General features: G+C 36.4%; 3 protein-coding genes across 11 annotated transcripts in view; 1 reads left to right on the top strand and 2 right to left on the bottom strand.

Moving 5' to 3' along the window:
- Positions 1-7,879, top strand: part of LOC138700916 (uncharacterized) — a 644,305-nt gene extending 636,426 nt beyond the window's left edge. For 8 of the 9 annotated variants that reach the window (XM_069827336.1, XM_069827338.1, XM_069827340.1 and 5 more), the window contains 2 exons: positions 479-630; positions 3,248-7,879. In XM_069827336.1, the coding sequence (XP_069683437.1) occupies positions 479-630; positions 3,248-3,350 (255 nt within the window). In that variant the 3' untranslated portion in view covers positions 3,351-7,879. The remainder of the gene's footprint in view (positions 1-478; positions 631-3,247) is intronic. The other variant, XR_011332411.1, reaches the window with a different exon arrangement.
- Positions 7,880-38,056: 30,177 nt separating this feature from the next.
- Positions 38,057-47,704, bottom strand: LOC138700915 (isoniazid-induced protein IniB-like). Its single transcript, XM_069827335.1, has 2 exons — positions 47,570-47,704; positions 38,057-40,894 (listed from the first exon to the last, which is right to left on the bottom strand). Exons 1-2 carry the CDS (start codon positions 47,570-47,572, stop codon positions 40,079-40,081), a joined length of 819 nt encoding a protein of 272 aa, XP_069683436.1. The 5' UTR covers positions 47,573-47,704; the 3' UTR covers positions 38,057-40,078.
- Positions 47,705-66,214: 18,510 nt separating this feature from the next.
- LOC138700913 (fibroin heavy chain-like) overlaps positions 66,215-72,089 on the bottom strand; it is a 19,784-nt gene continuing 13,909 nt past the window's right edge. The window contains exon 2 of the mRNA XM_069827334.1: positions 66,215-70,684. Coding sequence (XP_069683435.1) covers positions 67,385-70,684 — 3,300 coding nt within the window. The 3' untranslated portion in view covers positions 66,215-67,384. The remainder of the gene's footprint in view (positions 70,685-72,089) is intronic.

Below are 72,089 nucleotides of genomic sequence, written 5' to 3'. Positions count from 1 at the left end.
AAGTAAGTCCACTAGTTAATCAATTAATTATATTCAAGTGTTAAAAGTAGTGTACGCAAGATTGAAAATGTAATTTTATTCTTCATATTATAGTTGTAATCCCCTGGTAGAGGGGCAGAGAAGGCCTGACGGCCTTATCTGTACCAGGTTAAATAAATAAATACTACTACTACTACTACTAATAAATCGGTTACATTGTTGTGTTGCAATATGTCAGAATCACTAAAGAAAGAGTAGAAAATCCTGAAACAACAAACTTTTTAAAAAAACGTTTTTGAGAATAAATAATTATTAATGATAATCCACCATATTCACTAAACTTAGCTACAATTTAATCTACGCCTTCTGGCTATTGTACAAGTTTCTTAAAAAAAGCTACATCCTATTTATAAAAGTGTTGTCTATGAATTCTGCCCTTAGTGTAAACTGTACTGAATTTTATGTAAAGCAGGAATGACTCTGTCTGACTTCGTTCCAGAACCCTTTCGGCCAGAGACGTGGCATCAGCCAGGGGGGAGAGTCAAGGGAACATAGAAGTGAAGACGGAACGAGCCGCTGCGAGAAGTTCCAGAGGTCAGGACGGTCGCACTCTGCACCTGGGTCCTACGACCTCCTCATGGACAGGTTCAGGTTGGTGCCTACTTTTAGACATTGTCCAGTTGTCAAAGATGTTGAAAGCAATAAAGAGGCACAAAGGGATCCTCTATTTACCCCGAAAGCAGTATATGGTGTGAGCATAATGATTACAGATGAATTAAATTGAAATAAACTAAAATCAATTGAAACAAATGAAATTAAAATAGATTAAAACAAATTAAAATAAATTACAGTGAAGTAAAATAAATTACATTAAATGAAAGAAAATTAAATGAAGATAAATTCAAGTAAATTGTATAAAAAGTATTAAATTTAAATAAAGAACAAATAAATTACATTAAATGAAAGAAAATTAAATGAAGATAAATTCAAGTAAATTGTATAAAAAGTATTAAATTTAAATAAAGAACAAATAAATTACATTAAATGAAAGAAAATTAAATGAAGATAAATTCAAGTAAATTGTATAAAAAGTATTAAATTTAAATAAAGAACAAATAAATTACATTAAATGAAAGAAAATTAAATGAAGATAAATTCAAGTAAATTGTATAAAAAGTATTAAATTTAAATAAAGAACAAATAAATTACATTAAATGAAAGAAAATTAAATGAAGATAAATTCAAGTAAATTGTATAAAAAGTATTAAATTTAAATAAAGAACAAATAAATTATATTAAATGAAAGAAAATTAAATGAACATAAATTCAAGTAAATTGTATAAAAAGTATTAAATTTAAATAAAGTACAAATAAATTACATTAAATGAAAGAAAATTAAATGAAGATAAATTCAAGTAAATTGTATAAAAAGTATTAAATTTAAATAAAGAACAAATAAATTACATTAAATGAAAGAAAATTAAATGAACATAAATTCAAGTAAATTGTATAAAAAGTATTAAATTTAAATAAAGAACAAATAAATTACATTAAATGAAAATAAATTCAAGTAAATTGTATAAAAAGTATTAAATTTAAATAAAGAACAAATAAATTACATTAAATGAAAGAAAATTAAATGAAGATAAATTCAAGTAAATTGTATAAAAAGTATTAAATTTAAATAAAGAACAAATAAATTACATTAAATTAAAGTAAATGAAATTGAAATTCAATTGAGTTGAAATAAATTTTAAACTAGAATTAAATTAATAAAATTACAATAAGTTAAATACATTAAAATAAATTGGATTAAATTAAATTGGTTTTCATAGTGTAATCTGTGACATGTTAAAAAACAGTTTGCTTTAATTTAATAATGATGATGATGATGATAATAATAATAATACTTACTACTTACTTATTTACTTACTGGCTTTTAAAGAACCTGGAGGTTCATTGCCGCCCTCACATAAGCCCGCCATCGGTCCCTATCCTGAGCAAGATTAATCCAGTCTCTACATCATATCCCACCTCCCTCAAATCCATTTTAATATTATCTTCCCATCTGCATCTCAGCCTCCCCAAAGGTCTTTTTCCCTCCGGCCTCCCAACTAACACTCTATATGCATTTCTGGATTCGCCCATATATGCTACATGCCCTGCCCATCTCAAACGTCTGGATTTAATGTTCCTAATTATGTCAGGTGAAGAATACAATGCGTGCAGTTCTGCGTTGTGTAACTTTCTCCATGCTCCTGTAACTTCATCCCTCTTAGCTGCAAATATTTTACTAAGCTCCTTATTCTCAAACACCCTTAACCTGTGTTCCTCTCTCAAAGTGAGAGTCCAAGTTTCACAACCCTAAAGAACAACTGATAATATAATTGTTTTATAAATTCTAACTTTCAGATTTTTTGACAGCAGACTGGATGATAAAAGCTTCACAACCGAATAATAACAGGCATTTCCATATTTATTATGTTTTTAATTTCCTCCCGAGTATCATTTATATTTGTTACTGTTGCTCCCAGGTATTTGAATTTTTCCACCTCTTCAAAGGATAAATTTCCAATTTTTATATTTCCATGTCGTACAAAATTCTCGTCACGAGACATAATCTTATACTTTGTCTTTTCGGGATTTACTTCCAATTCTATCTCTTTACTTGTTTCAAGTAAAATTTCTGTGTTTTGCGTAATCGTTTGTGTATTTTCTCCTAACATATTGACGTCATCCGCATAGACAAGCAACTGATGTAACCCGTTCAATTCCAAACCCTCTCTGTTATCCTGGACTTTCCTAATGGCATACTCTAGAGCAAAGTTAAAAAGTAAAGGTGATAGTGCATCTCCTTGCTTTAGCCCGCAGTGAATTGGAAAAGCATCAGATAGAAACTGGTCTATACGGACTGCTGTACGTTTCACAGAGACACATTTTAATTAATCCAGCTAGTTTCTTGGGAATACCAAATTTAATAAGAATATCATATAAAACTTTTCTGTGGTCGTACCAGAGAATCAGTCCCATTCCGAGGCTTATTTGAAGGTTTCGTAACAATCTGTTTTTTACGGTGATGGGTCGTTAGCTCTTCGCCCAACCCCCAAGGTGGAGGACCACTCCTCATCGGCTGTCTGCGACTGCTTATTCAATATATTCACAGCTACCCTACATATCTGGAGGCCATCTCCTCGATCCGCAACCTGAGGCAGTATAATTAAAGCTAGCTAATTTTTTTTTTACCCAAACTTTGTGTCTCTGTTCACAGGAAGCTTTCCGTGGAGGGAACATTGCCTGCACTGAGAGAGATGACGTCACCAGAGGGTGCTGTTGGCAACAAGACCAGTGACGGCATGCCTGAGGAGCGGTGAGGCTCCTTCCTGATTCCTGCACTTGAGTTCCGTGATACAGTTCCTACAGTCCCCTCCACTCTCATTTCCCGTGTCTTTTTAATCTCAATGTGTAAGCATTTTAATATGGGCTTCTCCAGGGGTTGCTGTATCCATATGTTATTCACTCTTGTGGGTTATCTATATATGTCAAGGCCTTCTGATAATCCGAAGAATTAAGAGCAGAGATTACAAGCAATAGATGTCTAAGATAACATCTTAATACTTCGACATTTTACAGGCATTACTATCTTTTATGCTACATTTAAATGACGAATATATGTTGAAATTTTAATTCATGTATTTGCGTATATCTGTCGAATGTCTGGAAAAAAATCAGTTTTTTTTTAATCATTTTTTCTGTTTTAGTTTTAAATATCACTGACGTTGGCTCACATCGGAATTTGATTTACCATAATAGCAATACCAATGTTCAGTGTGACACACAAATTTCTATTTCCTACATTAATAATTAGGTACAGTATGTTTCATATATTTCACAACATATGAAGGTCCAATTCTTTCTTTAACCAAGGGGAATTAATAAACTAATGAATTGGGTATAGAAATAGAGACTTGAACTTAATGTTCAGTTAGTAGCTTGCAGAATTGAAAATTATGTTTGGTATGATTTTTCTGATCATCAGGTAAAACATAATCGAGTTTTGTCCAAAAGTTTTAATATAAGACTTGATGTTCAGTTAGTAGCATGCAGAAATTGAAAATCATGTTTGGTATGATTTTTCTGATCATCAGGTAAAATATAATCGAATTTTGTCCAAAAGTTTTAATACAGGACTTGATATTCAATTAGTAGCCTGCAGAAATTGAAAATTATGTTTGATATGATTTTTCTGATCATCAGGTAAAATATAATCGAATTTTGTCCAAAAGTTTTAAAACCATACTTGATGTTCAGTTAGTAGCTGCCAGAAATTGAAAATTATGTTTGGTATGAGTTTTATGATCTTCGGGTAAAATATAATCGAATTTTGTCCAAAAGTTTTAATACGGAACTTGATATTCAGTTAGTAGCCTGTAGGAATTGGAAATTATGTTTGGTATGTTTTTTCTGATCATCAGGTAAAATATAATCGAATTTTGTCCAAAAGTTTTAATATCAGACTTGATGTTCAGTAGCTGCCAGAAATTGAAAATCATGTTTGGTATGATTTTTCTAATCATCAGGTAAAATATAGTCGAAATTTGTCCAAAAGTTTTAACATAGGACTTGATGTTCATTTAGTAGGCACCAGAAATTGAAAATTATGTTTGGTATGTCTTTTCTGATCATCAGGTAAAATATAATCGAATTTTGTCCAAAAGTTTTAAAGTCAGACTTGATGTTCATTTAGTAGCCGCCAGAAATTGAAAATTATGTTCGGTGTGATTTTTCTGATCATCAGCTAAAATATAATCGAATTTTGTCCAAAAGTTTTAATGTCACACTTGATGTTCATTTAGTAGCTGCCAGAAATTGAAAATTATGTTTGGTATGATTTTTCTAATCATCAGATAAAATATGATCTAATTTTGTCCAAAAGTTTTAACATGAGATTTGAAATTCATTTAGTAGCCGCCAGAAATTGAAAATTATGTTTGGTGTGATTTTTATGATGTTCAGTTAGTAGCGTGTAGAAATTTAAAATCATGTGTGGTATGATTTTTCTGATCATCAGGTAAAATATAATCGAATTTTGTCCAAAAGTTTTAAAACCATACTTGATGTTCAGTTAGTTGCCGCCAGAAATTGGAAATAATGTTTGGTATGATTTTTCTGATCTTCAGGTAAAATATAATCGAATTTTGTCCAAAAGTTTTAATATAGGACTTGATGTTCAGTTAGTAGCCCCTGCGGGACAAAATTCCGGCACACTGGCGACGCTGATATAACGTTTGCAGTTGCGAGTGTCGTTAAATAAAACATAACATAACAACATTTAGTAGCCGCCAGGAATTGAAAATTATGTTTGGTATGATTTTTCTGATCATCAGGTAAAATATAATCGAATTTTGTCCAAAAGTTTTAATACGGGACAATGTGTAAGCAAATCAGGAATGTTATGACGTAGCAGTACTGTATGCAATAAGGAACAGTAGTTACTAGTATATAATTACAAAGTAATTTATTTCTTAGGGATTTAGCATAATTAAATTGATGTGAAAAAATTGTGATATGTTGGTGGGATATTATGTCCACCCCATTGTGATAAATATGACATTTTGAAACCCATGTTTTTTACATTAGTTTTTCATTCTCGATATGAGTACTTTCCATATCTTAAGGAAAGAAAGCATTGACAGTTAAAATAACTACCACTGAAAAATATCAATGTGAAATGATCTTCACTGAAACAATATATATATTTTTTGATATCTCAATAAAAAAGTTAAATGTTTTAAAATTGCCAACAACAACTGTTATGAAGGAGTTCAACGATCTTTTGTCCTTTATTATCAACAATGTGTTTTTCATGATATTATCACACTCTAGTATATACAGTCACGAAGCTTGAGTTGTTGAGGTTACTAGAACAATAGACTGTACCATTGGATAAAAAGTAATGGCAACAGTTCGATATTTCTGACATGGCTTTATTCACAGGGGTACAACATTTATGTATCTTCTGTATAGTCGCCCTCCTTATTTATTACCTTTTGCCAAATGTTTGGAAGGCGTCGTACACCATCAGCGCGTCCATCTTTGTTGATGTTCCGTATTGACCTCCCTAAAGCACGGATAAGTTCATCTCTGGTATTGTACTGGGTCCCTCGCAGTGGTTCTTTCACTTTGGTGAAAAGATCGTAATCGCATGGGTCATATCGGGTGAGTACGGAGGATGTTCCAGAATCTCCCATTACCAGCGACGCAAGAGATCCTTGACAGCAGCAGCGGTGTGACTCCTTGCATTATCATGAAGAATGATGGGGTTCTGTACCCCCAAGTGTCGTCGTTTTCTCCTGAGGGCCGGACGAAGGTGATGCTGCAGGAACCTGCAGTAGTAGTCCGCATTTACTGTCTGCCTTGGAGGTACAGCATGGTGCAGTATTACCCCATCAATGTCATACGCCACAATGAACATCACTTTCACAGCACTTCCAACAAGGCCTTCCCGAAATGCTTTAACCCATCGCACCACTGTGCGATAAACCATCGTGCCACTGTGCGATATGGCAACGCTGCATCGGCATATGCTTCACGCAGTCCCTGAAAACATTCTTGTGCACTATGACCTCGTGCCACTTCAATTTTGATCCAGGAACGTTGCTCTAGTTTTGTAAACATGGTCTTAGGGCGCTCGCACTATCCCTATGAAAGTCAACATTCTACACACTGCAGTAGATTGACAGAGTACTGTCGCCGCTAGCTGCACTAACTCATCTAACAGTCCTTGTTCATGTCCACACAGCTGGCAGCTCTCGAACGCACCATCGTCACGTGACAGCAGTGTTGCCATTACTTTTTATCCAACCTATGTATTTTGCATTGTCTGTGATGAAGCGATAGTAGCGATCCTAGTGGTTAGCAACTATCTATGGATGCATATTCCCTACGTATTGAGCTTCGTGACTGTATATACTAGACTGTGGTGTTATAATGATGGGTCTCACCAGTAGCACAAGATTTTGTATTAAAAATATGTATTTACCGCAGACGTGTGTGTCTGAACTATAATCTCTGGTCCATAATGTCATTATGTAACAGATTACATCAGAAGGCCTTGATTCAGTTAATTATATGGCCAATCATACTTTCTATATAATGTTTAAACATTTTTAATGAAGTTCAGCTACGATTTACAATTTCCATCTCATTATTATTGCTTGCTGCAAAATATTGTGTCTTCTCTTGTCCAGGACGTTCAGATGGTTCAAGGGGGCCATTTTGAATTGTAAAGAAGCTCTCTGGACAATAGGGGGCATTGAAAAATAGTAATACGTATATAATCAAAAATATTCATGGTGAGATTTTTAAAAGAATACTTTGTAAAATAAAGTTGCATATAGAGTTTTTTCTCATATTTTGCCTGGGACCAGTTAAAGATTAATAATATTTGTTGTTGTTACGGCATGTGGATTGCAACTAGTTCTTTCTTCTACAAATGTAAGGCTTTATGAAAATTTTCCCATGATACTTACGACAATGGAAGTTTACAATTGTTATTGTTGTTGTTACATAAGCCAAAGCGATCCATTTGATAAGAGATGCACACCATGTACATACATATCCGTTGTTCTTGGTTTTGGATTACATTGTTAAAGCACAACTTTATTTCGACATATGATTAGCTGAAGTATTTGTATGTGTTTTTAATGATATACATATATTTTAGAACACGATTGAAATGATTTCATCCTCATATCTCTTCTCTCTTTGCACAAAGACAGTTTTTACTCTTACTTAGAAGACAATCACTCTTGGTGTTTTACATTGTTAGTAAAAGTTTTATCTCACACCTTTTACATATTTATAAAAGTTCTAAAATAAAATAAAGTTTGAAATGGTAAAAGTTTTGTACTATCCATTATATTGGTTTCTAATCCCTCTATCCGTCTTTCTTTCCTTTCCTTTACATTTTACAAGAGGCTGCAAAAGAGTATCTGTCGGATACAGGGGGGAGAGCCATTAATCCTTCCAAATGAAGGCTTTAAGGAACCAACCTGGACAAATGCCTAATGTCCCATCCCTACCTTCCCGTGGTGCAGCTGTTAGTAAGCATAATTTTACGAGCTGAACTAAAGGGAGGAGCTACTCATCAATTAGCACTGGTCAGCTTGATGAGTTAATGACTGAATTTGGTATAATTTTCCTCTATGCAATACCTAATTCCCTCTTTACCCTTTCCTATCCAGTCCTCTGACTCAACTCTTACTTTCTTCAACCCTGACGGCATTAGAGCATTCGAGGCCTAGGGGTTCATTTCCCTTTCCTTCCTCCTCTTTCTACTTTTCTGTTCCTAGTGCTGACCTCCTATGGCATTAAAATCGTCCTCCAGTGGCTTAAGGAGGGAAAGCTGGTGATCAACAAGATCTCCCAGCTAGGTCCAATGGACCCGTCGACCAACAGCAGGTGTGGTCCTCCAGACATTCTGGGGGTTGTGTGTGAATGAAGTAGCCACCAAAGCGTTAAAATATGGTGTTCACTTAAATCAGCTACAACTTGCCATTTTCAAATACTGGAGTGGAAGAGGTCAAATGACTTTATTGTCAAATGCCTGGCATTAGAAAACAACAACAACATTTTACAAGAATACAGCTCCCGTTTTCTGCTCCAGAGACTTGAGTTCAAAGTGGAATTTGTGGCTGCAACATCATTTCACTATTTCTCTCTACAGCAGGACTTAATTTATTGCTTTCGACTGTCGTTCGCTGTTTAATACCATTAAATATAATAATGGTCGAAAGTCTACTAGACGGCAATTCGGAAGGCGGACGGCTACTAGATGCGCCGTAGCCTGTATGGCATGTGACGTCACAAGCTTGAAAAGGAGAACCAATCAGAATCAGTCAGTAACAAGTGCTTCTCGAGTTACTTTGTTCACGTGTGAGTGTTTTAAAACATCAAATAAGTAAAACTAACATACAGACGTGGACAAATTATTAGACTAAATTAATTATATGTGCAACGAAGCTGTATTTATTGGTAGAAATAATGAACAAAAATGTATTTTGCACAGATATAATGAACAGAAAATTGAGTCTGGAGGTTACTAATATTTTGTGAACATTCCCATATACTTTATTAACACGTGGATTTTGTCAGGGATGCTGGAAACCAAAGTTTGATACTTTCTTTGAATATCAGCAACATTTATCCAGATATAAGACAGTGCTTAAATGAGTCCATGTTTTGTTGCAAGCCTCTTTTTGTTCACTTTCTTCTTCAGTATAGATCACATATTTTCAATTTCGTTCATGTCCGGTCTCCTTGAAGGCCATGGGAGAATATCTTCTGCAGTATATAATTAAAACATCAGTAGTACCAACATAGCCAGAAAAAATATACTTAACCATTGGAAAAATATACCACAATATATAAACAATCATATTTACAACAATAGAGACTCTGTGAATTATATTGAGAGTTGGTATGATGAATTATATTATGTTTGCAAGAAAACATTTTAATCTAATAATTTGTCCATATCTGTACTGTGTATGTGTAAGATAAATAAATGGAAGGAGATACTATAAAAAGACAAGTACTGCACAGGCAGGCGCGGGAAATAGTGTTTAAGGTGTGTAATTATTTTAAAAACATTAACAAGCAGAACTCTGCCGGACATCATGGTGCTGGCCGCAACGTTGCCAACGCGCAGAAAACGACTGCAGAAGGATGTGGTGTGGGTTTGCGAACCGTACAAAGAATTGAAGACCTCCCTCAAAGAACGTTGTATATCATATGCAAAAGCCGTTGATATACGACGTTCTTTGAGGGAGGTCTTCAATTGTTAGTGAAGGAAACAAATCTTTTAATGTGAGCGGAACTGCCATGTTTCGTTCTTCTAGAAAACATCCTCGTCGTGAAAAAACAGTCTCTGAATTAGATGATTTTAATAAAATTGTGCTGCGATGTACAGTATTAGATATGCACCTTCGAGAATCCGAATCTGAAGAATCTGACGGGACTGATGAGGGAATCAGCGACTTCGATTAAAACCAGGTACTGAATATTTATTAAATCCTAATTTATATTAAATGTGACTGAAATGTGACAATATAACATGGTACTCGTAGTTATTGTTTTAAGGGACCGTCGACCAAGTATACTTTATACATTTCTAGAAAAATGGTGTATAACAGTTTTAATAATGGCACACAATTCAGTGTACCACATATATGTGCTGTTGTCACATAGAATCAGTTCCACGGAGTTGCTACACATTGTCTGTTATGTGCTGCCTTCTAAACATTTTTCTAGAAATGTGTAAAGTTACCCCCCTTGTGTAAAGTATACCCGGTTGACGGTATTTAACTAGCTAAAATAATTTGCGCCTAGAAACAGACCTAAATACAATTTCTACTTAAATAGTGTATCATTTTTTTCTAGTAATACACTGTATACATTTCGTATTAAAACTGTGTGATAACATAATAATAATAATAATAATAATAATAATAATAATAATAATAATAATATAATAATAATAATACCGCATATAAAAATCTTAAACTTCGTATAAGCATTATTAATAGAACTTAAGATTTGATAATGTCCTGATAAAAGGTTTGTCATGCTTGTAGTAATCAACGGCTAAGGTCATTATTGTCTTTTTAAAATTGAAATTCTCTCCTCAGCTACTTGTATTGCGCGCATGCGAAGTACGATGTGGCAATGCTGTACATTGCCTTTCTCTCACTATCTGTCTCTCTCGACGCAAACGCTAGCAGCCGACCGCCTTCCAAACTGGCATCTACTCTAATAGTCTTCATCGCTGGATTGTGTGCTGGTACCATACATTTCTATTTTTGTAAGTATTCCTGTTTCTATACAGTCATTGCTGTAATGTGTTCTGAGTTCTGTATGCAATGTTGTATTTTAGTTTCTTGAATGATAATGCAATTTTGTATGTGTTCTTGTTTTCAGCGTTTTCTTGTTTGCGTTTAGTCTTTCTTATGATGTCTATTATGTTGGGGTTGTATCCATTTTTCTGTGCTGTGTATGATAGTGTGTGTATTTCTTTGTTATACACTACAAAAACATCTTAACTCACAGATAAGACACACAAATAAATACAACTTAACAGGAGTATACAAACTATCATGCAATAGTTGCAACGACTTTTACATTGGATAGACTGGAAGATCGTTTCAAACACATTACTTACTTACATACTTACTTGCTTTTAAGGAATCCGGAGGTTCATTGCCACCCTCACATAAGCCCATGGTCCCTATCCTGAGCAAGATTAATCCATTCTCTATCATCATATCCCACCTCCTTCAAATCCATTTTTATATTATCTTCCCATCTACGTCTCGACCTCCCAACTAACACTTTCTATGCATTTCTGGATTCGCCCATACGTGCTACATGCCCTGCCCATCTCAAACGTCTGGATTTAATGTTCCTAATTATGTCAGGTGAAGAATACAATGCGTGCAGTTCTGTGTTGTGTAACTTTCTCCATTCTCCTGTAACTTCATCCCTCTTAGCCCCAAATATTTTCCTGAGAACCTTAATCTCAAACACCCTTAACCTATGTTCCTCTCTCAACGTGAGAGTCCAAGTTTCACAACCATAAAGAACAACCGGTAATATAACTGTTTTATGAATTCTAACTTCCAGATTTTTTGACAGCAGACTGGATGATAAAAGCTTCTCAACCGAATAATAACAGGCATTTCCCATATTTATTCTGCGTTTAATTTCCTCCCGAGTATCATTTATATTTGTTACTGTTGCTCCAAGATATTTGAACTTCTCCACCTCTTCGAAAGATAAATTTCCAATTTTTATATTTCCAGTTCGCACAATATTTCCGTCACGAGACATAATCACATACTTTGTCTTTTCGGGATTTACTTCCAAACCTATCTCTTTACTTGCTTCCAGTAAAATCCCGTGTTTTCCCTAATCATTTGTGGATTTTCTCCTAACATATTGACGTCATCCACATAGACAAGCAGCTGATGTAACCCGTTCAATTCCAAACCCTCTCTGTTATCCTGAACTTTCCTAATGGCATACTCTAGAGCAAAGTTAAAAAGTAAAGGTGATAGTGCATCTCCTTGCTTTAGCCCGCAGTGAATTGGAAACGCATCTGACAGAAACTGACCTATACGAACTCTGCTGTACGTTTCACTGAGACACATTTTAATTAATCAAACACATTACTTACTTACTTACTTACTTACTTACTTACTTACTTACTTACTTACTTACTGGCTTTTAAGGAATGCAGAGGTTCATTGCCGCCCTCACATAAGCCCGCCATTGGTCACTATCCTGAGCAAGATTAATCCATTCTCTATCATTATATCCCACCTCCATCAAATCCATTTTAATATTATCCTCCCATCTACGTCTCGGCCTCCCCAAAGGTTTCAGACACATTAGTAGGAACATATCACAGCATAACCAAACCACACAACAATTCAACTTACGCAGAACACATCACAAACTCCAACCACAACTACAGCAACATAGACACTGACATGGAAATACTACACATCCAGCCAAAAAACCAGAAACTTGACACCCTAGAACAATATGGAATTTATAAACGCACAAAAACACACCCACATCCCATCCTGAACACTCAACTCAATTTCAAAACACCCACATCCCATCCTGAACACTCAACTCAATTTCAAAACACACCCACATCACATCCTGAACACTCAACTCATTCAAAACACACCCACATCCCATCCTGAACACTCAACTCAATTTCAAAACACCCACATCCCATCCTGAACACTCAACTCAATTTCAAAACACCCACATCACATCCTGAACACTCAACTCAATTTCAAAACACCCACATCCCATCCTGAACACTCAACTCAATTTCAAAACACACCCACATCACATCCTGAACACTCAACTCATTCAAAACACACCCACATCCCATCCTGAACACTCAATTCAATTTCAAAACACCCACATCCCATCCTGAACACTCAACTCAATTTCAAAACACACCCACATCCCATCCTGAACACTCAACTCAATTTCAAAACACCCACATCCCATCCTGAACACTCAACTCAATTTCAAAACACACCCACATCCCATCCTGAACACTCAACTCCATTTCAAAACACACACTCTTTTCGACACAATCATGAACACACCCCACCCAGGGCTGGGCAGTATTTGAAATACATTTGTATTTTGTAAGGGTTTTCGAAAATATTTTGTATTGAAATACATAAAATTGATGTATTTTGTATTTCAAATATTCAAAATACTTTTTTTTCTTTTTCTTGTCCAAGTTTTGGATTTGGATTTGAAGAATGAACTTTTGTCTTATTTGCCTGCCCATTTCAGGTGTGCTAGCCATACACTTAGTTTTCTTGCCACAACTGATTTCCTTAATGCCATAAAGAAATCTCCATCAGAATCAAGGATCCATCACCCAACACTCGCTAAATTCGGAATATGTATGGTAAGACTTTCCTGTGTCAAATTTCAACGTATCTCATTTACATGTTTCGACCTGTTTATGGGTCATCTTGTTGGTCTTGGCGCCACATCACCACACTAACATGCAAAAACAAAAACACACACAAAATTGCAACCTCATTCAAGAAATTAAATTACAACATCGCATACAGAACAAATAACACTCTACAAAAACATCTCAACACACAAACAACACAAACAAACAAATACAACCACACAGGCTTATACAAACTCAAATGTAACACCTGCAACAACTTCTACATAGGACAGACAGGCAGATCGTTTCAAACACGTTCCAAAGAACAAATCACAGCCATAACAAAATTACAAAACACCTCCACATATGCAGAACACATCACAAATGCTAACCACACCTACAGAGACATCAACACAGACATGGGAATGGTGCACATCCAACCAAAAAGCCAGAAACTAAACATACTAGAACAATATGAAATATACAGACCACGAAAACACACCCCAACGGAATTCTCAACACACAACTCAACTTCAAAACACACACACTCTTTGACTCTACACTATACCATAGGAACACACCCTCACAGGAAACAGAACAAGTGGCGCCAAGACCAACAACGACCAGTTCTGAAGACGACCCATAAATAGGTCGAAACATGTTAACATGGTACGTTGAAATTTAACACAGGAAAGTCTTACCATGATATTCCGAAGTGATACAGTGTTAAAAGTTGTGTAATCAAGATGTATACTTGCTAAATGTTCAGCATTATGGAATGCGTCTAGGAGACCCAAATCCTCAGAAATTATATCAGACGTCTTGAAATATTCATTAAAGTTTCCTTGCCCAACTCGATGGAATTCTCTTTATGGCTCAATTTCTCAAATATTGTAATTCAAACATGATATAAACAGTATATGTGAAAAACTGGGATTGCCAACCTTCAAAGTTGTTGAGTTTCGGTACCTTGAAGAATATTGTGCAGTTCTGAAACCCATTGCCGTAGCCCTTGATTTTATGCAAAATGAGAAGACGTGCTATCACGGCCAACTTTTGTCCACATTAATTTCCCTCAGAAACAGATTACATATTCTGTTATCTAGTAATCTACGACATCTATTCCAAGTAACTCCAATCCTAATAAGTTCGCTTTCATCAAGATTTAAAGCGATGTTTGATCTGACCCCAGAAGCAAATTGAACTATTTTGGCAGCTTGCTTCCACCCATAATTTAAGATGAGATGGCTACCTGACACTGCCTCACCAAATGATGAGAAGAGGACACAGAATATGATTAATCACTAAATTGGTAAGTAAAGAATTATAAAATATCATATTTCAATTGTCGAATAATTAATTCTCTTCCAGTGAAACACGTGGACTTCCGCTGATTTAGACTGGATTTTCCTTTCCGAAATAGTGAGGTTCCACTGTACACCACTGATCAAACTTCAGTCCAACATCTCAAGGCACACAGCGTATTTTCCATGATGCTATTGTGATCGTGTATATAGGGTGTACCTAAAAGGATGGCGCAAACTTACACGGTTGAAAGTGCACGATAATACAGGGACATCATTTTATTTTTACTTCAGTTTTTATTGTACCTGAGTTTTTGAATGTACTTCACTCCCATCCCTTCTACTGATGAAGTTCCAACTGTCCACACAGAATCAAGGCCGCATATACTGTAATAAACAGCACTGAGTTAGTGAGTATAGTACGTTCCAGAAATATGTTCGCGTTTTCCAGTGACGAAAGAGCTTTCAATATTGAATCATATTTTCGCAAAGGTCCTGTCCGTTTGCCTACGTCGTATCCCTATTTCCCCCACCTGCTTCTATTCGCCCCTCTGTAAAAGCTAGTGGCTGGGCTGTCTTAGCTCTTTTCTGAAAACATTAATTTCTGTTAGGAATTGGACGTCTATGTAATATTATACAACTGTTTAAAATAACTTAAATAAAAGGGCCTCATAAGTAATTAAATGTCACGTGATTTATTCCCTTTCTACGATCCTGTGGCATAACCACTTGGACGGAGAGTAGATAGCATGTCTGAGTAATTTTATCTTTTCGGATCGGGCAGAAGTGAAGATTGAATTTACAGTACGTAAGGTACTCTTTTATAGAGTAGGTAGGTACAGAATTATTTCAACACGAGTTACTAGTATGAAGGACGAAACTGGCAATTGGAATTAGATGCAATAATCTATAGTGCGATAATATGCACAAAAGAACTGAAGCTTGTATCGAAATGAACGGCCACCATTTTCAAAAATGTGTTTAAATATCCATATTATGATTATTTTTCAATTTAACTTCATTCTCTACATTGTACGCTAATGTGCTGTAGACAGTATAATATACACTGCATAATGAATACGTCCGCATGGATAACTCAGTTCGTGAGTAAAAACACTTATTCTTAATACAGTACTGTATTTTGATTAAACAAAAACCTAATGAAAGTTATCGCACTCAAAATCACGATATTTCCTAGTTTACGTAAATGGATGAACTACTTTTCTTCCCTCCTATACCTAGTAGAGTGATTTGTTTGTGTTTTACGCCAGTATCATCGAACTACAGTCGTGGAAGAGGGCAGGAAACTGTGTTTCCGGTTCTCTAAAGATATAGCCAGGTTAGTATTAAAAATGTTAGTAAAAATAAAATGATGTCCCTGTAGAAGCAAAAAAAGTCCCAGTAAACATGGGTTCGCAAACGACACGTTTGCGATAAAAATTACGAATGTATGGTTACAAGCCGCCACTGACTTTATTGTAAATATCGTCCTAGTTAGTAACAAATTGCGCACTAGAAGCGGTCTTATGCTCTTTGTTCACAAAACTGAACATTGCCGAGAGGTGGAATTGTAATCAAACCATACACGCAAAACACACAGGATGGAGACAGTACACGGTCTCTAAAGGTATCATTCACGTCACTTGTCTGCAGAGTGCTAGTTATGCTGTACTGTAGTTAACAATGGAACCTTACAGTAACGAAGAGTATGCTGACATGCATTTCATGTATGGTAGGGCTACAGGCAATGCAGGGGAGGCTGTATAGACCTACTTGTACCAAGAAACATAGACATCCCGAAAGTCATACATTTACAAGGGTCCATCAGCGCTTCAGAGAAAATGAATCACATAAAAAAAATTAATGGTATATTCTAAATTTCAAATTAATTTTTACAAATTTGTTTAGAATGAAGTCAGTGGCGGCTTGTAACCATACAATCGTAATTTTCTCGCAAACGTGTCGTTTTTGGACCCATGTTTACTGGAACTTTTTGGTTCTATTATCATGCACTTTCAACCGTGTAAGTTTGCGCCATCTTTTTTTTATACATCCTGTATTTAATTTATCATCTAAGTGCTAAGTCCACACCTGTGGAGTGTAACGGTTAGCGCGTCTGGCTGCGAAACGAGATGGCCCGGGTTCGAATCCCGGTTGGGGCAAGTTACCTGGTGGAGGTTTTTTCCGGGGTTTTCCTTCAACCCAATACGAGCAAATGCTGGGTAACTTTCGGTGCTGGACCCCGGACTCATTTCACCGGCATTATCACTTTCATATCATTCAGACGCTAAATAACCTAGATGTTAATACAGCGTCGTAAAATAACCAAATAAAATTAAAAAAATCTAAGTGTGTAGCATTTTTCATTAACTGATATTTTACTGATAATAAATCTAATGGATAACTTGTTACATAGGAACCATGTTCCAGACCAGCAAATATTAACAATTTAACTTCTTTGTGTAATTTGGGTAAGGAAATTTAATTTTTCGGACTCATTTTGTATCGCTTCAATGAGAAAGGAATTCATAGTCGGGTGCGAGAAGGGTAGCCTACTCGTTGGAGTCATTACAAATCTATTCTACTTGACTGGACAACGATAGATTGTGCTAGAGAACGGAATTTTTATATAAAGTACCGAAGATCAGCATGAGATATTTATGAAGACAATGAAATGTGCAAAAAAAAAAAAATAAAACAATTAGATGGTAATGACAATGAGTCTATTGGACGAATTAACAATTATTGTTATTAGCAGAGAATAATATCGCAAATCTGTTGAAAATCGTGTAAAAAAAAATAGAGGTTGTCGGACCTATATAGCAAGGTCACAGTAACATCTACCTTCGGATCTAGTTCTATAGTCGACCTGGGTGGCAAGTTGGTATAGCGCTGGCCTTCTATGCCCAAGGTTGCGGGTTCGATCCCGGGCCAGGTCGATGCCATTTAAGTGTGCTTAAATGCGACAGGCTCATGTCAGTAGATTTACTGGCATGTAAAAGAACTCCTGCGGGACAAAATTCCGGCACATCCGGCGACGCTGATATAACCTCTGCAGTTGCGAGCGTCGTTAAATAAAACGTAACATTTTTAACATCTAGTTCTATACACCATGGAGCTTGCAGCTGTGTTTCCATCTCTAGTCGCGACGCTGTTATTCCCGGCGTGACTCCTCCTCTTTGCTTACGTCTTAGGAAGTGAAGGCTCTATAAAGTCTAGGTACGTAGTATCGTTCGCCATTTTTGTTCTTTCGTTGCCGAGCTACCATACGAGGAATCTATTTGCTACACCGTTAAACATTATCATGTCGTAGCTCCTATGATAATAAATCGAACGCAATGTAATTGAGCGGCAAATAACGTCCTCGTGTGCTTTCTGCGAAAGCCAACGAAAGAGCCAAAATGGCGGGCAATTATATTAAGTATTTATCCAGTCTTAGGAAATGCGTAACATCTTCATCAGCGAATCACAAGACGCACACGTTTAAATGTAGCCTACCTACAATGCGATTAGCTGCCGGAAATTAGAGCGACGGGACTATAGTTGTCGTTTACTTACTTACTTACTTACTTACTTACAAATGGCTTTTAAGGAACCCGAAGGTTCATTGCCGCCCTCACATAAGCCCGCCATCAGTCCCTATCCTGTGCAAGATTAATCCAGTCTCTATCATCATATCCCACCTCCCTCAAATCCATTTTAATATTATCCTCCCATCTACGTCTCGGCCTCCCCAAAGGTCTCTTTCCCTCCGGCCTCCCGACTAACACTCTACATGCATTTCTGGATTCGCCCATACGTGCTACATGCCCTGCCCATCTCAAACGTCTGGATTTAATTATGTTCCTAATTATGTCAGGTGAAGAATACAATGCGTGCAGTTCTGCGTTGTGTAACTTTCTCCATTCTCCTGTAACTTCATCCCTTTAAGCCCCAAATATTTTCCTAAGGACCTTATTCTCAAACACCCTTAATCTCTGTTCCTCCCTCAAAGTGAGAGTCCAAGTTTCACAACCATACATAACAACCGGTAATATAACTGTTTTATAAATTCGAACTTTCAGATTTTTTGACAGCAGACTGGATGATAAAAGCTTCTGAACCGAATAATAACAGGCATTTCCCATATTTATTCTGTGTTTAATTTCCTCCCGAGTGTCATTTATATTTGTTACTGTTGCTCCCAGGTATTTGAATTTTTCCACCTCTTCAAAAGATAAATTTCCAATTTTTATATTTCCATTTCGTACAATATTTTCGTCACGAGACATAATCATATACCTTTTCTTTTCGGGATTTACTTCCAAACCTATCTCTTTACTTGCTTCAAGTAAAATTCCCGCGTTTTCCCTAATCGTTTGTGGATTTTCTCCTAACATATTCACGTCATCCGCATAGACAAGCAGCTGATGTAACCCGTTCAATTCCAAACCCTCTCTGTTATCCTGGACTTTCCTAATGGCATACTCTAGAGCAAAGTTAAAAAGTAAAGGTGATAGTGCATCTCCTTGCTTTAGCCCGCAGTGAATTGGAAACGCATCAGATAGAAACTGACCTATACGAACTCTGCGGTACGTTTCACTGAGACACATTTTAATTAATCGAACTATTTTCTTGGGAATACCAAATTCAATTCTCAGCATAAAGTGATTAATAAGGAACAGTCAGGAGATTACCCTAATGATTTCAATACTGTATCGAAAAATTTGATGAAAAATAAAAAACCTGAGTGATGATCCTAATGTATTTTCAAGACAAATTTAATAAATTTCACTATGCTACCATCTAGCTGATGTAAAATAGTTACGTTATAATCCTGATGGAGTTGCATGGAGTAAGCTTCAGTGAGCAGTGTTGCCAACTGGACGGAAATTCCGTAAAAATTGACGGAATTTCAACGTAGCGGAGGGGAAAAGAATGACTTTGACGGGTGACGGATTTTCTGACGGAAAATTACGAATTACATCGCTTTTGACTTTTGTAGCGGCTGTCATTTTTAACTGTCTAATGTTTTGGGGAATTTACTTTTTCTTTGAGGAGTCCTGCCCATGTCGTACCGTGTTAAGGAATAATCTGTTTCAGATTTCCTCGTAGTCAAGTCAGAAGTTGACGAATTATTATTTTAATCAAGATTGGTAAGGTGTGTTAAAATTTGCTTTTTATTTGTATATAGATATTTGATGGTATTATTTTTGACAGATTGACAGATTTTTTGACGTTAAACTGACGGGGATAAAATGTATGTGTTGGCAACACTGTCAGTGAACTAGTATAGAGCGCACTGGTAAGCTTGCAACTGTACTCCCATCTAACGGTTATTATCAAAAAATACATTTTCGATACTCGAGATCCTGGTGGTTGTTCTCCATTATGTATGTTACGTATATGTTATGTTGCCATTTCATAACATGATCAATCTAATAAATATGTGATCATGGATGTCGTCATTTATATGTTGCTGTATTGAAAACATTAAAATGAATGTTTTGAATGAATACTTAATAATTATGGATGCGTTTTGATCCCGTGGAAGTAGTGGCCACAATCTGTTATATGTGATCACGGCATCCGTACAGGTAACTTGATAATTAATGACTTCCATAATGTACTGGTATGGGATTATTAGGTACATGAGGAAGGCAGAAAATGAGAAAGATTGGAGAATGTTGGGTTTGCAGTGAAAGCCCTGCCCTTGATTAGAACTAAATGAAATGAAATTAGGTACATGCTCTTAGACATAACCCGGGCGTTACCTCATTAAGTTGCAAAATAGGCTATGTACCCCTCTTTACATCCTTGGCGTCTAGTCTAGTCATACAAATCGTAAAAGAAAAAAAAAACAACGTCGAAGCCAATTTCACGCCGAAAATAAGGATCGAAAATCGTAGAGGTGCGGGAATCAGACAGGTTAGGTTAGTTTAGGCTTTTCGTATGCCTTGCATATAAGAATTTGTGACAGATTAGGTTAGGTTAGTTGGGTATTAGGCTTTTTGTAGGTATGTCTTGCATATACGATTGTTAGGTTAGGGTTTTGGTATACTTTGTTTATAGGTAGGAATTGTCTAGGAATGTGCCCTTTCTTCTAACCTAACCTGTCACAGATTCCCGCACAGGAGAACTTACACAAATTCAACTTGGAAGTTTTAGTGTCGTGTCCTATAGAAAAGCACACTCTGGTTTATGTACAAAAGAATTCTGAATATCTACTATACTGGTTTGTACTGATTTAAAAGCTTCAGTGAACAGAGTATTGAAGGTTGGTCATTATGCACTATCCTCTGATTGAGGTTCTGGCTGATATCTACAGTGAAACCTCTCCTTACGGACACTCCTCATATACGGACAGATTTTTATGCCCCAACTGAAATAATGTAGAAATAATGATAAATTTAACTCTCGTTTACGTACACTCTCAGACACCGACACGAACAGCTGTTTCACAGTTCTAAAGCTTGCTTTACCTCCTGACTACGGACAGAACTTGGATTTCAACACCTAATGTGTTACAAAAATGGAAAATTTAGTTTTGAGAACTGTACAGAAGTTCCTTAACATGAAATAAGACAATTAGGGTCTCGTAGTCTACCACTAGTCCAGCCAGCTATCCCTTGTTAGCTGGAAACGGGTGGATAAACAAAGTCATAAAATTTAACTTGTCTGATGGGTGCAAGGTTTCCTCGATCGTGAAATTGTATTCGACACATGATAGGGTTAGTAGGATTATTCTCTTCACTTCAATCAGTTGTACTGTTTCGAGAGACATGGCACCTGAACGTAAAGGTTAAGTTGAAAACTGTAAATTAAAATACTGTACATCTATTATTATCAGTCAGTACGTTTCACTTGACGATATGTGTCAGAGGAAGAACAATTGTTTGTATACATCTGAAGTCTGCTCAGTGGAATATGTAGCTAGTCGGCGATGTATGTAATGAAGGGGGAAAGGAACTGGCCACCCTACTCCATTATCTCCTGGCTTAGTTGCCTCATAAGTGGTGTCTTCTTGGTATCACTAGTGAGGTTCAGACCTGTCTTCGGACTGTTGACTGAACAACATTACCCACTACGAGTTATAGAAGATTTATTGCATTCATTTGTAGACAGTAAAATGTTCTGTGAACTTGATTTGTCTGTATGTATTTATTCACACTGCAAATGGGTATATACCCGGTGGCAGTGGTAACTAATTACACTCAATAATGACAATTAAAATAAACATAACTAATAAAAACAATAATAATAATAATAATAATAACAAAGAGCATCCTAAATTAAATGAAGCACGGTCACTTAAAATAACATTTAAAGTAAATCTAATTTGTATCTTAACCCTAAGCTCAACTAAGACCCACGAGTCTGACAGGTTCATATCTGCACAAGTACCTATCAGCACTACACTTATTTCGCTGTCAACTCACTCACTGCACTGATTCTACCTGATTTCACTAACACTTCTAAACATTTCACTGTTCAAATACGTTGCACAGCCACTTCACTGACACCAACACACTTCACTTACACAATAGACTTCACTGACACAACATACTTCCTCACTGATAGAACACTTCAAATAACAAGATATCAATTACACACTTTAAGTAGTGTGTATAATATACTACCGTATATTAGTAAAGTCCTTAAGCCTATTTTTAAATACATTCTTGGTTATTCCAATTTGCAAATAAGTGTGGATAATTTAGTAGTGTAGTAGCTTTATTTCTCCTGACAGAGTTCAAGTCATAAGGCCTTTTCATTGAACCAGTTTTGAAACGTGAATTTGGCTACATAAAACATATAAAAACAGAATATAATGCAACAACAGAAGTAGACACCAACGAGAATGCATGAAATAAATTACAATTAATGAAGCCGAAACATTGGATGTAGGTTACTATGCAGGACACGGTATAGATACCCAAAAACCTCCCACTTTGATCAAATCATTCAGCTTTATTATATTATAACCAGGAAAAGTAGTTCATGAAGCTGTTATTATAGTCAGTATTGATTCACTTGAGAGAACGAATCAAGATGAACAGTCCATGAGGACAAGAGAAAATGTAATATGTAAGAGAAACATTAAAGAAGTAGCAATAAGTAAAGAGGAATAATGGACCGATTATGCTCTCGTGCGAAGTAACTGGATCTTTTTGCAGATAAATCAATATATTAAATATTATCACCATGATTCCAAGATTGCTCTGTTGTTCATTTCAATACTATAAAGAGCAACGTTTTTTATTTATGATTTATGCTTTTTTCCAGCTGTCAGGGTCGTGAGTGATCTGAGATCATCACTGATGATGACCAGCCGGATGATCTCACATAAAAGAAGAAGCAATATTTGTTTGTTCAGCGTTCATCAGGCGTTCAGCAACATGGGTGATGATCCAAGAGGGTTAGAAGAAGTCTTTTTGTATGCTGGATAACAACATAGCTCAGGTAGGAAGGCATTTTTATCACTACTTGAAATTACTGATGTGAGGAGATAAATTAATATTAAATATTATCACCATGATTCCAAGATTGCTCTGTTGTTCATTTCAATACTATAAAGAGCAACGTTTTTTATTTACGATTTATGCTTTTTTCCAGCTGTCAGGGTCGTGAGTGATCTGAGATCATCACTGATGATGACCAGCCGGATGATCTCACATAAAAGAATAAGCAAGATTTGTTTGTTCAGCGTTCATCAGGCATTCAGCAACATGGGTGATGATCAAAGAGGGTTAGAAGAAGTCTTTTTGTATGCTGGATAACAACATAGCTCAGGTAGGAAGGCATTTTTATCACTACTTGAAATTACTGATGTGAGGAGATAAATTAATATTAACTATTATCACCATGATTCCAAGATTGCTCTGTTGCTCATTTCAATAAAGAGCAACGTTTTTTATTTAAGATTTATGCTTTTTTCCAGCTGTCAGAGTGGTGAGTTATCTGAGAGCATCACTGATACCAGATGATTTCACATAAAAGAATAAGCAAGATTGTTTGTTCAGCGTTCATCAGGCGTCCAGCGACATGGATGATGATCCAAGAGGGTTGGAAGAAGTCTTTTTGTATGCTGGATAGCAGGTAAGAAGGCATTTTTTATCACTACTTGAAATTACTGATTTGAGGGGATAAATTCTTCTTATTCTTCCCTTCAAGTATTAGGCCAAATGGTCTGTTATGATCTCACAATTGAATTTTCAATCCAGCGCTTCTTTGGATGACCAAGAGATCTCTTCCCGTTTGGACGATAGTGGAGCATGACTTTTGGAATTCTATCTCTTTGCATGCGATGCAGATGATTTATCCAGCTGTTCTGATAATGTTTTACGTGATTAATTACAGGTTCTAGTTGTAATTCTTCCATTACATCTTCATTGCGTGTGTGATCCCATTTCATATATCCCGCTGTATATCTCATAAATTTCATTTCATTAGCCGTTATTCTGCTTTCGTCTTTCTTCCTCAATGTCCATGCCTCACTTCCGTAACGAAGTACAGGTCTCGCCAAGGTCTTGTATAGGCGAATTCTAGTATGCCTTTGTACTAGGGAAGGTTTCATAATGGTGTTAATTATTATTCCCATTGTTTTGGTGTATTTAGAAATTTTCTGTGAAATGTTTACTTCATCGAAAAGAGATCATGTGTATCCGAGATATGTAAAATAATTTATCCTTTGTAATATTTTTTTATCTAAACATATTTTGCTAGGCACAGGGTATTTTCCGCAGAAGGTCATAATTTTAGTTTTTTCTTTATTGATTTTCATATCATATTTAATTCCAATTTTGTTAAAATTAAAAATTGAACGTTGTAATTCATCTTCTGAGGATGCCACCAGAGCTAAATCGTCTGCAAAAAGTAATGAATCTAGTTGTAAATGTCTATTGAGTTGTATATATCCATGAGGCAATTGTTTCCATTCTCTAATTATTTGATTCATATATATAATAAAAAGCAACGGTGAAAGGCCGCAGCCTTGTCTTACTCCTGTATGAATTTCTGTCCAATGCGATAATTTATTGTCACACCTTACTGCAATTAGATTTGTTTTATAGATATATATGTTTGCTATAAGTTGTTGTGGAACATGGTCTGTGGCTAATACATTTAATAATTTATTTCTGTTCACCCTATCAAATGCTTTTTCCAAATCTATGAAAGCAATATGTGTTTCTAAGTTGAATTCCCGGTGTTTTTCCATCAATAATTTTAATGTAAAATATCCACGCAACATGATCTTCCCTTTATGACGCCATTTTGTTGGGGATAAATTAAATATTATCACCATGATTCCAAGACTGCTCTGTTGTTCATTTCGATAAAGAGCAGCTTTTTTATTTATGATTTATGCTTTTTTGCAGCTGTCAGGGTCGTGAGTTATCTGAGAGCATCACTGATGATGACCAACTGGATATTCTTCTTATTTGTCTGCAAGACATAAGGAGAAGAAGCAAGATTGTTTGTTCAGCATTCATCAGGCGTCCAGCGACATGCAAGGGTGATTGTGCAAGAGGATTAGAAGAAGTCTTCTAGTATGCTGGATAACAACAGTTCAGGTAGGAAGGCATTTTTTATCACTACTTGAAATTACTGATGTGAGGGGACTAGGATGCAAGTACCATACCACCAGTGGTGGCTGACTAACTAAGGCAAGTGATGTCAGTCCTCAGTCACTTGGCTTAACTGAAATCAAATTTTATGTTTTTATAAAATATACTAGCCGTACCCGTGCGCTCTGCTGCACCTATTAGAAATAAATATAAAGTAATCACTAATAAAACATGGTGGCAGAGCTTTATGGAAACATATCTATAATTTGATTCTTGATATTTGGCAGCTTGAACAAATGCCTAATGATTGGAATGTAGCCATTATATGTCCTATACACAAAAAAGGCAGTAAATTGGAATGTAATAACTATAGAGGAATCTCACTTTTAAATGTCACCTATAAAATTTTTACCAATATTTTATCTAAATATATTGAACCATACGCTGAATCAGCTCTTGGCGATTACCAATGTGGCTTTCGTAAAGGAAGATCCACGACTGATCAGGTTTTTTCCTTACGTATGATTTTAGAGAAATTTTATGAATTTAATTTACCGTTACACCAGTTGTATATTGATTTTAAACAAGCATTTGATACAATAAATAGGAATTATATATTTGATGCAATGGCAGAATTTGGAATCCCTAGAAAGTTAATTGCCTTAACCAAGATGACCTTAATGAATACACAAAATAAAGTTAAAATACAGAATAAATTATCAGAAAAGTTCATAACTCATAATGGAATTAGACAGGGTGACTCCTTATCAACACTCTTATTTAATATTGGTCTAGAGCGAGTTATTAGAAAGATTGCCATTAATCCAGGGGGAACCATATTTAATAGAATGTTTCAATACTTTGCTTTTGCTGATGATGTAGCTGTATTTGCACGGAATGTGTCATCCTTAGATGATGTCCTCAAACAGCTACATAACGAGACAAATGCTTCAAATTTAAATATTAACAGAACAAAGACAAAGTATATGAATAACATAACCACGAGAGACAATACTGTAAAAACTGTTGTCTTAAATGAGGTTACTTTTGAGAAAGTGTCAAGGTTCCGATATCTCGGCTCGATAGTCACCGAGGATAACAACATATTAACTGAGATCAAGGATAAAATAGCCATTGGCAATCGAAGCCTCAGAGCATTAGATAAAATTATAAGAACCAGATATATCTCCAAAAAAATGAAGGTGAGGATTTATAAAACAATTATTAAACCTACGGTGACTTTTGGAAGCGAAACCTGGACTCTACCTGAACGAGCAATAACCATCTTAAATACGTGGGAAAGGAAATTTTAAGAAAAATTTATGGCCCTATTTATGATAAGGGAGAGTGGAGAATTAGGACCAATTCTGAACTACAAAAGCTATATAAAGATTCAAGTATTGTCACTGATATAAAAATTAGACGGCTGGAGTGGCTGGGCCACATTATCAGAATGGACAATAATAATATTCCTAAAAGATTACTAGATGCCACGCTAAGTGGTAAAAGAAGAGCAGGAAGACCAAAACTACGATGGTTGGATGATGTTCAGGATGATCTAGTTAAAGCAGGAATTAAGAGATGGAGACGGAGAGCCCTAGAGAGGGAAGATTGGGCGGCAATTCTTAAGGAGGTCAAGGCTAAACTAAAAGGGCTGTATGACCACAGATGATGATGATGATAAAGTAATCATATAATTAAAATAGGACATTTGATCCAGGGAACATTCGTGTTTGATAGAAGGATAAATCTTTAATATGTTACTTAATTTAAATTGCATTTAAAAAATTAAAATGCGATCATTTTGATCCGGAGACCACTCATTGGTGCAATGACAATTCCTTTAACATGTTTCTTTTATTGTTATTATTACATGCAACCATAGTTTAATGAAAACTGACATATCTTTTAGTTTTAATGTTTATACTTTATATTACTTGCTATATGGTTCCATTGAATTATGGTAATAACTTAATTTTAACCCATGTTTTCTACGTCTTCAGTAAATGGCGCTTGGCCCACTATGGTTCTGAACCCTTCAAATACCTTAAACAGTGATATGTAATTATATTTCTTTCTTTGAAAATGTAAGAATTCACGATCTCCTATGTACCATTGCCATGGAATGAATAATTGCGTTTTTTCTTTCTACTCAAAAATTTTATATTTTGCACATAGGAATTACTGCAGGAACAACAATGCTACAATCTGAGGCGGCGGTGAAAATGTATTCTATTGTTATTTTTAAAGTCTTGTATATCTTTAAATATCAGTCCTATCAAAATTTTGCATAGAATAAAACTTATCGGAAATAATTTTTAAAGAAACTTTTGTTATGTATCATTTTTTACAAAAATCAATAATAAGCGAGATATTTCGATTTATTTAATTCAGGCCCCCTAATAACCCCCCTTTTAAATAAAGTATTTTGAATGCCATATAGCCTAAAATCTAAGTTACAACGAACTTAATTTATATTCCAATTTTCATCGAAATCGGTTCAGCCATTATCACGTGAAAAGGTAACAACACATCCAGATAGACAGACAGACAAAAATTTCAAAAAAGCGATTTTCGGTTTCAGGGTGGTTAATTATATATGTTAGGACCAATTATTTTTGGAAAATCGAAAATTACCAGAAAAATTTGGGCTACAGATTTATTATTAGTATAGATTTATGATTTTTTCGAGCTGTCAGGGTCGTGAGTTATCTGAGAACATCACTGATTATGACCAGCCAGACGATCTCACATAAAAGATTGTTTGTCAGCGTTCATCAGACGTCCAGCATCGTGCAAGGGTGATTATGCAAGAGGATTAGAAGTCGTCTAGTATGCTGGATAACATCAGAGTTCAGGTAGGAAGGCATTTTCATCACTACTTGAAATTACTGATGTGAGGGTATTAAGAAAGATGGCTGTGCTGTACCCGGTGAAATAGGGAAAATAACTCTACTGCAATACCATACCACCAGTGGCGGCTGATTAACTGAGGCAAGTGAGGCCAGTCCTCAGTCACTTGTCTTAACTGAAATCAAATTTTGTGTTTTCATATAATACTAGCTGAAAGCACCCGGCGTTGCCCGGGTTGTTCTTTTTGCTTCTTTTTTTTAACTAAACCGGTTGTTAGATTTTTCGAAAATCTCAGAAACTCAACTATAGACAACCAAATCGAATTGTCTTTACTAAGCTTCTCTCGTCCATAAACATGAATCTTTACATAGCGTTACTTACATGAATTAATGAACTTCTTAGCCAAATGCCACCAGAGTTAACTCAATTTAAACCAGCTGTAGATCAGGCACCCGAAAGTAAACATATCATATGCCTTACGTTCAACTGTTTTTTTTTAACTCTATATATAGTTATTTGTCTTCATTTATTTATTCTGGTGTAGTTAAGGCCATTATTCCTTCTTTTCCACATCACCACAAATACGAATGTATTAATAGTACGTCAAACTGTAAATAATAAAGTAAAACCAAACGAAAATATATGCAGACTACAAACTTTAAATGAATTAGCATTGTCTTGAAGCTCAGCATAACAAAACCACACCACATTAATTCTTATTTAATAAACAGAATATGTTGTTGTTTTCTAATGCCAGGTGTTTGACAATAAAATCATTTGACCTCTTGCACTCCAATATTTTTCAAAGATATTATCATGGCCAGCTACTGAAGCACAGATTTTGAGGTGTTCCGAATCCATTTCTTGGTTTGAGTAGCACAATGGGCAGTTAGGGGACTGATATATTCCAATTCTATGCAGGTGTTTGGCCAAACAATCATGGCCTGTTGCCAATCTAAATGCAGCTACAGACGATTTTCGTGGTAAATCGGGAATTAACTGTGGATTTTGATGCAGAGAGTTCCATTTTTTCCTTGGGATTGAGTTATCAAATTTTGTTTGTTGAAGTCTAAGTATGTAGATTTAATAAATCTCTTCACAGAGTAATACGTAGATTTAGTAACAGGTCTGTAAGTAGCAGTGCTGCCCTTCTTTGCTAAAGCATCCGCATTCTCGTTTCCCAGGATTCCACAATGGGATGGTATCCATTGGAATACAATTCTTTTATTGAGTGATAATAATTGAGAGAGCATTTTAGTTTAGAATAGCTGCTTTGGAGTCTGACAATATAACTGCATTCCTAAATTTATTTTTGTGGCATAGAAGATTCCTGAGACTTTCACTTATTGCAATGATTTCTCCATCAAAACTTGTTGTTCCATATCCAAGAGATCTATAAAGTGAGAAGAGACAGCACGTAACACCTGCACCGGCACCTTGTTCTCTGGAGATCAAGGATCCGTCGGTGTATAAATGAAGCCAGTTTTGTGGAGGGTACCTAATATTAATCGTCTCTAAAGACAATTGTTTCAGTATTTCAGTGTTTACTTCTGATTTCAGTTTTTCTTCTGTTAAATTTAGATTATATTCCATATTTAATAGAGTTAAAGGGTTTGGTTTAATTTGTAAGTTTTCTTTTAAATTCGGGATATTGATTTTCTGTTTTAATTCTTGAACAATGGATATGAAACTTTTTTGAGTTTTCTATCTACAGAGAGGACTGTATGAATGTCAATTGTTTCCTGCTAATCTGATAAGTTTTTCATATTGAATCAGTGCTTTTTCTTCTATTGTCATTTTGATGTTGTTAATATTAGTGAGGAATCTCATAGAATCTATTGGAGTTGTTTTGATTCCACCAGTAATGAGTCTACAATATGCCATTTAACTCCAATATGAAATGAGTACCATTAAGGTAAAATTATCCGGAGGTAAAATAGTCCCCCAATCGGATCTCTGGGCAGGGACTACTTTAATGGTACAGAATTAACTCCAATAAAGAGAATATAGATACAATATAAACTCGCAATAAGTCATTTTTAACATAAAGACTAATATTCTGAGAGACGTTTACTGGTATTTTAGAAATTAAGAGATGTTATTTCCACAACTCATAACATTCTACAATGGCAACTGATTATACAAATAGAATTTCGCAGTAACACATTTTCGGACTTGAACAACAATATTTTGAGAGACATATATTTTACAATTGTACAGTGTTATTTTCAGTCAGCTTACGTACATTCACATACTACATTAGCAACATGACAAAAGTATCGTTGAAGTACTTTTTGATATATGTAAAATCTTTTTTCCTCCACTCATTTCTATAAAATATAGTTGAGAATGTCAAAAAAACGCAGTTTTTAAGTTAATGTCTGCAACTTTGAGCATCTGTCCTTGAGTTTCATTTTAATAAATGGCCATATACATGAATGTTTGATTGTATTTATTTATATTTTTCATTTTTAATTAATTTAACGTCCGTTTGCACAATTTTAATGTAGTCTATGTTCTTCTCTGGGTTATGAAGGTTAAATGTGCAAAGTTTGGCAAATATCGGTCAAAATGTGTAGATTTGTATTGAGTATATACATACATACATACATAGCCACATTGACTTTTATAATATAAGATACTAGCTTAAATTACCCGGTGTTGCCCGGGTTTTAAATTTTGGTCTATTTCTAAATAAACTGTATGTTAGACTTATCGGAGACCTCGGCAAGGGAACTATATAAAACCAATACGAACCATATTTATTTATGTTTTCTCCTCCCTAGTGATGAATATTAAAGAAAGTGCCACTAATATCCAAAGAAACTGACTAATCGAAATAATTCCATCTCACCTATGAATAGAGTTTTAACAACATTAAGACCTTATGCTACAGGGATATTTAAGATATTTAACATTGTGATTGATGATAATATTTATCGTACCACGGCATTATGCATTATTAAGCCTTTCTGCCCACAATATATTTAATTTCCTTCAAGGCCAAACTACAATCTGTAACGGATGGATTCTATCAAATACATGGATTTCAGGGTGTTTTGCAGTAACGGAGACTATACTCATCAGAATTCACTCTCCTGGAGAAGGCAATGTAGAACACTACCACAACAGAAAATCATATTTTTCTATAAACGGCCAAGTCATTAGTGACCATAACTTATTAATAAGAGACGGGTTAACAGTAACAGTAAAATAGGCTCTATATTATTATTGCAATATTATAATATTGTAATATTATCACAAATATTACTATAACTTATAATAATTGCTTAAAATCGATTGGCTATAATAGCAATACGTGGCATAAAAACATCATCTTCTTTCGTTTTTCCAGTTAATATTGCCACTCATATTACATTTCGCATGAGTTTTTGACACAAATTCTTGTTAGTGCATAATTTTGGTGAGTCAATATTTCGCAATAGTAGGTCTACTATGGCTATTCAGTATTAAGTAAATTATGTGGTAGCAATCCTTGTAGTTTGAAAGAATTCTAGAATTCAGTTGCATAAAACAGTTTGCTCACTATCTACAAAACTGCATCGAGGAATTCATAATACGGTCCTGGACTGCGTAAAGATACTTATTGCATGAATTATCTAGTTTTAGCCTTCGTGATGTGTAACAACAATGTAATTTAATTTCGTGTTAAAATTTCCAAGGCCTCGTGAAAGTCTATGTTGAATACAACAGACAATAATAAAGAACAATTGACTGTAGAAGATTTTGCATTTTAATATAATACATGAATATTTGATCTACTTATTTTTATTTTTTTATATATTTAATTAATTTAACTTCCATTTGCACAATTTTAATGTAGCCTATGTTCTTCTCCTGGTTATGAAGGTTAAATGTGCACATATCGGTCAAAGCGTGTAGATTTGTATAGAGAACATACACACACACATACATACATACATACATACATACATACATACATACATACATACATTCAATTTTATATATTAAGAAGACTAGCTGAAAGTACCCGGCGTTGCCTGGGTTTTCCTTTCTGCTTCTATTTTTAATTAAACTGGTTATTAAGTTTTCGGAAATCTTGGAAACCTAACTATACATAACCAAAACGAATTGTCTTTACTAAGCTTTCCTCGCCCATAAAGATGAATCTTTACTTAACGTCACTTACATGAATTAATGAACTCAGCCAAATGCCTGCCAGGGTTAACTCAATTTAAAACAGTTGCAAATCAGCCACCGAAAAGAAAACATTTCATCATGTGCCTGACGTTAAACTGTTGTTTTAAATTTATTTATTTATTTGTTTTTATTTATTTATTTTATTTATTTATTCTGGTGAAGTTAAGGCCATTAGGCCTTCTCTTCCACACCACCAGAAATACAAATAAAGTAATAGAAAAATCAAACTATAAATAAAGTAAAACCCAACGAAAATATAATTCCTTTTCCTCTTTCTGATCAGTTTTATCATCGAATCAATATATATATATATATATATATATATATATATAATTTAATTTATATTGGAAGATTTTTTTACCTCTGGACCGCTGTACACCCACTTATATCATATCCAGTTTTTTTTTAATATAACTTGAAACTATATCTCATAAATTCAGAACATATCATATTAATTCTAATTTTACACACAGAATACAGATACAATATTAACTCGCAATAAGTCATTCTTTAACATAAAGACTAATATTCTGAGAAACGTATAGGCCTATCGGTATTTTAGAAATTAAGAGATTTTTATTTCCACAATGCTTAACATATTAAATTTGCAACGTGAACAACAATATTTTGAGAATTAATACAATGTTATTTTCAGTGGGCTTATGTACATTCACATACTACATTAGTAACATGACAAAAGTATCATTGAATTGATTATTGATATGTGTAAAATCTTTTTTTTTCCACTTCTTTGTATAAAATATAGTTGAGGATGTGCAAAACACGCAGTTTTTTAGTTAATGTCTGCAACTTTGAACGACTGTCCTTGAGCTTCATTTTAATATGGCCATTACAAAAATGCTAGTTGCATTGAAATTGCAGTTGCTTAAAATTGAATGAGTATCCTAGAAATACGTGGAATAAAAACATTTCCTTTTATTTTTGCAGTTAAAATTATCAATTCTATTACGTTTTGTATGAGTTTTTCACACCAATTCTTATTCGTGCATAATTTTGGTGGGTTAATATTTCGCAATAGTACTATTAGTTATTCAATATTAAATAAATTATGTGGTAGCAATCCTTGTAGTTTGAAAGAATTCTAGAATTCAGTTGCATAAAACAGTCTGCTCACTATCTACAAAACTGCATCGAGGAATTCATAATACAGTCCTGGACTGCGTAAAGATACTTATTGCATGAATTATCTAGTTTTAGCCTTCGTGATGTGTAACAACAATGTAATTTAATTTCGTGTTAAAATTTCCAAGGCCTCGTGAAAGTCTATGTTAAATACAACAGACAATAATAAAGAACAATTGACTGTAGAAGATTTTGCATTTTAATATAATACATGAATATTTGATCTATTTATTTTTATTTGTTATATATTTAATTAGTTTAACTTCCATTTGCACAATTTTAATGTAGCCTATGTTCTTCTCCTGGTTATGAAGGTTAAATGTGCAAACTTTGGCACATATCGGTCAAAGCGTGTAGATTTGTATAGAGAACATACATACATACCCACATTCAATTTTATATATTAAGATTAGTCATTTGAATGAAGCATATATCGCTGTAGAAGTATTTGAAAACTTTGTGATGGATATAAACCTGTTTTGCAGTAAAATTTGTTCCTGAGGCCAGGATCGCTCATGCCGGGTTTGGCTTCTGCATTTCATAATATAGTCATGTACCCGAGCTAGGGACCGGCTATGTCGAAGTTACTATATGCTACGATCTTATTCACATACTATATAACATAACATACTGATAATGTGCAGGAGTTCTATTTTATTCTTATGAAAATAATTTACATATTTACAAAAGACCAAGACTTGTATTATGCATGAAATTACAGAGGGCATATCCCAGACATATCTGAATCTGAGCCACTACTATTGCTGCTGCTGCTGCTGTCTTCACCCAAGTTGATAACAAATCTAGCTACTTTCTCTTCTACTAATCCGTAACATTTCTCTCCCATTTTGGAAATTTATTGCTTCTCTCGCAACCTTCAATAATTTTTTTAAAGTCGGAACTTCTTTCTGCATGGTATAAAATTGTCGTATCTTTTTTCTTAAAATACATCGGTCCACATCATCTACAAGAATTATCAAGAATTAAAGGTTCCCTTGGTCTGTTCTTCCCTGGTGATTCTAGCTTTTCATCTCCTGCACAGACTCCCTCTCTCCTGATTTTCTTCATTAGGCGCTCTGATCTGCCTATATAAATTACATAAAAATTTTATATTATATCAGTATTAGCCCAGATCACATATAGATTGCTCATTCCTATGCTAAAATTGGCAGCACTTTGAAGAAAAGAACCACCAGGATCGCCACCCGTCCACCGTAAACGAACACAAGATGGCAGTACAGTCGCTAATGCAATTCAAATGGGAGTTATGACGTGACTCCTTATGTAACAACTAGATGGCAGCATAATAAACCTGACAAAAGCTGTTACTGTCAAAGCCTATAACGCAGAGCAATCTGAGTATATATGATCTAGGGCATACATGGGCATCATGCCTCATTTGAGAATTTGTGCCTCACTGACCTTCACAGAGCTTATCGCTCTGAGTGACATCATCTTCACAGTCCCCGTTCCTCCCTCACGCAGCTCCTAGGCGTGGGCAGGTTCTATATCAGTTTCATAAGCAATATCAGTGGTGGCAGAATGGCATTATCAAAGCAGTGTGTACGCGTTAGAAAACGATTTCATGAGAAATGGGAGGAAGAGTTTTTTTTTGCTGTTTAGAAGGGGAGAACATACGATGTATGTTATGCTCGAAAATCATATTAGGCATTAATAAATTTAATATACAACGACATTACTCCTTATGTCATAAAGAACATGCTGAATTAGAAGGCAAGACAAATTAAATGTTATTTTTCGTACTATTCCGAAGAAAATTTATGATCTTAACATTTGCATAGTACACTAAATACGACATTATACAGTAAACACGCTGCATTAAAAGGTACGAGGAATTAAATGTTGTTTGTACGTATTATTTCCAAAAGAAATTTATTAAAAAATATATCAAATGTGCGTAGAAAACGAAATATGATTTTCTGAAATTATTTTAGGTCGAGAACGTGCAAATCTATTAAGTAATCTTGAGAAATGCCAGAATATTCAAGAAAATAAACGTAGACAACGTGATGGAATATTATTGCCTAGTTACGCAATTTCTTGCCTGTCATTTAAATCAATTCAATGATGGAGAAACTGTAAAGAGGTTTATGATTAAAGCTGCCGAATTAATTTGCCAAATTGAATAAAAGTTGTTGTTGTGTTTTCTAATGCCAGGCGTTTGACAATAAAGTCATTTGACCTCTTGCACTCCAATATTTTTCAAAGATATTATCATGACCAGCCACTGAAGCACAGATTTTGAGGTGTTCCGAATCCATTTCTTGGTTTGAGTTGCACAATGGGCAGTTAGGGGACTGATATAATCCAATTCTATGCAGGTGTTTGGCCAAACAATCATGGCCTGTTGCCAATCTAAATGCAGCTACAGACGATTTTCGTGGTAAATCGGGAATTAACTGTGGATTTTGATTGGAGTGAAAATGGCAAGTTGTAGCCGATTTAAGTGAACACCATATTTTAACGTTTTGGTGGCTACTTCATTCGCACACAACCCCCAGAATGTCTGGAGGACCACACCTGCTGTTGGGCGACGGGTCCATTGGACCTAGCTGGGAGATCTTGTTGATCACCAGCTTTCCCTCCTTAAGCCACTGGAGGACGATTTTAGTGCCATAGCAGGTCAGCACTAGGAACAGAAAAGTAGAAAGAGGAGGATGGAAAGTGAAATGAACCCCTAGGCCTCGAATGCTCTAATGCCGTCGGGGTCGAAGCAAGTAAGAGTTCAGTCAGAGGACTGGATAGGAAAGGGTAAAGAGGGAATTAGGTATTGGATAGAGGAAAATTATACCAAATTCAGTCATTAACTCATCAAGCTGACCAGTGCTAATGAATGAGTAGCTCCTCCCTTTAGTTCAGCTCGTAAAATCATGCTTACTAACAGCTGCACCACGGGAAGGTAGGGATGGGACATTGGGTATTTGTCCAGGTTGGTTCCTTAAAGCCTTCAATGGGAAGGATTAATGGCTCTCCCCCCTGTATCCGACAGACACCCTTTTGCAGCCAATTGAATAAAAGTTTTCGAGTCTCTCACGTTAACCAAGCGCTTTCCTAATAATTCGCCACTGACCGCCTTAGCGATTACGATAAGGTGACGCAGGTCACAGCAGTTTATATTTCCCATCCTACTCTGCAGTCTCCTCTCCTAGTAAACAAACTATTTCAAATCGAGTGCCTCACGTAACCGAAAATTGTGCCCATGTATGCTCTAGGCTATCAGTTAAGTAAGTAATTTTAATACGTAATCAGTTGAAATAAAATAAACCTCGCCTGTGATCACAGCTGCTATTTTCGTTGCCTGATTTATAGGACACCGATATTTACCTGTTTGTTTCTCTTCATTGAAAAATGCCTTTACTTGCTTAACAATATTTTTTCCCCCTTCTGTGCTACAGTATTAATATATAATAATAATAATAATAATAATAATAATAATAATAATAATAATAAATTGGGTTAACCGTCTATACTTATCTAGTTTGTATTTGGATTAAACATTAACGTTTTCGGCACTTATGTGCCATTTTCAAATGTATGGAAATTGCCTGTTACATGATCAAATAGATGCACCTTATGTGTGATGTACGTGGTATGTACCCTTGATGATCTGCCATCGTTTACAACATATATAAAAAATTAAAACACTTATTAAATTTAAAATCTATACTAATCTACATCTACAATAAAAGTCCCTTGTTTTATGTAACAATGTGGTTATCTTGAGGTTGTTATCACATGTAGTTCCTATGTTTTTGAGTTGCAATGTGTTGCACGTATTAAAATGTTAAAAATTTTGTTTGTTATATATTAACACAACAAGGATTCATGTTGTTTCACTAACACAAGTCGAAGCATTGTACCATGATTAAATGTTGCTTAATATCAGTTACATTGATGTTTGTTGTTGTGCAATTCAAAAACATTTTAACAACATAGGAACTACATGTGATAACAACCTCAAGATAACCACATTGTTACATAAAATAAGGGACTTTTATTGTAGATGTAGATTAGTATAGATTTTTAATTTTTTATATATGTTGTAAACGATGGCAGATCATCAAGGGTACATACCACGTACATCACACATAAGGTGCATCTATTTGATCATGTAACAGGCAATTTCCATACATTTGAAAATGGCACATAAGTGCCGAAAACGTTAATGTTTAATCCAAATATAAACTAGATAAGTATAGACGGTTAGCCCAATTTATTATTATTATATTACAACTTGCTTATCGGAGAATTACACGAAATGAAAATACAGTATTCATGTTGAGTTTACAACACTGGACTGCAAGTGCAAATAAACTGTATTGTAAGAAGGCTCAAAATTGTGAGTAGTGGGGGACAGAAAGGGAGAGAGATAGGAATGCAGGGGGAGAAATGAATTACCGAGGCTGAAAAGGAATTAGGGTTCAGTTCGCATATCTTACAGGGGCACAGATCCGATGGGCAGTATATTATTATTTCTCATGTGAAAAATAAGTTTGTGGAAAGGACTGTAGAGAAGGTTTCAATACAGCTTTATTTTTATAACGAAAATGTAATTTTATTTTGAAAATATTTCGGGCTTAACAAGAACCAACAATTGGGTATTACATGTGTATTGCAAAATAACTCCTTGAGGGTTAGGGCTGAAGTGTCGACATTTTCGTGAAAATGATCGGTTTTTCACTTTCATGTTTAAAAATACTTCAATGTCCCCTACCTCTCACAAAACATCATACTTTTGTTCTGCAGTAATTTTTAAAGCCCATACAGGTAACATATAATGCAGGGCTATGCTAAAGTCAGTACACAATTACCATTAAGTACGAGAAAAATTCGTACCGGCACCAGGAATCGAACCCAGGATCTCTCAGCTGTGCGCGCTGAGTGCTCTTAACCAACTGAGCCATGCCGGGACACGATCCACGACGCCGGCCGAACTCCTCTCGTAGTATTATGTCCGGCCGGCATCGTGGATCGTGTCCCGGCGTGGCTCAGTTGGTTAAGAGCACTCAGCGCGCACAGCTGAGAGATCCTGGGTTCGATTCCCGGTGCTGGTACGAATTTTTTTCGTACTTTATGGTAATAAAACAAACTGACTAGTTCACACTAGTCATGTAATATGCAATGAGGTGGGCGAGACCTCATTCATACAGTATTCGATTCATATTCGATACATATCAGTACACAATGTTCCGTTTGCATGCTATATTCTCGCTTTCCATTTTTTTTTTTTACATTTGCATATGTATAAAATACTCCTTGCGTGTCAAATTTTGTCACATCATCTTGAAACTTTCAGGATATGCTTATAAGTTTATGGATGATTGACTTTGTTGTGGGTTTTATTGTGAATTAAGATATTGATGGATTTCTGACATATTAAAGTTACAAAATAGAAACAAAAAAATTAAGATGTTAAAAAATAGTATGCTATAAAACAAAGAAAAGTTCTTTATTGTCTACGTTTATAGTAACAGCTGACAAAATTTAAGTTAAAAAAAATGAAAATTGCAATGTAAGGAGTATTATTTTATAATGATTAAAAACTAATTAATAAATGAAAACTTCTTTGATTTGTAAGTTCAAATTTGGTAAGACAACACGTCTTAACTGTATGAATGTAACCTATATGATAAAAATTTGAGGAAGATTGTTTAAAAAATGTGGAAAGTGAAAATTCCAGCCTTAACCCTCCTTAATTAACATAACTCAGTTGTACATGAACATTGCTTATAATCTATTGTACAGTATTTAAGCACAAATTTTTATTATTTTTGATTAGTGTTGGTTTTATAATAACTATCATTTTAAGTTTGTTAAAATTTGATTTTTTTAGATTTCGATTTATTAATATTTAATTATTTTACTGGAATTTTTTAAGTTATTATTTATTTGTAATAAAAAAGTACAAAATTGATATCACTACCTAAAAAAATAATACAAAATAATATTCCCATAAACAAAATTGATTTTCATATTAATAATTTATTTTATTTATGCATAATTATAGCATTTTTGGTTAAGATACCAATATTTTTTTTCTAATAAAAAGTAATTGACTGGAGTTCGTTCATTAGGGGAGAGTCGGGTAGTATCGGACATTGCGTTTCTTTCATCTACCACCATATGGCAGTACCTGAATGACATGGTTACGTTTCTCTATGCGACATCACAGAAACGTAACCACGTCAGTCAGGTACTATCATCGTGTGGCTGGTGAAAGAAACTCACTGTCCGATATTACCCGATGTCCGATACTAGCAGACTCTTCCCTAAGTATTGACGCCCTTTACGACTGACCATTGACATGCTCTCGTACAAAAATATTTTATGTCGAAATTGAAAATTTACCTGATGATTTAGCAATACCAGTAGCCAATTTGATTACTTGCAAAATCCATGTAATTGATTTATTTCCTATCGTTACTCCACATGAAACAGATCTTAGGGTAGTCTAGTGTAAATACTAAAGTCACTGAAAGCACATCTGAACTACTGTTGAAGAGGAATGAACATATTCCATTAGCCTTCCACGATGAAACCTGATGTCCTTTTCATTTACGCCCAAAGTTAATTATCCCCCCAGGACCGAGGAAGCTGAGCTTAAATCCCCCCAGATTGAATGACAGAAGCCCGTCTCCACTTGCTAAGGACACCCCTGCGTCTATTCCTGCAATGTTAGCTCCGACGTTAGCCAGGGCATCCCCTCCAAGTTTTGCATTCACTCCTGCATTCACTCCTAGGACGCGTCCTCCAACGCCTGCACCCAGTCCTCCGCCCTCTTGGATGCCGATTCCTGCTTTTGCAGAAGCTAGAGACCCGAGTTTAGCTCCCACTCCAATGCCATCATGTCCCGCACTGGCAGCAACTCCAGTATCCAAACCCAGGACATTCGCCCCAACACCTGCGCCTAGCCCTCCTTTCTCCTGGAAGCCGATTCCTGCTTTTGCAGAGGCAACAGGACCCAGTTTAGCTCCCACTCCGACGCCACTCCGTCCTGCGTTTGCTTCCACGCCGGCATCCAAACCCAGGACATTTGCTCCAACACCGGCAGCCAGGCCCTGCTGGAAGCCGACTCCTGCTTTCGCAGAAGCCACAGGGCCAAGTTTAGCTCCCACTCCGACACCACTCCGTCCCGCGTTTGCTGCGACACCGGTGTCAAACCCCAGGAGATTTGCTCCGGCGCCTGCTGCTAGCTCTCCGTCCTTCTCGAAACCAATTCCCGCATTTACAGCAGTGATGGAGCCCACGTTGGCTCCTACGCCGACGCCAGCTGGCCCTATGTTTCCAGAGATGCCGGTGTCCACTCCCAGAAAGCGTCCTCCAACTCCGACTCCAAAATTCCCATCTGACTTAGAATCCATCCACGCCTTCAAGAAAAGAAAACATATTTACTTTATTTAACCTGGTAGAGATAAGGCCATCAGACCTTCTCTTCCCCTCTACCATGGGATTACAACTACAATATTAAGAATACAATTACAATTAATATTAAATTTACAAATGCAATAAAAATAATCGTACTAAAAGATTAACTGATTAATAAAAGCTAGACAGTTTATTGTAAAAGTTAAGAAGAGAGAAGAGGTTGTGTGAAAATAATGTTTTTAAAATAAATTTTCAGATTTCATTAATATAATGTTTGATATTGAGATGTATTTCAGAGGAATGAAATGAATCAGTTGTGTCAATTTACAAAAAAGAAAATTGCAAAGATTAGAAGTAAAACCCCGATAAGACGCTGTTCAAGGGACTGGGTGTAAACCGCGTATTAACCGGGACTGCGTATTAGGCAGGTATACTAATTTTGACTTATATACAGTATCTATTAGCATTTTTCTTTATTGACATACATGATTCATGAAAGGTAATATAGTATTACTCCATTATGTAATTACTGTACTGTACGTTAAGACATTTACGATACTGTATTGTTGGTTAAAGTACAATCAACGGGGACTGACTTCAGAGTGCTCCAGTGGATCAAGGAATTTTTAACTTGTCGCACACAGAGAGTACGCGTAGGGGAGGAATTATCGAACCGAATTGAAATTACTTCCGGAGTCCCACAGGGGAGTGTCTTGGGGGCCTCTTCTATTCCTGGCTTTTGTAAATGATCTGCCAGTTAATATCTTGTCCAGGGTTCGCTTATTCGCGGATGATTGTCTGGTATACAGGGAAATAAAAAGTTATGAAGATACTACTCTTCTTCAGAATGACCTCAATAGAATAAACGATTGGACAATAGCCAACAAAATGAAAATAAATTCTCTAAAGAACAAAGCCATCAGCTTTACAAGGAAAAGAAATAAAATAATCGCATCGTATACATTAGGGTGTGAAACCATTCCGGAAGTTAACAAATGTAAATACCTCGGAATAACATTTAGCAGCGATCTCGGCTGGGGGGAACACGTTACAGACACAGCGGGAAAAGCATGGAGGGCGTTACACTTTGTGATGAGGGCACTAAGAAAAGACTCTGATAAATCGAAAGAGATTGCATATAAATCACTAGTACGTCCAGTAATGGAATATGGTGCTGCATGTTGGGATCCTTACAGATTAGAACATATTAAGACACTGGAAAAGATTAAAAAACGGCCTCTCAAGTGTTGTCGGAAAAATTCACCATTAAAATGGGACACACTCACGGACAGGAGAACGCGAATTCGATTATGCGCACTGTTCAAAACATACAGAGGTGAGCCTGCCTGGAGAGAAATAAAAAATAGGTTGCAGCCGCCAAATTACTCTTCAAGGAACGACCACTCATATAAATTGAGGGAAAGAAGGCAGAGGACGGACACTGGAAAGTTTTCTTTTCTCAATCGTACTATCAGGGACTGGAATGCTTTACCTGCAGACTCACTAAAGGCTTTACCAACAACCAAAACTGTATTTAAAAATAGGCTTAAGGACCTTACTAATAGACGGTAATTATACACAGTACTTAAAGGGTGTAAATGATATGTTGTTATTGAAGTGTTGTATCAGTGAAGAAGTATGTCGTGTCACTGAAGTGTGTTGTGTAAGTGAAACGTGTTCCTGTCAGTGAAGCTTTATAGTTTATAGTGGCAGTGCAAAGTATTTGAACAGTGAAATGTTTTTGAAGTGTTAGTGAAATCAGGATAGAATCAGTGAAATGTGTCGTAGTTCCAGTGCAGTGAGTGAGTTGGCAGCGAAATGAGTGTAATGTTGAAAGGTACTTGTGCAGATATGAACTTATCACACTCGTGGATTTTAGTTCGAACTTAGGTTTAAGATACAAATTAGATTTACCTTAAATGTTATTTTAAGTGATCGTGCTTCATTTAATTTAGGATGTTCCCTATTAGTATTATTATTAATTGTATTTTTAATTAATAAGTTTATTATTGTCATTATTGAGTGTAATTAGTTACCATTGCCACCGGGTATATACCCACTGCATTGTGAATAAATACATACATACATACATACATACATACATACATACCGTAAAGTGGGGTGACTTTGAACGCTGAGGTGACTTTGAACAGTAATTTAGCTCCTTTCTAAATTAAATTCTGTACCCAATTGCGAAAAAACTGTTTAAGTTGTCAATAAATTAGTTCAGTTTTTTCGAAATAGAGTACAGCATTTAATTTAGAAGGGCGCTAAATTACTGTTCAAAGTCACCCCATTTTACGGTACATACATACATACTTTCGTAAGATTTCCAAGTTTTCAGACACAAAAAGCGCTTTTCGTTTAACACTCATCGTAATCACACTCACAGATACTTCAATACACTGAAAGATAACAAACTGACCAACAAACATTTCCAGCATTTTATTACGACCAAGTGAGGAATGTTGTTTGAGAGAGAGGGAGAGGGTTAGCAAGAGGGTGGGGTATTGTAACTGTATGTATACATTATAAGCAGGGAACGGATTTATATGGACTAAAAATATATGAAATATGTAAATATATATGTAGTTATTTTTACCAAAATATGGAATTAAATATGGATTTTTACCAAAATATGGAATTAAATATGGACTTAAAATTATAAAAAAATGACTATGTACGTTAAATATTGGTACATTTTAATCAAACTAAACAAAAAATATAATGGACGTACCTTATCTTCCAATGTAGTTTCAACAAAACACAATTTTTATTGTCTGTTACCATAACAATAGGTTACAAACATTTCTTTCAAGTGCTGAAAAGTGAATCTTCTTCTATTGTCTCTGAGGATAGATTTATACTGACTAAAAGAGCGTTCGACGTCACAAGAAGTAACTGGTACATAATTCAATTTCACAATGTCTGCTGGGGATAAGTCCAAGTTAATCTTCACTGTTGATTCACCACTCATCACAGCAACAACCTTTTGTAGTTCTTCATATCCAGGGTTTTTTGAAAGTACAGTGTCCACCTTAGCTCTTACTGCATCTGCAACTTTACCTCTACCACGATTCAGTTGTTCCACAGTACTATTTATAATTTCAAAACTTTCAGATAGTGAAAGGTGCCTATTTTGGAGACTTTTGAGCGTTTTTATGATGCATGAAAATGTATGCTGAATGTGAGCTAAGTCATTCTTCACACTTATGTCACAGGTAACTGTTTTCGCAGTATCAATTGAGACTGCATCTTCAGAGTCCAATGCAAGGAGAACATTGTTAATAGAGTCTATATGTTCGGCATAATATTCAACTGCTTCTAGCCATGTACCCCATCTAGTTAAAATTGGCTTTGGTGGCAATGGAATTTCAGGGTACATTTCTTTCAACACGTTAACTCTACTGGGAGCTTTGAGAAATACTTTTTTCACTGATGAAATCAACAAATCTACTTTAGGGAAATTGTCTCTGACCACTTCTGCCACACGATGAAATGCATGCGCCACACAAGTAAAATGAGTCAATTTAGGATATACAACAGATAATGCTTGTCCAGCTTTGACCATATAAGGGGCAGCATCGCTAATAAAGAATAACACATTATCGTACATAATACCCTTTGGCCACAGGATACCCATAGCTTCGTTGAACAGTTTAACTATAGTTTTGTTATTGCACTTTTCTAGAACATCACAATGTAAAAGAATTCGTTCAGAATATTGTTCACTTAACAAACCGATAACTACATTACCAACAAGTCTACCTTCTTTGTCGGGAGTCTCATCAATGGAAACCCAAATTGAACTATCTTTAATTTCATCTCTTATCTTCTGTATTGTCTCATCGTAGATGGATGGAGCATACGTCTTCCTAAGTGTTGACTCATCCGGGATTGTATGTTGAGTATATTTTTCAAGGAATTCCCTGAAGACCTTATTCTTTAGTTTGTAGAGAGGAATATCAGCAGAGATGAGAGAACGGCACAGGTCGATGTTAAACTCAGATCTTACATTCGATGTTGTTGGTTGTGTTAAAAACAATTGTCTCTGCTTGGAATTTAGTTGTTTGTTGGCCTGATGTTTACTAGTTGTAATGTGTTGTTGCACCAGGAACTTTTGTGTAGATGATACTGCACACTGACACAAATTACAAAATAATATTTTATTGTCAGTTGATAAACCATCTTCTTTAAATTCTGAAATGTAACTTGTTAGTTTTGATTTTAAATTGACTGAATGACGTACTTTTGGCATATTTACCGTCTTTATAGTATGATTTACAAAACTGAACCTATGTGTACTCTGACTGGCATTTAACTGTTGAGCTGCACAACTGAAGTCTGTTAAAAATTTTAAATTAAATTAATACAGTTTTGTAACTTACTTTCCCATTGTTGATAGGACTGCTAATTTTCAAATAACTCTGATGTTAAAGGGATTCCTGAACATGTGTTTAAATCTCTATTGTTGAAATGTATTTTTAAAAGTTAATGGAATTTTGTTTTGTTTTATTGTTAAACCTAATATAATATGGACTGTTTTATATGAAATATGGAAAATATATGGAAATTAACGAAAATATGTACTAAACTCTAAAATATGGAAAAATATGGAAAATAAAAGTAGGATTTTTCAACCCTACACATTGTGAAACATAAAGATAATGCAAAATATAAATTATATTAGCTTTATAAGTAAATATGTATTTACATATAAATCCTTTCCCTGATTATAAGCTTTATGCGCGCAGGTAAAGGGTCGAATAAAAGAGCGCATTAAGAGGGTGGGGTATTGTAAAGAGTGCGTCAGAAAGAACGGATGGATTTCAAACTATCGATACGCAACGAGGAGAGAGATATAGTGAGGGGGACCACGACTATTGGGTCAGCCAGAGAATGCAGTTTCAGCTGAGAACATGGTGTTGGTCTGACGTACAACGTGCTTTCATCGTAGAGACATTTTTGAAAAATGAAGAGTCTGTGATCGCCACTCAGGACTCATTTCGACATCGGATGTCACGCTAGGATTCCAACTCGGAATACAATTTTGCGGTGGGAGGCTTCATTTCATATCACAGGTTCAACATTAAAGAAGAAATCACCTGGACGAAATTCTATTGCACTGAGATTGTCCGAGGCTACGGTAAGATCTCGCGCCCTGCGACTTCTTTCTTTGGGACCATTTGAAGGCGTAAGTTTGTAAACATCGATCACATACACTGGACGAACTGAAGACAGCGATTCGTGAAGAAATCGTGGCAATTGCACCAGCTATGACTGTGAAAGTGATGGCGAACATCAGAAAACGCCTCGATGCCTGTATTGAAAGCCAAGGACATCATATGGATAATGTTGTTTTACATAAATAAACTGCATGTATTGGTGAATATGTTGATAACAATAAATTTGTGATTTGATGAATCTTTACAATTTTCTTGCCATGTGAAATCCATCCGTTCTTTCTGACGCACTCTGTATAGTATGAAGGTTTAAATGCACAGGTAAAGGGTCGAATACCAATACTCTTCAGGTTAATGGCACCAGTAAGTTCAGTGGCCAAAATGATTCATTGCTGTTACAGTACATTGCTGAAAATTACATCGAAAATATTCCACAAAAACAGCGTATTATGCGGGACTTGAGCACAACAAACGGGGTATTTTATAAAGGCGTTATATATGAAATGTGCACGACCGGACAAAAAAGTGTATTACACTGGATAGCGTAATAAGCGGACGCGTCTTATCGAGGTTTTATTGTAATTACAAAGAAAATCTCATGATTGCGAGCAACGAGATTTGCCTTCCTGACGTATCGTATGATCGCATTGTGACACTATTATTGAAAAACTGTCCTTTTTCCGTTGGCAGACCGTTGATTAAATTTGAACTGATTGTTGCCAATGTTATTCATATCCTTTTCATTGTGCGTTTAAGTTCATGTACTCTTTTAAAGAGTTATGAATAAAATTTAAAAAAATATTAAAAAAAATAGCTGCCTAGTCTGCCTAGGCATAAATACGCCCCTGGGAAAACCCCGGAAAAAACATCTACCAGGTAACTTGTCTCAACCAGGATTTGAACCCGGGCCCGTTTGTTTCACTCTCAGGCATGGTAACAGTTACTCCACATCGGTGGACGTTGAGGCTTATTTAATTTTTATTAGTCTCAAACCCCAGTCCTCATTAACAATAGCCTATGTACGGCTATAATCGCTTATTGAATGAACTATTATATTGCAACGAACTGTTATTTTTGTTAATAATGTTATTCAATTTTTAACTTTACATAGGTACGTTATTTTATTATTTAATGAATGTAATAATATTGTTTATTGTAAAACAATTGCTACCGATACTTAAATTTTTATATTTTAGTTTAGGCTGGCACTCTGTAACTTGCGTTATTATATAAATATTTAGAAAAAAAAATGCTAACGAATTTGACACTAGCGGCATAGAAATCGTTGCATGGCAACCCAGTGGTGCATAGCTAATCCACGCGGCCAGTCACATGCTTATTGTATACACACAAACATTATTCGCGCGATGTACAATATAGACTAATGTAAGATTCAGGAGTATTGTAAGGTACATGAAATAAAACGTTGTGTTGCTAATAGAAGTGTTACCGTACTCTGTCTTCCTCCAAGTAGAACCAATAAATTAAACTCACCATTTTGTTGTTGCGCAAAGCTGTGACCTTCCTCGAGGACAGAGCCTGTCGCACTGCTTCACCAACTTGATCGTCCGCGTCTGTCGCTGTGTTTTATTTACTTCCTGTGCTTGCTGTCTCGAGTGTAGGAGCAGCGTTGCCAGATTCCTAAGAAACGCGATGGCTCTGTGCCACAGTGTTCCCAACTTGGGGGTTTCCTCCCCCAAATTTGGGGATAAAGCACTTCTACAGGGGGAGGTTTAGGGGGGGGGATAAAAATGTTTGGCGATTTTCAGGGAAAAGATAAATTTTAGAGAGGATTTTAGGGGTGTTTTTCTAAACTACGTCATTAGGATTTATTTTTAAATTAATTACAGTGAAACTAGCGTGTTGTGTAATTGAACAATGAATATCATGATCAGGAATCCTCTCTTCGGCCGGTATCGCATCTTGCAGGCATGTTCCTCACTTGCTGTCCGTGTTATAATTGTATAATGCAGTACAGTCCATGAGGATTTACTTGTCTAGTCCCTTTTAGAAAGAGAAGGAATACTCACCATCTCTCTCTACCCTCATTTATGGTGACGGCGGTATGGTCGACACTCCTTCCAGCGACCAGGAGTTAGCAGCGGCGGCACTCTCTTCCTCTTCAAATTCTGACTCCTCTCCGCCAGAAAGTTCCTCGTCCGTGTCCGTGTCGTCCAAATTTATTACGAATCGATCGCTAATTTCGTCTACTAGTCCGTCCTTCTCCCAATAAAATTGTTCGACTTTTTCCACGTGTTCACAGGCCTTTCTCCAAATATCTTCCGTCACTTTTGCGAGAGAGCTCTCAAACAACAATTTCACATCTTTACTTTTGAACGAAATATTCCGCTTCGCAACGTCATTTTTAACCTGCCCCCATATTAATTCGATCGCGTTTAAATCACAATGGTATGGTGGCTGTCTCACTACAGTATGGGAGTACATTGTCGCAATTTGGTCGATTTCGTATGTTTTGAAATTATCTTTTTTAGTTTTTACAAGTTCATATAATACAGGTTTCGTGGATCGCAAATCAAATTCAATGTTATTGTTACGAAGCCAGGACTGCATTTCAGATTTCGGTGTTGATGAAATTGGTGCCTTATTGAGTTCTGTTGACTGATAGGGGGCATTGTCCGTAACAATGATACTATTGAGAGGAATGTTTGGCAGTGGCGTAGCATGAAATTTTGAGTAGGGGAAGCTAACTCAAGTTGTCTTTCATGCAATATGAGAAAACGTATTACAAAAATACAGTCTTAAAATAAATAGTAGTCAATTTCAAGTCATCAGTCGAAGATTGGTTGGAACATCGTAAGTAACACCAATAAGGCATGACCTCAAATGATACGTAATAAAATATCATTTCACGGTTTACACATATCTCTTAACAAATATTAGTATCATTACGTAAGTATGCGTCTGTCTTTTGGTTGTGTCCTTCATTGACAGCAAGGGAGTCGGTCATTTGTTTTTTAAATCACACTTTTGTTCGTAAGTCAGTCTTGATAATACAATTGTCCTAAAAAAAAATTCAAGTAAATTAGTGTCAGGAACTGTTATTTCGCTCATTATTTATTATATCAGCCACAATGCACACTAACACTTCAACTGAACACAACTGACGAAAAGGGATAACGCGGAAACAACTTATTTTAAATGTTAAAGCTAGCTTCTTTGCGAGCCTAGCTAGGGTAGCTTAGGAAGGGATGGAAAATCTGCGGGGTGGATTACGCAGAAGAAACCGGTCTGCTTGGAAGCTGGTGAGTGCAGGCTTCTTGTTTACTGCTGCATCACAAATCATCCTGAGCTGCCGCATCACAATATTTAATGCGTAAATATAAATTCTATTAAAATTAATAAATAATTTTCTTCATAAACTGCAGGCTTATTATGAAATTATTATTAACTGGGGAAGCTAAGCTTTTTAGCTTACATTGACGCTACGCCACTGATGTTTGGTAATAATTGATTAATGAACCAGTTCTTAAATACATCTCCACGTGGTAGTCCTTAGTTGATTTAGATTTGAAAGTTAGAAGCGCGTTTGGAATGAAACCTGTCGAACATCCGGCGTGTAAAAAAATAAACCGTTGACCTTTTCCTATTGGGGTTTGAAGTGGGAAGTCAATTTCGTGATCATCGCTTTTCCAAACTTTGCTTTTCGTATGGTTCACATTAACCCAAGTTTCGTCTAGATAAACAACGGCGCGTCCAGTGGCGCGTAATTCTTTCATTTTTCTTAAGAATTTAAATCTCTTTAAAATAACATCTGACCTTTCCATTAAACATTTTCTGCCTTGAGTATTTTTAACATACCTAAATTTCATTTTTTTTTAAGAATTGAATCGCCCCATGCAGAAAGGGCTTCAGTCCATTAGACCTGGTTTTGAGAAAACTAAGGAAAACAGTCTGTACTTTGTATTCCTTTCTGCATATAACTCTCAGCCTGACGCTTCAGTTTCTGTCTTTCCAAGCATTGGACTGAATTCCTTTCTGCACAGGCTGATGGAACCATCCATAAAGATATGATTTCCATCGATATCTCGTTTTTTCAAAATTTCTGCATGGAGCGATTCAATTTCTCTCAAACTCCATATGCTTCCAGTGAATAAGCTTTCCTTAATTAATGCGTCATTTATATCCTTCAAACTAGGCAAAAAATCAGTCCGATACAAAGAATAAATTACTCGTCTTATAGCGGCGGCAGAAAATGAGTCAGTTGCAGTTTTCTGAGGGGTCCTCTTTGGGCGTTTCTTTCCTGGACTTCGCAGAACACTTCCACTTTCTAGCGCCTCCCTTTGTTTTTTTAAAATCCTGCTAACACTACGAGACGATATACCTGTCCCTGCAGCAGTTCTTTCGATAACACTCGACACAGATATTGTTTGTTTTCCGCATTTCAGTGCCTCATATTCTTCAGTAAAGAATTTGTGTACATCAATAACCATGTTCATACCGTCCGACTTCAAGGCTTTCCCGCGTTTTCCACATTGCCTACCATGATTATTAAAAACAAGAGCACAACACTCATTACCAAAGCTCGGAACTTGGGGACTTGTGTCTTTGCACGTGACTAAGCGACCGGACTTCAATGTCAACAAACTCCCGCTTCCAGCACGGAGGTACTGTCAGGTCTGCTACAAAAGTGGTTTCTGACTGCAACAACATATTGATAATATTATGGTAGGTTGAAACACGTAATTTCATAGCACATATATATATATATATATATATATATATATATATATATATAATAAAAATAAACATGAGAAATATATCAAATTTACTGTTCTGCTGTGTACATTTTATTACAGTGTATGACTACCTACATTCGAAGATTTTTCGGTAGCAGACTTAAACTACTGAATGTTTTCACTGTTACTGTTTTCTGTTCGATTTTCAGCAGTTTCTAGCTGATCTCGTATCTGAGAAAGATAATTATATCCTAAATTTTTCTCGAAAATGGTTTTCAATTAGTGTGTCACTACTAGGGCAAGCCCCTCTACGTTTCGATCCATGGCTATGGACAGACTTTTCTACAATTTGAGGGACTGCAATGCCTTTCAATGAATTTCGTTTCCAGCCTCTAGTTTGTGTGTGGCACAACTTACAAAATATAAACTCTCCATTCGAAAAAAATAATGTATCTCCTCCGAATTCTCCACGAAATTCTGTATCTTAAATTTAAAACAAAATGTATTTTCAAACTTCTATAATACCCATTCGAAATAACACGTATTTTCTATTTCCTCCAACAGACCGTTTACCTTTAATTCTCAATGTCATTGGCTTCGACATAACAGTTTCTTCGTCCGTCTTCCTGTCATTAGTTGTGGCCACTTTCTTAGTACACACGACTGTCCCTGAGCACTTGCAGCGTGAGCTTTGTGTACGTTGTACCTGTAACCTTACTCACGCACACGACACAAGTCCCCAAGTTCCGAGCTTTGCTCATTACAATGTTTAAGGTAACAGGGAAACCATGCAATTCCGAAAACATTTTGTTTAAATTGTGAATTAATGTATATTATACACCGTGTTCCGCTTATAAGTATAATAAAAGAAATAGTTATAATTTCATAACAATGCATGCAAATGGGTTAAGATTGGTACCATTGTAAAGAGGAAATTGGGAAGTTTTAATCCATTGTTGTTACTTATTTTTAGAAGACTCACGCATGCGCAGATCATTAAATAAGAGAATTCGTATCGTATCTTTAGTCAGTCAGCATGTGGACGCCACAGCAGAAAGCCTTTTGTGTGCTGTCATTAGCAGAACATAGATCCATAATTCGTGTACAGCGCTTGTTTCGCCGTCAGTACAATCTTAGACCGAGGGAAGCTGTACCGACGTACGTCTCAATAATGAAATGGGATAGGCAGCTCAGAGAAACAGGAAGTTTGTTGTCTAATGCAGGTAAACATTCCAAGCGTAAAGTGTCTGACGAAAATGTCGAACGCATTCGCGAGGCATTTCAGAGAAGCCCGCGGAAATCCATTCGACAGGCTAGTGTGCAGTTGAACATCCCACCAACAACAGTGCATACAGTGCTCCATAAAAGATTGCGTTTGCGAGCGTACAAGCTGCAACTTCATCAGATGATTACGCCGAATGATAAACTGGAACGAAAACGCTTTGCAGAAACAATGTTGGATAAAGTGGACGATGACGACACATTTCTAACTCGAGTCTGTTTCTCAGATGAGGCAACCTTCCACGTCAGTGGAGAAGTAAACCGACACAATTGTCGCATCTGGGGGTCGGAAAATCCAAGTGTCGTAATTGAACACCAACGGGATTCCCCTAAATGGAATGTTTGGTGTGGGATCATGCGTGACAGAATCATTGGTCCCCATTTCTTTGCTCAAAAGACAGTCACTGCAAACACGTACCTGGATATGTTGCAACTGTATGCTGTGCCACAACTCCCAGATGGAGCAATTTTCCAGCAAGATGGGGCTCCACCACACTTTGCCAACATGGTTCGCACATTCTTAGACGAACAATTCCCTGCAAGATGGATCGGAAGAGGATCACCGTACATCACATGGCCTGCCAGATCACCAGATCTAACACCACCTGATTTTTTCCTGTGGGGGTTTGTTAAGGACCAGGTCTACAGGACGCCAGTACGTGATTTGGCAGACTTACAAGAAAGAATTTATGCTGCTGTCAACAATGTTACACCACAGATGCTTCATAACACTTGGGTCGAGGTTGAATACCGGTTGGATATTTCCCGTGCCACCAATGGAAGCCATGTTGAGGTTTATGGAACATAAGGTAACAAAAATTCCCAGTTTTCATTCTTTGTAGCAGTTGGTTTCAACTATATACTTGTATTAATTCAGAAGTTATAGCTATTTCTTTTGTTATACTTATAAGCGGAACACGGTGTATTAAATTGACACAACGAGACACACACTTACTTCACTATTCACTAAATACTACTGAATACATGAACTCGAACAACGCCAAGACGCCACTGAGAGACCCACTAATTGGGTTTGCAAAAGTGTGTTCTAGAAGGGCCAAGGGAGAAGGAGGGAAGGGAATTCCAAGAATTCTACAAAAGAAAACCTTTCCCCCCTTACATCTGTTGACAGTCGATAGACAAGGACAGTAGAAATCACGCCAACTTAACCCTCATGCACTTTAGTATCACAGTCTACTATATACAGTCGCGAAGCTCAATATGTAGTAAAAATGCAAACATAGGTAGTAGCCCACCACTAGGATCGCTACTATCGCCTCATCATCGCAGATCTCTCTCCAAGTATACGACAAAATATGTTACACTTTCGTTGTGTTCTTTTGGAAAAATTAACACCTTCCTTCCATTATTGAAATATTAAATGCATAAAGTTAATTTATTATTTTAATGACGTATATTAAATTCCACCATAAACTCGAAGATACCTGCAAGAAATAGGTTAATATTGTTTTTGTTTGTGCAAAACGAACTGAAATTTACTATAATAACTTCACTCATTCAAGATTATAGCGATAATTAACTATGAAACCAATAAATATTAATTTGCGTTTCTCTTTACAACAATAATAATGGAAATATGAATTAATGGAGTAACTTACGTGTACCGGTACTTGTAGTGTAGGCTTACGTAGTTAACAAAGTGGGATGAGGTTAAGCAATAATAATCACACCAGAATTGGAAATAAAACGTGATCAATAAATTTTATTGCAACAGACTTTTTCTACGTCTCTAGTAAAGCAACAAATAAAAATAACAACAAAATTAACAGCTATAATTAAAAACATATCCTTTGAAAAAAAAAAAGTAGGCCTAAGCAATAATAGTCCCACCAGAATTGAAAATAAAACGTGATCAATAAATTTCATTAAAACAAACTTAATTTTTCTACGTCTCTAGTAAAATATTATTATTCCAATTATTGTATTTTAGCCATTAACATTTTCATTACAACCAATAACGAAAGTTTCACAAGCATCAATGTGTAATACGCAATGAGCTAGCACTCGATGGAAATACGACACAGTCCAAAGTCGACCGTGGACAGTCTATTGTTTTTAGTTGCTAACCGCTTGGAGCGCTTTATCACGAGATTTGCAAAAAATCACCTCAAGCTTCGCGGCTGTATATAGTGGACTGTGGTAGTATTACGAGGCTCTCTCTCGTCCGTCGTCGTGTTGTACCATAGCCCTCTCTAGTCATGGCCCGGCCGTGGTAAATGTGGCAACGCCGCAGCCCGTCCTATCAGCTCAACAATGTACAATATGTTTCATTGTAAGGCGCTCTCCTCGCTTGTACATTTGCGCCTATATTTCCATTGCTATCATGTCTGTGATAACTAAACTTTTCATAACCTTGACAGATAGATGTAGGTAATCTATGTGTAGTGACGAGCTACGATAAGACAATAAAAGCAGAAGGAGAATATTGTAAATAGTTTCTGGTTTTCTAGAGATCCCAAACTAGACAACTATGATACAATGCTTTGTGGAAAGTTTGAGGCATCAGAACTTCATAGTGTTTAAATTAAAAATATTTAAATTTATCGTATTTTCATAAAATTAGCAACTTTAAACTGTTGTGGCTCCGAAACCCTTTCACCCAATGATCAAAATCATGGTTTATTTTGATGCTGAGAAATTATAGTTTGTATTGACATAAAAACAGATTTTCTTACTTGTTATGGAAATGGAGAAATTTAGATTTTTCTTAATTATGACACCTTTGCCCACGAAAAAATATTTTAAAAATATATGGTTAGATTCCGCATTGAAAGTACAAATAAACACATATTTTTTACTGGTGCACTGTTGATAAGAAATTATTGAAAAATCAAATAAAGAAAATAAATAGTACGCGCGTGAACTAACCAGCTGACTGTGAGACGGGAGCTAGCCTAGGCAAGCAAGGCCAGGAGACATAAACACGTGATGTGTCGTCTAGCAGCGCATGGCTGGGCTAGCTTTATCACAAGTTTTCATAAACACAGGAGTAAAATGACGCCCAACGCTCGCTTATCTTCATCTCTCGGCCAGTGCGTGCGGTACTGCGCCGTTCAAGTCTAGGCGTGTGAAAATAATCTATTTAATACCCTCGAAACTTATTGCCGAGCCACTAAGCAAACAATGCCGAATCCCTCTTAATAATGCAAAGGTTTTTTCTCAATATTTTTTTACATTTTTACAAATGGGCAAAAAACCTAAAAGTAAGTAAAATCAGATTATCTGTCTCTCTGTATACAATTAAAATAAGGGTTACTTCTTATCATAACCTACCAAATGTCAGCTTCAAAATGAGCTCCCGTTCAATGTTCTGCAGTAAATGGTTGCGGAGTTCTGAGCGCTGAAAGAGGCTTGTTTTTATAAAATACGCTAAATTTGTCGCTCAACAACACGAAAACCGTTTGACTTTCGATAATATATTTTTGCAAATACACTCTCCTCAGCACCTTGTATAAATAGGAAAAAAATTAGAGTATAAAAAATGCGAGGTTTTTTACTGATCGATTTCATATGCAATAGCCCATATATATATATATATATATATATATATATATATATATATATATATATATATATATATATAATTTGAACTGGTAATGGAAATTCCGGGAAAACGGCTGAACGGATTTTAATAAATGACCCCTCATTTTGAAGCTTGGAACCCAAAGTTTTTTCAGAAAAATAGTAGTTTTCAGTGAAATATCAATTTTCCTACATTATTTTCCTATTTTCCAAAATTCATCTTTCTTCAGTTTTGAGAACTAATTGCATTTCCGCACGGCCGTGATTTCAGAATAAAACAAAACACACACTACAATAAACAATAGGTTATTACACGAAGGCCATGACCTGCAGGATTGCTAACATATTTAGAGTTGAAATTCAATTGGTTATTTAAAACTTCTAGACTCACTAAAAGCAATTTTAAGGTCTGATTCTGCGGTGTGTAATTTTCTGAGTACAGCTGTGTATTGGATATTGAAATCTACAAAACTTGAAGTGGTTTGATTACATTATTACCATTAGCAATTAAATTTCATTATAGTTAGTGCCATGATATGATTATTTTTCATTAATTATACATATTAATTCTATACTGATATGAAAGTGAAACGTTTCGGGGTTATATAAGTAGATATAGAGAATGTGTTAAATTAGATCTTCATTATTTTCTATAATTTACTGAGTGGCGGCTATTATATATATATATATATATATATATATATATAAGTTACGTAAGATAATATTGTTATTAAAAATCATATGTTTTTATAGTTATTAATCAAGTGGGGTTGGGTCTCTTTCATATAGGCCTACTTAATGGCGGTGTGGTGTAGATATTTATATGCGTCATTCTCTTCAGTATTGGCTCGAGAGAGCGCAAAAATTACAGTTCCTAAGGAAAGACTAAAAGGTATTACTTACTGATAAAATAAGAGGCCTATAAAATTTTGTAGTCTTCCGATCATTTCAGCAAGATCTCTTAGTAGGATAAAATGATTTTACCCTCTACATTTCAAGTTCTACATGCAGCAGCTATACCAAGATGCCATGTCTATTGTTCGAAAGCATAGCAAACCTGACATTTACAGTCCACAATGACCTGAAATAGCTATTGCTTTACTCCCACTGATCGCCCTGACATTGTTACTTGCGTTTTCGCGTTGAAACTCAAGAGACATGAGATACATAGCTTCAAGAAAAAGTATTTGGCATAAAAAACATTCAGAGGGAGTATGTTTCATTATTATGGAAGCAAAATAACTTTCAAAATGTCTGGTATTCTTCATTGAAAATAAATCTGAAAAATTTCTATTTGAACGTCTAATGAACTTAGTTTGCAGCATTTGCTGCACAAGCCACTAGTATTATGTTTTCTTAATTAGATTTCATTCCATATTAAATATTACACGCAACAATTGCCAGTCACGTGAGCTATGAATAACATTTTTAGTTTGAAATTAATTGTCTCCTTGCCAGAGTAAAAGTCGGGACTCACCAAGCTGCAAGTGTTATGGACTTTCAGTACTTACAAAATGCAACACAGTGTTGTCCCGATGTATCAGGAGCCAACTAGATCATATAGGGATATCCTTAACTAGCACCAACAGATAGCGCACGTGTACTTTGAGGGATGCGCTTTGCGTGTGCATTTGTTTTCTGGTATGTAAACATTGACAGTCTTACTAATAAACCGTGTATAGTTTTTATACTAGACTTACGCAGAGTTGAGACAGAAAACGTTACTAATAAACCATACAGAAGCGATGGATGTATAAACAGTCTGTAACTATACAATGGGAATTGCTTTGCAGTAGTTATATACACGAAACCCCTTGTTTAAGCGTTCCATTTAGAGAAAAAAATGGCCGCCCCTCCAACAGCTGTTCGTATTGACTGTCATTTTATGATGATGGTTGCCTAGTAACCAAAGAAGAACAAACCAAAGAGCACAGAATAATTAGAATAATATTGCTGTAGCTTGTACTCTTTGACCAAAATATAGTACGGTAATCGATTAGAGCCAGTTGTACTATCGATACATAACACGCCACACTAGAGCGCTCTACGGATGCAATAAGGAACCTCAGATATTCTATTATCTTTCGTAACGAAGTAATGACGAAACTATGACGTAGCTGTGTAACAGTTGTACTGTTATACACGACGTATGTAGTGATTATTAGTAAGGAATTTACACACGACGTATAAACGAGCTACTCATTGTATAAGTATAAGACAGTTAAACGTCTGTATATAGAGTTTTTATTAGTAAGACTGTGAGGATATACGTAGTGTATTAGTACATTAAATACTCTTAAAAACAACTCAAAATATCAAATTTGTATTGTGTTCCTATGTGTAAAAATCAGGGAAAGCCTTTTGTCTTCATTCAGGTCCCGAAATATTCTGAATATATGCTTTAAACCTTAAAAATTTAATTAATTAAATTGCGCCTCGAAAGTGCTATCTAGTAAACAAAGTAATTACTTTAAGTAAGGAATTGCTGGCTAAATTTCATTTTGGAAGAAGGAAAATAAAATAGTACATTATGCAACGAGCCTATAATGATAGTAATTAAGACGCAAGTATGTATGTTTATGAAACGAGCGCAAGTGAGTTTCATAATATTCATACAAGCGTCTTAATTACCATTATAGGCAAGTTTCATACGACTTTTTATGCTCGACCATATTTCTAACTTTAAATTATTCAGATGTATACATTTTATTTGTATCTGACAAGATCGGAAGTGACCTTGTTGTAGGTCGTGAATTGTGAGATGTGTGCAGACGCGAAAGTATTGATTTTTTCCGAGGAACAATAATGTCATTGACCTTGATGTAATCCCGTTAAACTTCATATAACATTGATTATTGAATTCGACTTTGAAAAACGAGATGACAAATTGAATTTATTTGAATATTATTTACAATTAACGCTAATTATTATACTAACAGAACATAGCCTTCTGCGACAGTATTGGATTTCCAGCCTCCGTAACTTTTCGCTAATTCTCTTTCGATTGCATATCCGAGAATAATCGATACTTGCGGTTTTATAACGGTACAAAGCTGACTTGTCATTGGCTGAACACCTGTAAGCTGAGTTGTCATTGGCTGAACACCTGTACTTTAATGAGTAGGTGTACTTTAATGACATGCATTAAAGGACTGCTACCAGGTGTATAATTACTACATTTCGGCATGGTAAGCATAAAATAATGAAAATATATGCAACCTCGACAGCGAGCTATGTTAGCCCAGATTAAATGCAGTAGTTGTAGGAGTCTCCGAAGTTTACGCCTGCAGTAAACTCTCGATTAACTGGGATGTTTATTATCCAGGAGATCGATAGTGAAATCCATTTCGTGAATAATGTTTTAATGTGCTATAGACTAGTTATTAAAACCATGTTTTTACTTCAAATTTTCAAAAACATCCTACATAGTATTAAAAATTACTACATGTCCTTAACTTACAAAACACAAGAATAATCGTGATACAACTGCAATCATATTATATGATCTTATCAAACATTGCATTTGATCTTTCTGCAACTAGAGAAAAAATACGAGGAATTCAATCTCGATAGTCCCTTCGCTAAAAAAGAAAAAACACATTGGTGGCTGTATATCTTGTTTTTAGCGTACGGTACTTAAAATACTAATGATTAAAGAGGTAATATTCACCTTCGACGAAGTTCCTATATTTTTTTATTTTTTTTTTATTCGTGCATATTGTTCTCAAAGTTCTCGTTTAGGTTCATGAACATTCAATTCACTCGTATATATATTCTGCATACTGCAGATTTCCCCACCCATCTGTTAAGGGGAATCACTCAATTTTATACAAGTTTACGCTATTATTTATTATAAAATTATGAGGTAAGAAAATACTGAATTATATTAAATTATGCTAGGTTATACAAAATAATTATAAATACAATTTTGACTCGCACAGAAAATCAACAAATGGGAGAACGTAGCATATGACAGAATATAGCCCTACAACATGTTGTGCCGCATGGAACGCTCCTGCCATCTAACGGTAAAATTTCGCATAAGATATCCCTATTTCGCATAAGATATCAGTGAAGTGCTTTGTGCGGAGTGTGGTATTGTATAGGGGCAAAAATATGGACATTACGACGAAGTGAAAAGAAACGACTAGAAGAATTTTAAATGTGGAAGAGAATGGAGCGTGTGAAGAAAGAATAATGAGAAGAGATCAGTGAAGTGCTTTGTGTGGAGTGTGGTATTGTATGGGGGCAAAAATATGGACATTACGACGAAGTGAAAAGAAACTACTAGAAGAATTTTAAATTTGGAAGAGAATGGAGCGTGTGAAGAAAGAATAATGAGAAGAGATCAGTGAAGTGCTTTGTGTGGAGTGTGGTATTGTACGGGGGCAGAAATATGGACATTACGACGAAGTAAAAAGAAACGACTAGAAAAATTGTAAATGTGGAAGAGAATGGAGCGTGTGAAGAAAGAATAATGAGACGAGATCAGTGAAGTGCTTTGTGTGGAGTGTGGTATTGTATGGGGGCAAAAATATGGACATTACGACGAAGTGAAAAGAAAATACTAGAAGAATTTTAAATTTGGAAGAGAATGGAGCGTGTGAAGAAAGAATAATGAGAAGAGATCGGTGAAGTGCTTTATGTGGAGTGTGGTATTGTACGGGGGCAAAAATATGGACATTACGACGAAGTGAAAAGAAACGACTAGAAGAATTGTAAATACGGAAGAGAATGGAGCGTGTGAAGAAAGAATAATGAGAAGAGATCAGTGAAGTGCTTTGTGTGGAGTGTGGTATTGTACGGGGGCAAAAATATGGACATTACGATGAAGTGAAAAGAAACTACTAGAAGAATTTTAAATTTGGAAGAGAATGGAGTGTGTGAAGAAAGAATAATGAGAAGAGATCAGTGAAGTGCTTTGTGTGGAGTGTGGTATTGTACGGGGACAGAAATATGGACATTACGACGAAGTAAAAAGAAACGACTAGAAGAATTGTAAATGTGGAAGAGAATGGAGCGTGTGAAGAAAGAATAATGAGAAGAGATCGGTGAAGTGCTTTATGTGGAATGTGGTATTGTACGGGGGCACTCCACACAAAGCACTTCACTGATCTCTTCTCATTCTTTCTTCACACGCTCCATTCTCTTCCATATCCACATGTCAAATGCTTCTATTCGTTTCTCTTCACTTCGTAGTAATGTCTATGTTTCTGCGAGAAATCCAAAGAGTATTCCGTTCTATAGCATGTCAATGTGTATGATGAGTGACTATTTTTTTCTATTAAATTGTGTATGTATAGGTAATCACATTTGCTAATTTTTACGTTGCTTTTTTTTTCAAGGACAAACTAGGGGTTTCTCTGAATTTTAGGGGGATTTCTTATTCCTTGGTTGGCAACACTGCTGTGCCAACATAATGCTTCCCAACGTAGGCATGAATTTTAGTTTCGGAGGGGGGGTTGCAAGTTTTAGGAACATCACTTGGCAAATTTGCCCATAACTTGAAAGTGGTCATGTGCTGAAATGTCCACACCTGTGGAGTAACGGTCAGCGCGTCTGGCCGCGAAACCAGGCGGCCCGGGTTCGAATCCTGGTCGGGGCAATTTACCTGGTTGAGGTTTTTTCCGTGGTTTTCCCTCAACCCAATGCTGGGTAACTTTCGTTGTTGGACCCCGGACTCATATCACTGGCATTATCACCTTCATATCATTCAGACGCTAAATAGCCTAGATGTTGATACAGCGTCGTAGAATAAACCAATAAATAAAATAATGTACTGAAATGCGCGTGGAAGTGTTGAATTAAGGCCTTTTGCCAGACTTGCCAGGCGTCCTGGATTAAGTTATATTTTGTCCCGGAATGTAAAAAACAAGGATTCAATTCTTTGCCCATTTCTGTAAAATTATCTTTAAAATTCTTTATTCAGTTTTTCAATGCTCTATCCAAGCTTTGTTCCATGTCGTATTCAACGCCGCCTGGTACCTTCTATCGGGCTGTATTACGATAAAAACGATAGTAATATAGGCCTAGTTTAGTATGTACAGGGATATCATTTTATTTTTACTTCAATTTTTATTGTACCTGAGTTTTTGAATGCACTTCACTCCCACCCCTTCTACTAAGGAAGTTCCAACTCCACACAGAACCAAGACCGCAGATAGTAAGCAGTACTGAGTTACTTAGTATAGTACGTTCCAGAAATATGTTCGCGTTTTCCAGTGACGAAAGAGCTTTCAATATTGTATCATATTTTCGCACAGGTACTGTCCGTTTGCCTACGTCGCATCCCGATTTCCCCCACCTGCTTCTGCTCGCCCCTCTGTAAAAGCTGGGCTGTCTTAGCTCTTTTCTGAAAACATTAATTTCTCTTAGGAATTGGAAGTTTACGTAATGTTATACAGCTGTTTAATTTAACTTAAATAAAAGGGCCTCGTTAAGTAATTAACTGTCACGTGATTTCCCCCCTTTCTACAATCCTGCGGCATAACCACTTGGACGGACAGTAGATAGCATGTCTGAGTAATTTTATATTTTCGGGTCGGGCAGAAGTGAAGATTGAATTCACAGTATGTAGAGTAGGTACAGAATTATTTCAACATGAGTTACTAGTACGAAGGACGAAACTGGCAATTGGAATTAGATGCAATAGTTTATAGTGCGATAATATGCACAAAAGAACTGAAGCCTGTATCGAAATGAACGGCCACCATTTTCAAAATTGTGTTTAAATATTCATATTATGATTATTTTTCAATTTAACTTCTTTCTCTATATTGTACGCTAATGTGCTGTAGACAGTATAATATACACTGCATAATGAATACGTTCGCATGGATAACTCACTTCGTGAGTAAAAACACTTATTCTTAATACAGTACTGTACTTTGATTAAAGAAAAACCTAATGAAAATTATCAAACTCAAAATCGTGATATTTCCTAGTTTACGTAAATGGATGAACTACTTTTCTTCCTTCCTATACCTAGTAGAGTGATTTGTGTTTTACGCCAGTATCATCGAACTCCAGTCTTGGAGGGGGGAGCAAGCGTTGTTTCCGGTTCTCTAAAGGTATAGACAGGTTAATAATAAAAATGTCAGTAAAAATAAAATGATGTCCCTGTATTAGGTATTAGACAGTATCTTTCGTCTTTACTCTGTATGGAAGTTGGAAGTTCATTTATTTATTTATTTATTGTTGCTAGTAAGTTTGAAATGAATACAAGTTAATAAATACAATGAAAGATAAACTAGCCCACTCCTGAATGAGTAAGACTCGTGCTCAGGAGGGGATTCCAATACAGACAAAAATAAAATTGAAATTGAGAGTGAATACAGATTAAATAGTGTTTAATATGTTTAAACCCAAACTATAAATCCAATACAATTTTTTTAATTTTTGTTTATTAATTTGGAGAGAATTCGTGGTTGAAATATTATTAGAATAAAATTTGTTTAATAATCTGGGACCTTGACTCATGCTATGATAAAAACCTGCATTGGTTTTTACATTTTGGTTCAGACATACGCAGAGAATTCATATTTTTAGTTGTATATTTATATGGCCGGGAGGAAAAAGGTCTTAAGTTAATTTTTTTGTGAAAATGAGATTTTTATATATTCTGAAAGCGGAAACAATTCTCTACAATCTGGTAAAAACGGCTAAAGTCAAATAAGACTCCTGACTGGATTTATAGAGCGTTACCAAATGTCCTAAGTACTTTTTGAATCGAGCACACACAGAATAAAGGACTTAAGAATATTTAATACTTTATTCCTTACAAACATCACATGTTTACTTTCCACGCTTCCCTATTAAAAAGGTCTAACTTGTATTTTAGCTATTTTATGACATACTGATGCCCTTTCCTTTTAAAACTTACAGCACCAGGGTAAACAGTCCTATAATTGTTTAAGACCCATTTTGCATTCCTAATAATTTACATTTCTCATTTATTTTGACATGGAAAACTTCTTATGTTTAAATAGTCCCTTTTACTCAGTTTGGGTTAGAGTCTTAAAAGGGTTATTTTAGGAAATAATAAAGAAAATTGTTAAATGAGCAACGTTACCTATTTTAGAAGAAATATAAAGAAATAATATCTAGGAAAAACCTCTTAATTAAAAAACTCTATAATTCATACCAATTTCAATTCTTTCTACTGCTCTCCTGAAAAGTATAAACTTTTTACTTAAGACCTTTTTCCTCCCGGCCACAGATGTATATACCTTTCAAAGTTATTAAAATTTCTATGGAAATATAACTATATTTATCATGTATACATGCATTTTTTCTATAGCCTATAGATCTGGCTGTAATATAGCATTATTTTTCCAGAATCTATCAATAATTCAAAGGAAATTTCATAATGTAGTAAAAAAAGTGACAGAATGAAGTTTAGGTCTTATAAAATTGGTTGAAATACATAAAACGAATAAAATCAGTTGTATTAGAAATTGAATTAATTCAAATGTGTAGCCACGTTAAAGTACGCAGTATCATCACGTGTCCTGTATTCATGATGAGACAATCTGGCAACCCTGTCTTTCGCCGGTGGGGGGGGGCAGGAACTAACAAAAAAAAAGAAGCAATAATAATTATAGTCGCGTCGCTGTTATTCCCGGCGTGACTCCTCCTCTTTGCTTACGTCTTAGGAAGTGAAGGCTCTATAAAGTCTAGGTAGGTAGTATCGTTCGCCATTTTTTTCTTTCGTTGCCTAGCTACCAGACGAGGAATCTATTTGCTACACCGTTAAACATTATCATGTCGTAGCTCTTATGATAATAATTCAAACGCACTGTAATTCAGCAAATAATTGAGCGGCAATTAACGTCCTCGTGTGCTTTCTGCGAACGCCAACGAAAGAGCCAAAATGGCGGGCGATTATATATTAAGTATTTATCCAGCCTTAGGAAATGCTTTACATCTTCATCAGCGTATCACAAGACGCACACGTTTAAATGTAGCCGATCTGCAACGTGATTGGCTGCCGGAATTTAGAGCGACGGGACTATAGATGCTACCTAACAAGACGATAGACTGTGTATGTAACATGGGACACGGAAAAATGAAATTAATTAAAGAAATAAAGCTTCCATTCGTTTATATTTGTTTTAAATACTAGTATATGTTAAAATAAGCATTAAGTTATGTAAAAATGTCAGTACTGTTGTATAAAACATGATGAATATGAACTATCCGTTATGTGTAAAATTGTCCCATAAAGCTGGCGTGGAGTATTGTTTTTATATAAACGGCCTGAATTTAATAGGGCTGCAAGTAATATTCATGAATTAAATTCTAGGAATGCGTGTTCCACTAGGTTTTCTAAAATGCTTTAGATCAGAGGTTAAATTGATCCTTGTTCTAGCTGAACTTGGAATGTTGTGTTGTATAAAGTCTAATCTGAGATTAATTTGTCTCAAACTAAAGTCAACTTTGACTGAAGAAAATCTCCGATTAAGTTAGATGATCCATTGTATAAACCATTTAATCTTAGATCAGAGGTTAAATTGATCCTTGTTCTAGCTGAACTTGGAATGTTGTGTTGTATAAAGTCTAATCTGAGATTAATTTGTCTCAAACTAAAGTCAACTTTGACTGAAGAAAATCTCCGATTAAGTTAGATGATCCATTGTATAAACCATTTAATCTTAGATCAGAGGTTAAATTGATCCTTGTTCTAGCTGAACTTGGAATGTTGTGTTGTATAAAGTCTAATCTGAGATTAATTTGTCTCAAACTAAAGTCAAGTTTGACTGAAGAAATATCTCCGATTAAGTTAGATGATCCATTGTATAAACCATTTAATCTTAGATCAGAGGTTAAATTGATCCTTGTTCTAGCTGAACTTGGAATGTTGTGTTGTATAAAGTCTAATCTGAGATTAATTTGTCTCAAACTAAAGTCAACTTTGACTGAAGAAATATCTCCGATTAAGTTAGATGATCCATTGTATAAACCATTTAATCTTAGATCAGAGGTTAAATTGATCCTTGTTCTAGCTGAACTTGGAATGTTGTGTTGTATAAAGTCTAATCTGAGATTAATTTGTCTCAAACTAAAGTCAACTTTGACTGAAGAAATATCTCCGATTAAGTTAGATGATCCATTGTATAAACCATTTAATCTTAGATCAGAGGTTAAATTGATCCTTGTTCTAGCTGAACTTGGAATGTTGTGTTGTATAAAGTCTAATCTGAGATTAATTTGTCTCAAACTAAAGTCAACTTTGACTGAAGAAATATCTCCGATTAAGTTAGATGATCCATTGTATAAACCATTTAATCTTAGATCAGAGGTTAAATTGATCCTTGTTCTAGCTGAACTTGGAATGTTGTGTTGTATAAAGTCTAATCTGAGATTAATTTGTCTCAAACTAAAGTCAACTTTCACTGAAGAAATATCTCCGATTAAGTTAGATGATCCAAGTTCAGTTATTTCTTTTCTGTTTGAAATATACTAGTGACACCTACGCAAATATAATAACCATTGTTATTAATATTAATACATATGATAGGTACATATATATATATATATATATATATATATATATATATATATATTTCAATTTCTTGCCTTAATACACAAACAATCTTATATTTTATAAGGCTCTATCGTGTTCAGCAGTATCAAATAACATAACCTACAATTATATTATGTTTATAACAACCATTAATTATTAATGGATATGACAGGTACATTCATAAATTTTCAATTTGTCGTTTTAAAAAGCTTTATTATATTTAGCAGTATCAAACACCATAACATGATAACAATTTGGAGAACAGTCAACCTTCTTCTTATTGTCCGCCATTATTTACATTGCACAAAACAAACCAGTGTCTCCAACAGAGTGTACGGAAAGTCTCCAAAAAGTAGTTGTAAAGTCGCTAGATTTCTCATTATCAACAAAGAAAGGTTAAATTTTGTCACTATGGGGTGCTGAAAAGGTCGCTAAATCCTTATTTAAGCAATATAACAGTTAAAAGAAATTGTTGTTGAAAAAGAGTTAAAGTCGCTAGATTGGCAACACTGAACAAACTTGTACAACGTGTTCCGCGCATCACATATTTCACCTGTTTATGCGATGTTGCCAAATCCTTTTCACGTGAACTTAGATTGCATTTGAACCAAGGTAATTTGATCGCATAAAAGTTTTATACAATAGAAGAAGTGTCTGAACTCGGTTCACTTTTCGATCTTCGATCAAAGTTGATCTTTAGTCAGGGAGTTTTATACAATTGGGCCTTAGAGTAACCATTATTTCTCATTATCAACAAAGAAAGATTAAATTTTGTCACTATGGGGTGCTAAAAAGTTCGCTAAATCCCTACTTAAGCAATATAAAAGTTAAAAGAAATTGTTATTGAAACATAATTAAAGTCGCTAGATTGGCAACACTGAACAAACTTGTACAACATGGTCCGTGCATCACATATTTCACCTGTTTATGCGATGTTGCCAAATCCTTTTCACGTGAACTTTGATTGCATTTGAACCAAGATAATTTGATTACAGAAAAGTTTTATACAATAGAAGAAGTGTCTGAACTCGGTTCACTTTCCGATCTTCGATGAAAGTTGATCTTTAGTCAGGGAGTTTTATGCAATTGGGCCTTAGAGTAACCAAACATAGTAGTTTTAAATTAGTCTGGTCTGGTTATTGCCCTCAACATGGGCGTTGTATACATAGTTTTGGCACATTGGAGATGTTACTGTCCAGTACACGGCGAAATATATAGAATTGTATTTCTCAATACAATCACCCTGAAAACCTCCAGTCCTTCTCATTTATTCTTACGTCCAAAGCTAATTATTCCTCCAGGACCGAGGAGGTTGAGCTTAGAGCCTCCCAATTTGAGTGACAGAAGTCCGTCCCTACTTGCCAAAGACACCCCCGCATCTACTCCTGCGATGTTGGCCCCCACGTTAGCAAGGGAATCTCCTCCGACTTTGGCCTTCACTCCAGCGTCCACTCCTAGGACGCGTCCTCCAACACCTGCGCCTAGTCCTCCGCCCTCCTGGATGCCGATTCCTGCTTTTGCAGAAGCGACGGGCCCAAGTTTCGCTCCAACTCCAACACCACTCTGCCCTACTTTTGCTCCGACACCAGCGTCTACACCCAAGACTTTTGCTCCAACGTTTGCGCCTAAATCTTTCTCTTCGAATCCTATTCCTCCTCTTGCGGAGGCAACAGGACCGAGTTTAGCTCCCACTCCAACACCACTCCGTCCTGCACTGGCTTCCATACCGGCATCCAAACCCAGGACATTAGCTCCAACATCTGCACCAAGTCCTCGTTTCTCCTGGAAGCCGATTCCTGCTTTTGCGGAGGCAACAGGGCCCAGTCTAGCTCCCATTCCAACGCCACTCCGTCCTGCATTGGCTTCTACACCGGCATCCAAACCCAGGACATTCGCCCCAACATCTGCGCCTAAACCTTTCTCCTGGAAGCCCATTCCTGCTCTTGCAGAGGCAACAGGGCCGAGTCTAGCTCCCACTCCAACACCACTCCGTCCTGCATTGGCTTCCATACCGGCATCTAAGCCCAGGACATTTGCTCCAACATCTGCGCCTAAACCTTTCTCATGGAAGCCTATTCCTGCATTTGCGGAGGCAACAGGGCCGAGTCTAGCTCCCACTCCAACACCACTCCGTCCTGCATTGGCTTCGACGCCGGCATCTAAACCCAGGACATTTGCTCCAACATCTGCGCCTAAACCTTTCTCATGGAAGCCTATTCCTGCATTTGCGGAGACAACAGGGCCCAGTCTAGCTCCCATTCCAACACCACTCCGTCCTGCATTGGCTTCTACACCGGCATCCAAACCCAGGACATTTGCTCCAACATCTGCGGCTAAACCTCTCTCCTGGAAGCCTAATCCTCCTTTTGCGGAGGCAACAGGGCCCAGTCTAGCTCCCACTCCAACACCACTCCGTCCTGCACTGGCTTCTACACCGGCATCTAAACCCAGGACATTCGCCCCAACATCTGCGCCTAAACCTCTCTCCTGGAAGCCCATTCCTGCTCTTGCAGAGGCAACAGGACCGAGTCTAGCTCCCACTTCAACACCACTCCGTCCTGCATTGGCTTCGACACCGGCATCCAAACCCAGGACATTGGCCCCAACATCTGCGCCTAAACCTCTCTCCTGGAAGCCGATTCCTGCTTTTGCGGAGGCAACAGGGCCCAGTCTAGCTCCCACTCCAACACCACTCCGTCCTGCACTGGCTTCTACACCGGCATCCAAACCCAGGACATTTGCTCCAACATCTGCGCCTAAACCTTTCTCATGGAAGCCTAATCCTGCTTTTGCGGAGGCAACAGGGCCCAGTCTAGCTCCCATTCCAACACCACTCCGTCCTGCATTGGCTTCGACGCCGGCATCTAAACCCAGGACATTTGCTCCAACATCTGCGCCTAAACCTCTCTGCTGGAAGCCTAATCCTGCTTTTGCGGAGGCAACAGGGCCGAGTCTAGCTCCCACTCCAACACCACTCCGTCCTGCACTGGCTTCTACACCGGCATCCAAACCCAGGACATTGGCCCCAACATCTGCGCCTAAACCTCTCTCCTGGAAGCCGATTCCTGCTTTTGCGGAGGCAACAGGACCGAGTCTAGCTCCCACTCCAACACCACTCAGTCCTGCATTGGCTTCCATACCGGCATCTAAACCCAGGACATTAGCTCCAACATCTGCACCAAGACCTCGTTTCTCCTGGAAGCCTAATCCTGCTTTTGCGGAGGCAACAGGGCCGAGTCTAGCTCCCACTCCAACACCACTCCGTCCTGCATTGGCTTCGACACCGGTATCCAAACCCAGGACATTCGCCCCAATATCTGCGCCTAAACCTCTCTCCTGGAAGCCTAATCCTGCTTTTGCGGAGGCAACAGGGCCGAGTCTAGCTCCCACTCCAACGCCACTCCGTCCTGCATTGGCTTCTACACCGGCATCCAAACCCAGGACATTCGCCCCAATATCTGCCCCTAAACCTTTCTCCTGGAAGCCCATTCCTGCTCTTGCAGAGGCAACAGGACCGAGTCTAGCTCCCACTCCAACACCACTCCGTCCTGCATTGGCTTCTACACCGGCATCCAAGCCCAGGACATTCGCCCCAATATCTGCGCCTAAACCTTTCTCCTGGAAGCCCATTCCTGCTCTTGCAGAGGCAACAGGACCGAGTCTAGCTCCCACTCCAACACCACCCCGTCCTGCATTGGCTTCTACACCGGCATCCAAACCCAGGACATTTGCTCCAACATCTGCGCCTAAACCTTTCTCATGGAAGCCTATTCCTGCATTTGCGGAGGCAACAGGGCCGAGTCTAGCTCCCACTCCAACGCTACTCCGTCCTGCATTGGCTTCTACACCGGCATCCAAACCCAGGACATTTGCTCCAACATCTGCCCCTAAACCTTTCTCATGGAAGCCTATTCCTGCATTTGCGGAGGCAACAGGGCCGAGTCTAGCTCCCACTCCAACGCCACTCCGTCCTGCATTGGCTTCTACACCGGCATCTAAACCCAGGACATTCGCCCCAACATCTGCACCAAATCCTCGTTTCTCCTGGAAGCCGATTCCTGCTTTTGCGGAGGCAACAGGGCCCAGTCTAGCCCCCACTCCAACACCACTCCGTCCTGCACTGGCTTCTACACCGGCATCTAAACCCAGGACATTCGCTCCAACATCTGCACCAAGGCCTCGGTTTTCTTGGAAGCCGATTCCTGCTTTTGCGGAGGCAACAGGGCCCAGTCTAGCTCCCACTCCAACACCACTCCGTCCTGCACTGGCTTCTACACCGGCATCCAAACCCAGGACATTTGCTCCAACTTCTGCACCTAAACCTTCCTCCTGGAAGCCCATTCCTGCTCTTGCAGAGGCAACAGGGCCGAGGTTAGCTCCCATTGCAACACCACTCCATCCTCCATTTGGTGCAACGTCAGTATCGAACCACATGAGATCGTCTCTAGCACCTGCACCGACACCAGTCCGCCCCACATTTCCAGCATTGCTTGCGTCCACTCCCGGGACACGTGCTCCAGCTCCAGCTCCAGAAGTTCCATGTGACTCAGAACCCATCCATGCCTTGAAAGAAACGGACACGTGTTTTACTTATGGATGTAAATATGAAAATATGATTTTGGAGTAATGGCAACATGTAACTTATTTTTAGAATCTATACTAATAATAAATCTGTAGCCGAAATTTTTCTGGTAATTTTCGATTTTCCAAAAATAATTGGTCCTAATATATATAATTAACCACCCTGAAACCGAAAATCGCTTTTTGGAATTTTTGTTTGTATGCCTGTCTGTCTGTCTGTATGTTTGTTACCTTTTCACGCGATAATGGATGAACGGATTTCGATGAAAATTGGAATATACATTAAGTTCGTTGTAACTTAGATTTTAGGCTATATGGCATTCAAAATACTTTATTTAAAAGGGGGGTTATAAGGGAGCCTGAATTAAATAAATCGAAATATCTCGCTTATTATTGATTTTTTGTGAAAAATGTTACATAACAAAAGTTTCTTTAAGAATAATTTGCGATAAGTTTTATTCCCTGAGAAATTTTGATGGGACTGATATTTAATGAGATAAATGAGTTTTAAAATTAAAATAACTGCCATCTAAGGCCGTGTAATGAAATAAAAAACAAATGACTTCGTCTATAAGGGGCCTTGGACAGCAACAATCGAAAGCTATCAAAGATAGCCTACAGAGAATGTTTCTGTGTTTGTATGGAGTAATATCGGAAGCTAAATTAACCGATTTGTATAATTAATTATTAATTCACCATTGGAAAGTGTAGTTTCTCTAGATGGACATAATGCTATAATGTTATTACAGTAACTTCTGATATAATATAATGTAATGTAATATAATATAATACAATATAATATATAATATATGTAATGTAATATTATATAATATAATTTAAGTTATTTGAAGGGTTCACAACCATAGTGGGCCAAACGCCATTTACTGAATACGTAGAAAACAAGGGTTAAAATTAAGTTATTGCCATAATTCAATGGATACCTATAACAAGTAAAATAAAATATACACATTAAATCTAAATGATGTCAATCTTCATTAAACTATGGTTGCATGTAATAAAAATTAGAAACATGTTAAAGGAATTGTCATTGCACCAAATGAGTGTCTCTGGACCAAAATGATCGCATTTTAATTATTTGGATGCAATTTTGAATTAAGTAACATATTAAACGATTTATCCTTCTATCAAACACGAATGTTCCCTGGATCAAATGTCCTATTTTAATTATGTAATTACTTTATATTTATTTCTAACGGGTGCAGCGGAGCGCACGGGTACGGCTAGTTCTTGAATAAAGCATGGCACATTTTGAAGGATAAATTAAAGCTATGGTGTTAAATGAAAAAGTTTATAGAATGCACTTTTGTACTCATGTCACTAACTGCACACTATTAATTGACGCTAACTAATTGAAGTTAGTTCCCTT

The sequence above is a fragment of the Periplaneta americana genome, chromosome 6 (genome assembly GCF_040183065.1).
Source record: "Periplaneta americana isolate PAMFEO1 chromosome 6, P.americana_PAMFEO1_priV1, whole genome shotgun sequence".
In the NCBI taxonomy this organism is placed as follows: Eukaryota; Metazoa; Arthropoda; class Insecta; order Blattodea; family Blattidae; genus Periplaneta; species Periplaneta americana.
The sequence above is the reverse complement of the archived record's forward strand: the minus strand, read 5'-3'. Positions and strand labels throughout refer to the sequence as shown.